General features: G+C 41.8%; 2 protein-coding genes, 1 long non-coding RNA gene and 2 pseudogenes across 3 annotated transcripts; 3 read left to right on the forward strand and 2 right to left on the reverse strand.

Annotated features, from left to right (window-relative positions):
- Positions 1–485: 485 nt before the first annotated feature.
- Positions 486–16,352, forward strand: LOC131482810 (uncharacterized). The gene is made up of 3 exons (XR_009247310.1): positions 486–548; positions 3,438–3,494; positions 16,225–16,352. It is a non-coding gene; the product is annotated as an uncharacterized LOC131482810 (long non-coding RNA).
- Positions 12,350–13,135, reverse strand: LOC131482805 (large ribosomal subunit protein eL8-like; annotated as a pseudogene).
- A 2,375-nt stretch (positions 16,353–18,727) lies between the features above and the next one.
- On the forward strand, positions 18,728–20,277 carry LOC131482803 (zinc finger protein OZF-like). The gene has a single exon (XM_058678373.1). It carries the CDS (start codon positions 18,736–18,738, stop codon positions 20,275–20,277), a length of 1,542 nt encoding a protein of 513 aa, XP_058534356.1. The 5' UTR covers positions 18,728–18,735.
- Positions 20,278–40,732: 20,455 nt separating this feature from the next.
- On the reverse strand, positions 40,733–44,539 carry LOC101521925 (zinc finger protein ZFP2-like). The gene is made up of 4 exons (XM_058678164.1): positions 44,470–44,539; positions 44,245–44,337; positions 43,562–43,622; positions 40,733–42,287 (listed from the first exon to the last, which is right to left on the reverse strand). Exons 1-4 carry the CDS (start codon positions 44,537–44,539, stop codon positions 40,733–40,735), a joined length of 1,779 nt encoding a protein of 592 aa, XP_058534147.1.
- Positions 44,540–47,033: 2,494 nt separating this feature from the next.
- On the forward strand, positions 47,034–47,817 carry LOC131482804 (large ribosomal subunit protein eL8-like; annotated as a pseudogene).
- Positions 47,818–72,089: the final 24,272 nt, after the last annotated feature.

The raw sequence follows: 72,089 nt of genomic DNA on the forward strand, positions 1-72,089 counted from the left end.
TTCCATCAGCTGGTTCACTCCGTTAGCCACAGTGAGTAGAGCTGAGATAACCTGATGCCCGGATCCAGGAGCTTCTTCCAAGTTCCATGTGGGTGCAGGGTCCCAAGGCAGTGGGCCCTCCTTGACTATTTTCCCAGGCCTAAGCAGGGTGCTGGAATGGAAATGCAGATGCCAGGATATGAATCAACACCCGTATGGGATCCCAGTATATGCAGGGTTAGGATTTTAGCTACCAGGCTATGGTGCCAGGCCCAGTAGCATTATTTAAAACTAAGTAGTAGTAGTTTGCACTAACCAAATGATAACTTGAGCATAACCACTGCCAGTCATGGACATTGTTGATTCTGTTCAATGGAAGCTGATGGCTTTTGTGTCTCCAGCCATTGTGTCTGCTTCTTGTCTTGACATTGCTGAGCACAGTAAGAACCATTAAGGAGACTGGGGACAAGCAAGACCAATTCCTGACTCCCTCTCTCCACCTTCTCTTGCAGGTGTAGCCCTGCAGCCCGCTCATGCTTCCCAGGCTGGAGAACACCAACACACCTTCAGTAAGTTGTCTGTTTACTTCTCAGCTTGCTTTACATTGTATGGTAGGATTTTATGATGGGTTTTACAGTGAAAAAGCAAGTATGAGAGAAAGAGGGTAGAATTTTCATAGCTAAGACATTGGAGCTGTAAAAGCTAGAAATTATTCCCTAAATTCCGCATACTTGGCTCCTCCTGCCTCCTCTTGTGCTACCGAAGTTAACAAACTTTGGGCTCTGGTAACTGTCTTCCTGCTTGAAATTGTGCTTGTGCCATGTGGCTCTCAATCTGATTGGAGGATGAGAGCTTAAATCTCCTGACTTTCCCCGTTCAGCGCAGTAGTTCCTGGAGTGTTGCGGGAGCAGCTGTCACCAAGCTATGGAAATACAGACTGCTCCTGACATCCTGCACTGGGGTCAGAGTGATCTCTCTAGCACCCTGCAGCAGGATTGGTGCAGCTCTGGCCATTGACACCACTTGGGGAGTGAATCAGTGCATGGAAGATCTTCCTCTCTGTCTCTCCTCTCCTCTTTATATCTAACTTTCCCACAAAAATAACGCATCCTTAAAAAAAAAAAAAAAAAAAAAAAACCCAGAAAAACTAAAGAAGAGTGCCAGATCAGGATTCAGGCAGCCTTAGCTGGATCAGGCATGGTGCTTGATTCAAATCAGACACTCAGGGTTGCGTTGATCACAAGCAGAAACTTTACCACTATGGTCATTACAAGCATTTTTAGAAGATTAAAAATAATTGAAAATCGATGGTGGTGATGATCAGAATGGAAACACGATGAGTTTAATTCGTAAATGTTTTGGTGAGTTCTTAGATGATTTTTTGGCATTGTACAATGATACAATGAATTATTTCACAAATTTCAAGTGTATTTTAATGTGTCAAACTTCACATCGGACCTAATTTTCTTCCATAGGCTATGTTACATATTTATACATTGACATGAATACACATGTAACAGTAAGGGGTGGTCACGCCTAAATGACCTGAATGACAATGATTGTTTCAGGTCCAAGAGTTTTGGGGGGAAGGTGATATCATGAGTTTTTCTTTTTAACACTGGGATTATAATATGAATGAATTTTTTTTAAAAATGGTCAGACACCAAAAGTACACAGAATATTCCTGGTAGTAGTCAGTGAAAAAGACTAACCTTTGGGGCTTGCATTGTGGTATAGTGTGTTAGACAGCTGTTGGCATACTGCACTCGCAGTTCCAGGGGGTAAGGGAAATCCCCAGTCCCATGGAATTTTATCGTAAAATCACAAATGAAAGTGGGGTGGGGGAGGGGAAGGAAGTAGAGTGCCCAAGTACCTGCAGAAATATCAGTTGTAGAAGTGTCTTTGTGAAGTTCTCTTAATTGAATTTGAAGTTTAATTCTGTATTACCAAGATGCTTCCACAAATCCAGGTAAAATATGTAGTTTTAGATACACTTTATTTTTTGTAATCATTTTTACAAATATGATTTTTGTTTGAGAAGTAGATTGCAGGGAGGAGAGAGATGTTCCATCAGCTGGTTGATTCACTCCCAAGATGTCAGGGCTCTGCCATGCTTAGTCCAGCAACTGGAATTCATCTAAGTTTCCCAGGGGCTTCCTGGAACCCGCCCACTGCATTCCAGGTCCACTAGCAGGATACTGCACTGAAAGTGGTAAATAGCCGGTAGATATAATCAAGGCATTTGGGGATCAGATGTGATGTATCCCAAGCAGCAGCCCAACCTCCTGTACCATGATGTTCACTCTTCCGTATCTGGTGGCTTTTCTCTGGCTGTTTCCATAGCACAGCTATTTAATGAGGTAAAGTAAAAACTCTTGTTAAACTGTTGCTGTCACATTTATGCATGTCCTATGGGCTAAGGCAAGTAAAATGGCAAAATCAAGTGTCATGGAAGGTTTAGGAACTTGGAAGTGTAATCAAAGTCTGAAGAACTTTCCTTTGGAACAATTGTGTGAAATCTGTATAGAATAAAAAAATAAATAAATAAAATTTAAAAAAAAAGAAAGGTGTATAGAATGTGCATGTATTCTATCCATTTTTCATATGTAGGCTTAGACAAAATTACTCTGATTGAAAGATGTGAACCTTCTATAGAGTTTTTAGTACTAACAGAAAGAAGTGTTCCATTGGAAGTCCTTACATGGAGTCCTACACAGCACATCTGTAGAAATAGAGAAATTCTTAATACCACCCAAGCATTTTTTTCTGTAGCATAAATTTTAGGGACAATATAATGCTTTTTCTGTGGTGTCTTGTAATTTGAATAATGGCTGTTGAAAAAATAAGTTAGGACTTGACAGTAAATTTATTGTTATTATTTTCGTTGGAAAGTCAGGTTTAAAGAGGATAGACAGAGAGAAAGCTTTTCCATCAGCTGGTTCACTCCGTTAGCCACAGTGAGTAGAGCTGAGATAACCTGATGGCTGGATCCAGGAGCTTCTTCCAAGTTCCATGCGGGTGCAGGGTCCCAAGGCAGTGGGCCTTCCTTGACTATTTTCCCAGGCCTAAGCAGGGTGCTGGAATGGAAATGCAGATGCCAGGATATGAATCAACACCCGTATGGGATCCCAGTATATGCAGGGTTAGGATTTTAGCTACCAGGCTATGGTGCCAGGCCCAGTACCATTATTTAAAACTAAGTAGTAGTAGTTTGCACTAACCAAATGATAACTTGAGCATAACCACTGCCAGTCATGGACATTGTTGATTCTGTTCAATGGGAGCTTCCCTGGCTCTTGTAATGCACTGTTGTTGCCCGGGGAGCCTGAGGGCTTTTGTGTCTCCAGCCATTGTGTCTGCTTCTTGTCTTGACATTGCTGAGCACAGTAAGAACCATTAAGGAGACTGGGGACAAGCAAGACCAATTCCTGACTCCCTCTCTCCACCTTCTCTTGCAGGTGTAGCCCTGCAGCCCGCTCATGCTTCCTAGGCTGGAGAACACCAACACACCTTCAGTAAGTTGTCTGTTTACTTCTCAGCTTGCTTTACATTGTATGGTAGGAATTTTATGATGGGTTTTACAGTGAAAAAGCAAGTATGAGAGAAAGAGGGTAGAATTTTCATAGCTAAGACATTGGAGCTGTAAACGCCATTTGAAACTTTCCCTGTTTTCTGATGTCATAACAAGGCATGATTCTTATTACCTGATTCAAATTGAAATGAAGTATCTGCTAATGATTGTACGATATCAAGTTTGAAATGGTATTTACTGATGTTACACATGATAAAATGAAACTTATTTCACTCAACATTTAGGAGTAGTAGGAGTTTCCAAATATATGAAAAATAATATTTATTAACTTTCCAGTTTTGCTTTATTGAAATAGCTGAAATAGTGTGATGCGTAATAGCATTTGGAGGCTGTGCTGTATTCATGGGCTGCTACTGGAATGTGTGGAGAGCTATATACACTACCTGTTTGTTTATTAAAGATTTCAATGAATCTATTTATTTGTTTAAAGACTGACTTGCACAAAGGGAAGGAGAGTGTCAGAGACAGACATGTGTGCTATCTGCTGATTGATTCACCAGTGGTCACAACGGTCGGTGCTGGAGCATGTCAGAGAATAACCAGGAGGTCCATCTGAGTTTCCCACTCAAGTGCTTGAGCCATTTTCCAGTGTTTCCAGTTCACGTTGACTTAGAGATTGATTGGAATTGAGGCAGGGGGCAGCTTAGCTGGCTGTGCCACAACGCCATTTCCTATTGCAGGGTGTTTTTGCTTGTTTTTGGTTTTTTAAGATTTTTTAATTTGAAAAGCAGAGCTTCTAAGAAAGAGAGATGGAGAAACATCTTCCATCTTCTGGTTCGCTCCTCAAATAACCAGAATGAGCAAAGGTGAGCAAGTCTGTAGCCATGAGTCAGGAGTAATATCCCCGTCTCCAACTTGCTTGAGCCAATGTCCATATGGGATGCCAGTGTCTTTACTTGCTAAAGCACAGGGATTGGCCCCTGTTGCATTCTCTTTGTTTTTTATTTGAAATGCAAAGTTGCAGAGAAAAGTTGAGAGAGTGAAAAAGAGATCTTCCATCTGTAACTTTACTCCCCAAATGGCTACAATGGTAAGAGCTATGTGTCAGCCTAAAGCTAGGAGACTCTTTTTGGTCTCCCACATGGGTACGAGTACAGGTGAACCATCGTGTCTTGCTTTCGTGAGGCAAGAGCAGGAACCAGCGTTGGAAGTGGAACACTCAGGACATGAACTGCACACATATGGGAAGCTTGGCCCACCTTGCCACAGTTCAGTTCAGACATACTAACATCTTTCAAGGTAAACTGAGACAGACCATGGAAACACTGACCTATTCCCTGCTTCTTCCAGGTGATACCTTGTACTGGTTCCTAAGTCTGTGAGAAGGTTCACAACATAGGCGGTTCTGTAGTGCCATTCCTAATATTAGTTTAATCATTTTGACCTTAGCTCAGTAATGCCTAATTTCAGTTCCTCTTTATGAACACTTTTTAATGAAATACATTGCAATGCAGATACAGTGGTATCTCATTGTGGCTGCATTCCCATTCACTTAATGATAAACCATGCTTGAGAATGTTCTCATGCTAATTAACCTGTTGGTTATCTTTGTAGAAATGTCTAGTCTTTGTCTTTGTCCATCTTGGAATCCATTTTTGTTGCTTTTGAGTCTCCTGCGAACAGGCTCTGAGACCAAGGAGGGGGTGAAGCGTCAGTGTTCTTTGGCTCCAGGAACCACTGGGGACATGTCCATTCACCAGAAAGTGAGCACAGGTCTTATGGACTAGGAAAAGAGAGAGCAGAGGAGCAGTCCCCAACAACCCTCCCCCCCAGCAATGACACTGTAATTGACTAGAAGGAATGTCTGTTTCTTTAGACCCTCCAATCATTTCACAGGGGAAGTTGTGAATGCACAGCTGGAAGCCATGCCTCAGGTCATTGGCAGGTAGGCTGTTAGTCACGCCCACCGGGTAGCATTCCAGTTGACAATTGTACTTATATTGTAATACACAGTTACGATTTAATTTGCAACTGATGCACAAATTAGAGATCATCCTGCAACTCTACCATCCATTGACCTTAATAGCTTTGACAACGTCCCAACTATGTTTAATGATGGCGAAGCAATTCCTAAAACCATTCTGCACTGAATGTGCTCTAATGTGTGAATAGGAGTGAAATCTTGATGACGACAAATTGACTTATAATGCCATTGTTAAGATACAATTTGTTAAATTTATTTTCTGATTTGTTTTGATTGGAATGTCAGATTGACAGAGAGCAGAGACAGAGAAAGAGCTTGTATGCACTGGTTCACCCCTCCAGTGGCGCAGAAGAGGAGCTGTCAGAGCTGAGCCAATTTGAAGCTATTGGCTAAGAGCTTCTTCCAGTTTTCCCACACTGATGCAGGGTCCTAAGGTATTGGAGTACCCTCTGTTGCTTTCCCAGGCAACAAATAGTGAGCTGGAAGGAAAGTTAACAGCCTGGATATGAACTAGCGCCCATATGGTATCCCAGCAAAGCAGGAGTCTTTTGGGTCTCCTTCAGCTACTAGGCTACCATGCCAGGCACTAAATTTATTTTAAAAAATCGTTTCCAACTTAATTCCATGTGACCAGAGAAGCTACCTAATGTTAATATTTTGGCTTTTAGATCTTGTAGTCTTCATGTGCATGTGCCTTAAGCTTTTTTTTTTTTAACATTTTATTATTATTGTTATTATTTTATAATACAGTTTCTTTTTTTTAATCTATTTTATTGTATTGTTGTTGACAATCTTTACATAGTTACAGTTAAAGGAAAAAGAAGAAAAAAAAGAAAAAAAAATTAAAAAAAAAAGGTTCAGGGGGATAGGGAAGTGGGCAATACTATTATGTCCATATTGTTTCAATCTTGTATCTGAGGTAAAGGGGGGATATTGAGGGAGAAGCCCCACCCGGTTTCCCTCCCACCCCAAGTCCCGGATGTGGGGCATGCTCTGAGATATGTGCTCAAGTGTGTTAATAGTTCTCCAGTTATGAATCGCTGCCAGTTTCACTCAATGAGGTCGTCCACTGTTTTATATGGTCCATCATAAAGTCTCCGTTTGCCCCATATTTCGCTGCCAACATATAGCTGAGATGAATGATTGATCTGCTCTGTCTTCTGTCTTTTCTTGGTTAGAGTTCTGAGTCCAGCAGTTCGATTGGGGAGATCTCCAAAGATACTTTGAGGTATTCCCAGATTAGTTTCTTGTATGTTCTAGCAAGCACAGGTCCCGGCACAGTCCATCACCCCGATCAGCTGGTGGTTGCAATTGCTGGGTTGGTTCTGTTTTCAGTCCCGAGTTGCACTGGAACCAATGGGTGTTGCAGTCCAGTCTGGTTCGGCCCTTACATCGACCAGTGGGAGCTGCAGACTAGTCGGGGCAACCCACAATAACCCCCTCCAGGCCCTCCCCCTACCCTGGTTTGCCAGTATGTGTAGCAGAAGACCAGTCTGTCCCCCATCCCATTTGGCTCTGGTACTTGTCAATGGGTATTAAAGCTTAGTTCTATCTAACCAACTCAACTATCCAGCCCTCACAGATGTTGTTGAGTACCTCTCTATCTAGCCATCCCATCCCCCTTCCTAGTTTTCATGCCCTCCCACGGGAATAGTGACCCAAGAAGGGGGAACCCACTTTTCCCTCCCAGGTCTCTCTGTCCCGGTTTATGTACTCTTTAGGTGGTCCTGTGATTTGACTTGACAGAATTAGTCCCCAGTGCCAGCTTCTACCAGCTGATGCTGCGGCCCTGATCTAGTCCATATGCAGCACACAGGTGTTGTAGCCTTGCTTAGTCGGGTCTGTCTCTATCCCAGCCCACGCTCTCCAGTGGGAGTAGCTGTCTGGCGAGGGAACCAGCCCCTTAATCCCCCCGCCAGCTCTGCCCCTCCCTTCCTTCCTGGATCTCACGTGTGCTGGATGGGTGCTGCATTCATATCCAGTACAGGCAACCACGCCCTGGCATTCCATAATGTGTACTGGTTTTGTCGCAACCAAACCCGGCTCATCCCACACTCTGTTCTGGTGATCGGATTTGCCAGTGGATGACATGAACTGATTCAGCCTGGTCTGCCCCTGACCCATGCCGAATGTATGCCAGTGGGAAACTTTCCATGGCCTATTCTGGGCTGTTTCCAATCATGCTTCTTGCTCTTACCTGCAGGGACTATCCTGCCAGAGGAATTGCCCAGGCTCCTCCATCAGAACCCCTCCCAATGCCAGATTTTGCACTTGCCGGGTGTCCTTGAGCCAACCCTACTCGGTTCACCTCCTGTCCTAGCAGGAACAGTGGCTTTTCCTGGCTGGCTTTCACCCCATTCTGGTTCATGTTGTTGGATGTTTCAGCTATAATACAGTTTCATATTCCCTTATCCCCTCCCCAGTTCCCTCCCCCCAAGTTCCTCTATATCATTACTAACATATAGTTCTTCATACTCAGTCATATGTCCATCATTGCGGGCATAGACAATGGCAGAGAGTCCAGAATCCTATTGTCAAGATACAGTAAACAGTTTCATTGTAAGTCCATCTTTGTCTGGAAGTAGAAATGCATACCACACTATATCCTCACATCTGGATGTTAGTCTCAATTTCACAGCTACTGTACATCCCCTAAAATGAAAAGTCATGTTTCAAAATCAACAATAGAAAGAAGTTTACAATGCCATGAAGTTAAATGACATGTTACTAGATATGACAGTTTCCGTTACACAGCTACTGTACATCCCCTTAAATGAAAAGTCGAGATACAAAATCAACAATAAAAAGAAAAATAGAAATTTGCAATGCCTGAAGTTAAATGACATGTTACTAGATATGACAGTCTCCATTACACGGCTACTATACATCCCCTTAAATGAAGAGCCACAAAACAAAATCATCATCTGGGAGAAAAAAGAAGTTAACAACATCAAGAAGTTAAATAACATGCTATTAAATGACTAATGTGTAGCTGAAGAAATGTAAATCAAGAACCTTCTTGAAGAAAATGATGCCACTGCATAATCTACGAGTCACTGAATGATTTAATCTGAAGGAAGTGTTTTGAAGAGAATGAAAACAACAGAAAACAACAAAACCCATGTGATATAGTTTCCGCTGATCTTTGTTGAAGTGTGTCTCTGTCAGACATTAAGCAAATGGGTTTTGTTTTTTAATCCAGTCTACTAATCTATGACGTTGATTGAGCTTAAGCCATTTACATTCAGAGTTTAATATACATGGGTGTTACGTTGGTCCTGTCATTTTAGGAATGGGTTGTTCATTGGTTTAGTCTTCTGTTGTCATTTTACTGGGATCTTCTTCGCGTTTGCCTTTGGTTTTGGTAGGTGCTATTCCTCTTCTCTGCCAAGAGAACATCTTGAAGTATCATTTGTCAGGCAGGTTTGGAAGAGGAAAATTCTTTTAGCTTTTCTTTACTGTGGAAGAATTTTATTTCATTTTCAAAGACAATAGAAAGCTTTGCTGGATATGTTATCCTAGGCAGACAATTTTTTTCTTTTAGAATCTGGAATATGTCAGTCCATTCTCTTCTTGCCTGTAGAGTTTCCTGTGAGAGATCTCCTGTGAGCTTAATTGGCATTTCTTTATATGTCAATTGATTTTTTTCACGTGCACATTTAAGGATCTTTTCTTTATGTTCGATTGAAGAGAGCTTGATTGTCATATGTCGTGGTGAAGATCACTTTTGATCAAGCCTGTTGGGAGTTCTGTGCCCCTCTTGGAACTTGTTTCCCAATTCTTTCTCCAGATGAGGGAAATTTTCCTTTATTATTTCATTAAATATATTTGCAAACTCAGCTTCTCTTTCTGTACCTTTTGGGACTCCCATAACTCTTAGATTTGGCCTCTTAATAGTGTCTTTCAATTCTTGAATACTTTTTTTGGCCTGATCCAGCTCTGCTTCCAGCTTTTTGTTTGCTTCCCCCTGGTGACAGGAAATACCTTCCAATTCTGAGATTCTTTCTTCTACTTTCTTCTATTTTCTTCATTCTATTTTGCAGACTCTCCACTGTACTCTTAATTTGCTCTACTGTGTTCTTAATTTCTGATATACCAGCCTTGATTTGCTTTATTGCTTCCTTAAATTCTTTGAACTCTTGCATGAGCTTCTCATTGTTGATCAGAATCTTTAAAATGAGTCTTATGGATTCTGTGTGCCCCATTTTCTCAATGCCTTCCTCAGTTAACTCTCAGATTGGCATAGGGTTTTGCTCCTTTGCAGGGGAGTCTTCCATAATATTCATTGTGCTTTTGTCTCTTCTTTTGCTCTTGGTCATTGCACTTCTGGTTAGCAGAGTCTTGAATTCCTTGGGGCAAGTTTCTAAGCTTTGTCACCCACAGGTCTACAATGCGATTTTAGTTATTGCAGTTGGTACACAACTTTTTTCTTGCAGCCACTTGTGCCACAACCCCCAGCGAGTTCCAGATCTGGTCCTTACGTCAGATTTCCACCATGGTCTCCACAGCCCCAGCTCTTGGCTCACCACTCTCCACCTCCTGTGATACCATGGTAAGGCTGCGCCATTGTCTCTGCAACCTTTCTCCCACTTCCGGATGGAACAGGTCCCAGGATTAGAAAGACACCAGATGTCCTATATAATTGGGTTGTTGGTGGCGCTGATCTTGCCGGAACCTGTTGGACTTTAGGTCTGGGTGCCACACGGACCTATTTTGACCCGTACGCTGCCAGAGTCAGTATTATTTTCTTGTGCGACCAGTGCAGTCACGGACCTCAGCAAGTTCTCGTGAGATCAGCACATTCGCAGTTCACTATTGTCCCCTGCAGTTCCAAAGCTATTGCCACAGTGCCCAAAATGGCGCCTGATATACAACCACTACAGTTGTTGATCTGCTGGCCGTCAGATCCGAGGGCTACCCAGACCTGTCTTGGGTGGAACCCGTAGAATGCCACGTCGTTGCAGTTCACTGAGACAAAAATGAGCTCACTCCCAGCTCAGCGCATGCTCAGTCCTCTCCCTCGCCCTTTCCTCCTTACACAAAATGGTGCCCAAGTCAGCTCTAAGGAGCTGACTGGGCTGTGAAATCCATTCTGTTCTCGCACTGCTCGTCTGAGATCAGCTGCTCTGTCTCTGTTCCTGGTCAAATCAAACAGACCAGCAGAACGGACAGTTCTTTGCCTGGGTTCACCACCCGAGCTCCCAGTGAAAGTCCCTTCCCAGCTGGTTGCTGGTGGAGTTCCGAATGCTGTTGGAGTTTAGATCGCCGTGCTGGAGTATCAGTCTCTGCAACACCACACCATTGTGTCCGCTGCTTTCCTGTGTCTGTCAGTCTCCAGGTACCCCTCTGCTGTTGTTCTGTTCCTTCCTATTTCCTGAAATATGTCCTCTCTTCTTCATCCTGATTAAATGTTTTTCCGTCCACATAAACGTGTCCTTACCCTATACCGCCATCTTGATTCTCCTTAAGCTTTTGTAAGGATTATGCAGGAAGAAGAAATAGAAAATTTGAAATCAAAGATCACACCCACTTTTTCCTAACCCTTGAACCTTTTCACCCTGATCATCTTTGTAAACATCACCAAAAATAAGAATGAAAAAATTCATATAAAAAGATTTATTTATTTATTTTTAAAAGATTTATTTATTTTTATTTATTTTTATTACAAAGTCTAGATATAGAGAGAGGAGAGACAGAGAGGAAGATCTTCCATCTGATGATTCACTCCCCAAGTGACCACCATGGTTGGTGCTGCGCCAATCCGAAGCCGGGAACCAGGAACCTCTTCTGGGCCTCCCATGTGGGTACAGGGTCCCAAATCTTTGGGCCATCCTCAACCACAAGCAGGGAGCTGGATGGGAAGTGGAGCTGCCGGGATTAGAACCGGTTCCCCTATGGGATCCCGGGGCTTTCAAGGCAAAGACTTTAGCCATTAGGCCATGCTGCCAGGCCCAGATTTATTTTTATTGGAAGGGCAAGCGTACAGAGAGACGGGGGATACAGAGAAAAAGATCTGCATTTGCTGATTCACTCCCAATGTAGCTGCAGTGGCTGGAGCTGAGCCTATCAGAAGTCAGAAGCCAGGAGCTTCTTCTGGGTTTTTCACATAGTTGCAGCATTCCAAGGCTTTGCAGGTTCCTCCACCACTTTCCCAGGCTACAGGCAGGGAGCTGTATAGGAAGTGGATTAGCTGAGACGTGAACTGGTGCCTCTATGGGATCCCAGTGCATACAAGGTGAAGACTCTTTCCATTAGGCTACTGTGCTGGGCCCACTTCTCCAACTTCTCTGTGATTTTCAAGTAAGAAATCTGTCAAAACCAGGAAGACAGACAATCCCCAAATTGGAAGAAATGTCATATTTCATTAGGAAATATGATTTTTTTTCCTAGAGAGATTGTGCTTGTAGTATATACTTCTTGGATGATTAGGAGTATAGCATTAGCTGGATTGGGGAGTATTTGGGTTTCAGTCTTAAAAATTTCCACGCAAATTTGCAATTACACTTATATCAGTCTACTTGCTAGCATTGCATATGTCACTAAATCTCCAGAGCTTTCATCAGAGTGTATCATGTTAATGGAGTCCTTTCCAGAAGCACAGTTTTTGATTCTCAACCAGATGAAATGAAATCTCATTCTAGTATTCACCCCTTTTGATCTTTAATTTCAGATTCTACATTGCACTTAAAAATTGGTCAAATATGACACAAGAAATTCCATGTGTTGTTCAAATTGACAGTTTTATCTTTCAATTTCCATGTGATCTTTGTTTTTTTTTGAGACAGGCTTTATTATTATTATTATTATTATTATTATTATTATTATTATTATGTACAAAGGGCCCGGCCACACTCTCATCCCAGCTTCATGGCCAGCACCTTGGCCTTGGCCTTCTGCAGCTTGGAGATGCAGGCCATGGACTTGGGCCTAGCACATTGCCTCCCCAGTGGCGGCAGATCTCGTTGTTGTTGGTCCAGATTGCTTGCAACAGCTTAGTAAGGGCACCCTTGTCCTCCGAGTTGACCTGCGTGAAGGCCACGGTGGTGTAGTCTTACCGTGGACCAGGCGGCCCAGGCGGGCCTTGGCCTTGGTGATGTAGTAGGGGATGCCCATCTTGCTACAGAGGGTGGGCAGGAAGACGAGCAGCTCAATGGGGTCCACGTCTCGTGCGATCACCACCAGCTGTGCCTTCTTGTTCTCCACCAGCGTGGTCACTGTGTTTACGCCTGTGTGCAGCACCAGAGGCTGCTTGGTCGACATGTCTCCCTTGCTGGCCACCTTCTTTTCTGCATGGGCCAGCAGCCACTGCTTGTTCTAATGCTCTGTATTTGGTCGGTATTTATAGGCCAGCTTGAGCAGCTGTGTGGCCGTCTGCCGGTCCAGTGCCTGCGTGAACTGATTGATGGCTGGAGGCACCTTGAGCTGCTTGTAGAGGATGGCTTGCTGCCACAGGCGGATGTAGCATGACCACTTGTTGAAGTGCGTGAGGTCCCTCTTGGGCTGGATGTCCTGTCTGATGCCAAAGTTCTTGGGCCTCTTCTTGAACAGCAGGTTCATCACCTTCTTGGCCTCCTGCTTTCTTCACCACAGCAGGGGGCCGGGGCCACCTTCTTGCCCTTGGCTTTCTTCCCTTTGGGCATCTTGGCAGCTGAGGGCAAGTCCATGTGATCTCAATGACCTCAAACTCCCCAGGATGGTAAATCAAGGACCAAAGGACCTCAGTAGATAGTTCTCAGTAAGAAAGTAGCCATGAAATAGCTCAACCCTATCAGAATACCTATTAATATTTCGAGGAAAGGTAACAAATGCTGGTGATGATGTAGAAAATGGGAACTTCCGTACAGTGTTGGTGGGATTATAAATTAATTCAGTAACTGTGGGAAATAGTATAAAACTTCTTAGATGATTAAAAATTAGCTTGGCATATGATTGAGCAATCTAACTGCTAGTTGTATGTTCTGAAAGTTATGAACATATGTGAGATACTGTAACCGTGTTGTTTATAGTAGCACTGTTCATAATACCCAAATATGGAATTAATCGAGTTGTCCATCATTAGATGACGAAAACATAGTATATATCTACAATATATAACATAATATTTATGTACACTATATAACAGTATATATGTACAACAGAGTGTTACTCAGCTGTGAAAAATAAAATTCTGTGGATTTCATCAAAATAGGTGTAGCTAGAGGGCAAGATGTTAATGAAATATCCTAAATGCAGATATACGGATATGACATTCTGTTACGCAGAATAGCTTGAAGAATCACAAGCAACACAAACAAAACAGGATGAAACTATGGTGTATATCAGTATTGATGCAAAGGGGATCTTATTTCTTGGATTTATGTCTTTGTCAAACAAATGATGAAGGACAATATGCTACTTTCATTTTAATGATCTGTGTTTGTAAACTGTATGATTCAAACATCTTTTCAATTCATAATATTTAGAGCCCTTACCTATTAAACTCTCATCATTTTACTTTTGTTTGAATCACTTTATGAAAAATTAAGTTCTTCAGTGCAATGTGAATTTAAAACATAAATAAGATGTTTAAAAATGTAACAGGAAAAAGTTGAATATACAAAAGAAGTATAATTCTGTTATAAAATTATGTATATTGGCTACATTAATTCTTTTCATGTTAAAATCAATAAATAAGTAACTAGAAAATAAAGACAAGAAAACCAGAGAAGTGGTTAATGTTAAAGGATTTGTAAAATGCATTTAAAAAAATAGGTTTGTTACAATGTGGCATTTGCCTTATATGTTTATTTTCTGTTCAACAGGCAGGCTGGGACTGCGTGATATTAGCTGCTACTTATAATAAGATAGTTCTTATTTTTTTTTTTTTAAAGATTTATTCATTTTATTACAGTCAGATATACACAGAGGAGGAGAGACAGAGAGGAAGATCTTCCGTCCGATGTTTCACTCCCCAAGTGAGCCGCAACGGGCCAGTGTGCGCCGATCCAAAGCCGGGAACCAGGTAACTCTTCCGGGTCTCCCACGTGGGTGCAGGGTCCCAAAGCCTTGGGTCGTACTCGACTGCTTTCCCAGGACACAAGCAGGGAGCTGGATGGGAAGTGGAGCTGCCGGGTTTAGAACTGGCGCCCATATGGGATCTCGGGGCTTTCAAGGCAAGGACTTTTAGCTGCTAGGCCATGCATCCGGGCCCTATACATATATTTTTAAATTATTGGATACATAATATATCAAGTTCTAATTGGAGCTGTAGGAAATATGTACTTATTTATGCAAAATCAGTTAAAAATATTTCTAATTATTCATTATTTCATGTTGGAATAAGACAATTGAATTGCATTATTGCTTAATATGACTTTCAAATATCAGGTTGTGTTGAAAAACACTCATAAATTATTCAAAGATTTCCTCATTCTGTACAATACTAAATATGTGTCTTTCTTATCTGACATATTATTTAGCTTTTGGATATATATATATGTCTACAGATTAGAGTGAATGCATAATTTTTTTTTAAGGATTTATTCATTTTATTACAGCCAATTATACACAGAGGAGGAGAGACAGAGAGGAAGATCTTCCGTCTGATGTTTCACTCCCCAAGTGAGCCGCAACGGGCCAGTGCGTGCTGATCCGATGCCAGGAACCTGGAACCTCTTCCAGGTCTCCCATGCGGGTGCAGTGTCCCAATGCATTGGGCCATCCTCAACTGCTTTCCCAGGCCGCAAGCAGGGAGCTGGATGGGAAGTGGAGCTGCTGGGACTAGAACTGGCACCCATATGGGATCCCAGGGCTTTCAAGGCGAGGACTTTAGCCGCTAGGCCACACCGCCGGGCCCGTAAACGCATAATTATTACAGAAACCAATTTGGTACAGAATAATAAGGGAGTTGTAACTTCAGAATTGCAAAAATAGTACAGAACAAGATATTTTATTTAGTTTTTACTCTATGTTGCTATACAGGTTGTAAATTAAGCTGCGTCTATAGAAGTTGCAAATCAAATACACACAGAAGAATTAGACTCAGTTTACTGTTACAGTTCCAGAGTTAGTATTTTGGCTCACTGTTTATGATTTTTTATTTTAATTTAGTTGAAGAGTGGAGTGGCAATAATGGGGACAAATTGAGAGTGATGTGTTCACATTAAAGTGTATTCTTTTTTTCATTTTTTTTTCAATTTCAATTTTATGGTACAATTATTACAGTCTGGAATCATTCCCCAAATACTTAACCCCCAGGGGGAGTGCAGGCTAGTACAACCACTATGGAAATCTCTAAGGAGAGTACTTAGAGAATAACCCTGCCATATGACCATATGACCCAGCTATCCTGTTCCTAGGAATATACCCAAAGGAAATGAAAACTACATATGAGAAGGGGATCTGTAATCCTATAGTTACAGCAGTGCAATGTACAGTAGTAGACATGGAAACAATCCAGATGACTTTCTAGAAAGGATTGATTGAAGGTGCATTCTAGCAGTGCCTTCAACAGTTCGTTAGAATCTGAATGTTTAGAGAAAACAACCTTTAAGAGGATAAGGAATGTTCCATTGAAGTATTGGAATTGCAAAAGTAATGCAGGACAAGATGTTTTCATTTTGTTACTCTACGATGCTGTGTTGATTGTAATTTAAGTTGTATCCATCAGAGTTGCAAATTGACGAGACATAATGCTGTGTCAGCATTTCTATGTAGTGATCCAGAGCTGAGGAGACATGTGCTATTACAGGTGTTGGTGTCATTTGAAGATGTGGCTGTGGATTTTACTCAGGAGGAATGGCAGAATATGGATGATACTCAGCGGACCCTGTACAGAGAGGTGATGCTTGAGACCTATAACAATCTGCTGTCTGTGGGTGAGTGAAATTCTATCCTGCCCAAGCAGAATACTTCTGTATAGATGACAAATGAAAGAAGAGTGCCTCAAGTTTAGCAGTTGGCGGGACTAGTAGTCATTTCACAATATTTACATTATTTTCCATGAACAGGGTACCACATGACAAAGCCGGATGTGATCCTCAAGCTGGAGCAGGAATCAACACCAGAGATGGTGGAAAATTCTGTCAACCAGGGACTTTCAGGTAGGTGAGCACATAGTGGGCAGGAAATTGACACATAGCTCAGTACATGTTGAATGCAATTCTCTGAGATTTTTTTTTTTAAGTTTCTTCCTAAAGGACAGCTGATGGGACACAGGCATTCTACAGTCTCCATATTTAGGTTTATTCTAGCAGTACCTTTCAAACTTTGCCAGTCTATAACCATAAAGCTAGAACTATATATTGGTCTTGTCAATGATCCCAAGCATTTAAGTCATCATCTGCCATCTCCCAAGATACATTTTCAAAAAATTGTATTTGAAGCATAATAGCCAAGACAAGAAAAATTGGCACTGTTATCGGATATAAGATACCCCAAGCCTTATTTTGAATTTCTGTGCCACATTTTCTGTATTGTCCTGTATCAACTAAAAGTACACAATTCCAAATACTTGAATTTTTAATTTTTTATTTATTTTTTTACATAAAGCAAACATTTATTAAACTATAATAAAAACATTCAATCAAATTACAAAACCTGAGCAAGAAAAACAAACGGCACATGCTTAACTGTAGTTGACATTCAAATAAAATTTACATTCCCAAAATATTATACAGTAATTAGAAAATACCAGCCAAAGTAATATTAGGATACTTTTACGTAAAAAAAGTTTTTATGTGAATGCATTAATAAAAAAGATATAATGCTCATAAATAATGCCCATAAATGTCCACATTTTACTAATATTAAAATCTGCTGTATCTAGAATGGCACCAAATGTCAATGACTTTCCTTGAGCATTGGAAAAGAAACTCTTCAGTATGATTCATGGATATGGTTATTCTTTTCCTCATTTCAGATCCCTGCAGAAAGAATAAGCTGCTTGAAGCTAAACAGAAAAGTCAACAAATATTCTTCAGGCAAGTTGTAATCACAAAAATTATATAATAATTCCAGAGAGAGGCATTACCAAAGATGCTTAGTATTAGCTCTGGCCATAGTTGAAACACGAACTGAAAGGAAAATTGTACATTAAAAAAAAACTTGAGAAGTGATTTCATTATTTCTGTTTATATATATTTGCAGATAGAAGTTTGATTTGCAAAGTGACCAACTGAATGTAAAAGGCAGAGAGAATTGAATAGCATTTCTTGGGAGAGACCCAGGAGATGGTGTGCCTCTTGAGAGAAGAGAGATAGACACCAAAGTGTCTTAGGTTTTTAAGTGTCCTCTGACTCTTGCTTGTCTAAGGCAAGAACCTGTTGGTAAGACATTTCCCATTTGTTCAACCAGCCAGGAAATAGCTCCTACTACACATCTCAAACTGTACCCTTGTAATTATATGGCTGTTTGGGTCTCTGAGATTGGAAGCCATGTGAGTGATCAAATTGAGACAGAAGACAAAATAAATAGAGACTGATCTTTTCTCAGTTCATCTAGGAAGTGTAGTGGGTGTCATCCAAAGGCACAAATAGGTCATTGCAAAAGATCAAACCCAAGGGCATGGCATGGTAGCCTAGTGGGTAAATCCATAGCTTTCACTTGCTGGGATCACTTATCAGCTTTGGTTTACATCCTGGCAGCCCTACTTAACATCCATGTCACTGTTTATGACTCAGGAAAGCTGTCAAACATACCAAAACCTTTCAACCCTCACATTCTTGGGAGACCCGGAAGAAGGTAGTTGATTACAGCCTCTTAAGTCTTAAACTGCTGTGCTTGCTATCTGCACCCACCTGAAAGTGCAATCCATCTGAAGTTTTAACCAGAATAGGCAGTGGTGATGGTTGTGTGGATGCACTCTCCAGATTTATGCAAAGCCATGGGGTGCCAAGGGTCATTTTTCTAGGTTCAGTTCCACTTGATGGAAGGGTTACCAACCTTGTGCAATCTTCTCTTCCTGCTGAGTCAAGCCACATAGCTCTCGTCTAAGAACAAAAAGTCTTTTTCATATGCCATGTTGTACACTCCAGCAAGTGTTACCAGGAATACTCAGTTTTTCTCTCGTGAACTTATAGACCCAGAAAGTAGTAATCATTTGCAGACAGAAGTTTTAACTGCTAAGTGGACAGGTGAACTTGGAAAAGGTATGGGAAAAGCAGCTCCCAGGAGGGAGCTCAGAGATGAGGTGCCTCTTGAAGGAGAGAGGAGGAGACTTCATAATTTATTTCATTTTTTTTTCTATAGGAAGCCTAATGAAATGCCGTTTGGGAAAAAGCGTGCTTCTAATGTCCCTGAGAATAGCCTCCAGAGTGGGAAGAGTCTCACTCAACAGGACAAGACACACATTTGTCTACAGTCTTTTGAACATGATGGGAAAGAAAAAACGTTCAGTGGGAAGAAGATATTCCTTATGTGTGGGCCAGTTTATACTAAAGAGCCATATAATAAGCAACCTGTCAATGTGGGAGAAACAATTCGGGTTGAGAAGAAAATGTTCCACAACAATCATTTTGGCAAGCATCAGGAAACACAATCAAGAGGGAAACTCCATGGACATTTCAAGAATGAGAAATCTCTTATGTATAAGACAGATGTCAACATGAATCAGATAAGCCAGACAGCAAAAAATCACTATAAGTGTAACTACTGTACAAAATCTTTTAGTTCTAAATCTTGCCTTTCCACCAAGCAGAGAACTGACACAGGAGAACATTTCTATGTGTGTAATGAATGTAAAGAAAACATGTACCAGGAGTCAGAGCTTACAAGAGATCAGATCCATCTCACTGAAGAGAAGCGATATGAAGGCAATAAGTCTGGAGGAGCTTTTGATGAGCAATTATTTGTCAAGAGACATGAGAGAATTCACACAGGAGAAAGGCCTTATGATTGTAGGGAGTGTGGGAGAGCTTTTTCTCAGAAGTCACACCTAATCGTGCATCAGAGAATTCACACAGGAGAAAGGCCTTATGATTGTAGGGAGTGTGGGAAAGCTTTTTCTCTGAAGTCACACCTAAAGGAGCATCAGAGAATTCACACAGGGGAAAAACCTTATAAATGTAGTGAGTGTGGAAAAGCTTTTTCTCTGAAGTCACATCTAATCAGGCATCAGCGAATCCACACAGGGGAAAAACCTTATAAATGTAGTGAGTGTGGAAAAACTTTTTCTCGGAAATCACATCTAATCAGGCATCAGCGAATCCACACAGGGGAAAAACCTTATAAATGTAGTGAGTGTGGAAAAGCCTATGCCAGGCACTCAGGTCTAATTCATCATCAGAGAATCCACACCAGGGAAAAACCTTATGAATGTAGTGAGTGTAGAAAAGCATTTTCTGTGAAGGCACGCCTAATCATACATCAGAGAATCCACACTGGAGAAAGACCTTATGGATGTACCCAGTGTGGAAAAACTTTTTCCCACCAGTCACGTCTCATAACACATCAGAGAATCCACACAGGGGAAAAACCATATGAATGTAGTGAATGTGGAAAATCCTTTATCCAAAGTTCATGTCTCAGAACCCATAAAAGAATCCATACAGGGGAAAAACCGTATCGATGTAGCCACTGTGGGAAAGCATTTGCCTACAGTTCATATCTCATAACTCATAAGAGAATCCACACAGGGGAAAGACCTTATGAATGTAGCCAGTGTGGTAAAGCCTTTACCCAAAGGTCATGTCTTATAGAACATCAGAGAATCCACACAAGGGAAAAACCATATGAATGTAGTCAGTGTGGAAAAGTCTTCAGCAGACTTTCAGGTCTCAATTCACATCGGAGAATCCACACCTAGGAAAAACGTTAGGATTGTGCTGATTGTGAAGATACTTTTTTCTCAGAAGTCACTCCTAATCGGGCATCAGAGAATCTACACTGGGGAACAAACTTACAAATATAGCCACTTTGGAAATTTAAAAACCTACTGTTCAGGTCTCATTATACATCAGAGAATCCAGCCCAGGGGGAATGTTATGGATGTATTCAGTGTGGAAAGTCTTTTGCTTTTATGTTTCATTATGTACAAGAATTCACATGGCATAGACATGAATGTAGAATGTGTAGAAGCCCCCAATTGTCATTAGACTCAGATCATACAGAAAAGACAAAACACGAATTTACTGAGCAGAAAATCTTTCAGCTGGGTCACAATCATGCGTTAGATAGTCCACATAGGGAGAAGCCTTGAAATGCAATGAGTGTGGAACTGGGAATCACCGAGTTCCAACGAAACTATCACACAGTACAATGTAATCAATGAATAATAATAAAAAAAAAGAAATGCAGTGAGTGTGGAAAAACCTTTACTTCCAGTTAGCTCTCATTTTACAACAGCAAATTCACAAAGATGGAACATGAACATGGAAAAATATTCACAGTATAAATGTATGACAAGTGTGGAAGAATTCATACAAAAACACATCTTGACTGCAGTAGAAAGTATAAGCACATGAATAATGACATACTGCGGAAATGAATAAAATATCACACCACTGACTGAAAACTCACTTTTCTGGTGTCAATATTCAGCAGAAGCATGAAGCTCAGAAATAGCATGTAAACAGAAAAACGAGCTACCACAAACCTGTTGTCACGGTCTGTTGGAGCTTAGAAAGTGAATGAAACAAGCATCAGCAAGAGCATTAGTGGACACCACTGCAAAAGTGCAATATATGTGGAAAAACGCTTGGAAAGTCTCAGCAAGTGTTAAATGATATTATGTGTTGCCAAAATAATTCAGATGTGATTTGTTCATTATCTTTTGTTGTGAGGCAAAAGATGTGAATGAGTTCTGCGTTCAGATATTAATGTTGCTAATCAATGTTTAGTGCATAGCACTTTTTGGTATTCTGTGGTTATCATTTACACATTTATCTACTACAGCATTTTTAGAATCTCAAAATTCCACATTCTGTTAGAAACTAATGTTGGAATAAGAGAGAATGAAGCATGTGTCAATTGCCCCAAAGACTCAGCTGTGAAGGATGAATCTTTTCTGAAGTGAAGATTCTCGTGTCATTTGGCCAAATGTGGAGCCCATTTGGCCGCTGTCTCCTTTACCACTCCAGTGTAGGAGATCACCTCTGGACCTCTGCCTGCTTAAATTATGTGGGAAGCCATATACATACTGTGTACCTGGAGAATCCCCTGACAATAGGCTTGGCTAACTGAGACTCCAACCTGACCTGTTCTGTGCATGCAGCTAGAGTGTTAGGCTGTGCCCCATCTCTGTTCTTGGAGAAGCTGTGGTAGAATTTCCCTGATAAGTGCTTAAATGCCACCCTCAGACCACTGGCATGTGCAGAATCCAGGCTGGAGAGTGGGTCACGCTGGGCTACGCTATCACACCTACTGGTGTGCATAATCCAGGGATGGGAGCAGACTTGGCAGGGCTAGGCTGAGGCACCAACAGCAAGATTTGGGACTGCAGGAGGGCCAGAACAGGCCAGGCTACAGCATTCAACAGCAAAGGCCAACACTGGGGATAGGCTATGCCAAGCTGAGCCAGAACAGCCACTGGCATGCACAAAACCTGTGGTAAGGAACAGGCATGTTTGGGGAGCAAAGGAGATGCCCTGACTGTGTTGTGGTTTCCACTCGTGAACATGTGAACTGGAAGGGGGGCAGTGAAGTGGGTGTGACATGACTGCAGTATTCCTTAGCATGGGTATGGACTGGTTTGGAGTTTACCAAATTGATTAGGCTGCAGCATACACTGGTGCTCATGTAAGCCAGGGTGCATGTAGGACAGGATGGACTAGATCTCGGGCACCCCCTGAACCACAAGAGAGCTATGTCTGAGTGTGGACCAGGCAGGCCTGGGCTGTAGCACTCAACAGTAAGAACTGAAATGGGAGTGGCATGGTGGGCAAGGCAAGGATAAGAGGTAGATTACTAAGTCAGTCTGAGGCAAGGACCCATTGTTGTGCGTGAGAGCTTCCACTGCAAGGAGATCTGAGAGAGGAGCTTGGGGAATTCTTTTATCAAGATGCAGTTCCTAAAGATGAATGTAATAAGCAAGGCTGGGAATAGGTTATGATATCCGCTGGCATACTTGTGGGTCAGATCTGGGTGTAGGCCAGATTGGGCCAGTACATAACACCCACTGGCAGATCTGAGAACCAGAATGGGGTGCAGGACAGGCATGATCATTCCACAATACCAATCAGTTCACATTAGGCTGGAACAGGTATCTGGTTGGACTGAGCTCAGATGTAGTAGCCACCAACTTGAGCTGTAACTGGGGGAAGACTGGACCATGCCAGGCTAAAGCACCCATCAGGTAATGCTGAGGTGAGGCATGCCATGCAAGAATGAACTATGGCACTTACCAGCACACATGAAATCCAGCATGTGTATGGGGGGCGGGGAGTGAGTAATGTGTGAACCCAGTAGGAGGAAGCAAATGCTCCTTGCTGGGCCACTTCTCCTCCTGCTGGTGTGAAAACTAGGACAAGGGGCAGACCAGGCCAGGCAGAGCTACAATACCTGTTGGCCTGAATGTGAACTGGGTTAGGAGAACCAGACTGAGCTAAGCAACTGTATCCACCAGTTCATGCATAAACTAGAATAAGTGCAGGATGGTTGGGTTATGTTCTAGCATTAGCTGGCAAGTGTTGGGATGGGGGCAAATCTTGTCAAACTAGATTCTAGAACTACCTAGAGAGTGCAAGATCCGGGACCTGGGGTGGGCCCAGTATGGAAATGATGGGCACCTCTCTGATGGGCTGCACTCCCACTGGTGAACATGAGAACCAAGGCTGGTGGTAGGCCTTGCAGTGGCAACCTGCGAGCATGAGTGTGAACTGGATAGTGGGGTCAGTTGGGTTGAGCTAGGCTTCAATGCCCATTGATGTATACTGGGGACAGACTGGACCAGTCAGCTGCATGTACTGGCAAGCAGAAGAATCTAGGCTGGGGCTCAGCCTGGTGAGGGTTATTGGGGATTGCTCCAACTAGGTTGAAGTTCCTGTTGGTGTATGTGAGGTCAGGTTTGTGGAGGGTAGGTTGGGGTTGGGCTGCAGCATCTATTGGTTTACATAAGAGTGCTGGACCTAGATCTGAACCAGCAGTTACAACTACCAGTGTACGCATAGGCTGATGTGAGTGATGGACTGAACTGCACCCCATACTAGCAAGCACACATAAGATTCAGGTCTAGGATCACTTCAGATTAGGTTTCTTTGGGGATTTCCCAACTGAACCACAGGACTCAGAATTTCATAGGGAGCAATGTGGGAACTATGGTCTGACCGTGGTTTGTGTGTATCACAACTGGGCCTCCTAAGTGGCTCCGATAGTGGGTGGCATACTCAGAGGCACATGGAGGATATAACAGTCCATTGAGGCCTGCAGAGGACATCTAATACCAAAGTGGAAGGATGGCAAAACAAATTGGACTAGTACCCCAGCCAAGTGTTGACATCAAATATCTGGGTGAATGGAGACTAAGGTGGACTATATCAGCCAATGGAACTTGGAGGGATTTCCTCATCCTTAGATCGGTGAGACTGACAGCGTTTCAGAACTATGGGAATCACTCGAGCAGAACCCTTGGGACATGCTCCACATAAGGGACCCTGGGATGACATCAGGTGGCTGTTTCATCCCCAGGTGCTGACACTACTTTGAGGCTGGGTGCACCTTCTCACCTTATCTCCTTCCTTCCCTCAGATACAGGAAGAAGAAAAAGAAAAACTGGAAACAGTGGTCTCATCCACTTTCTCCTAATCCTCGACCGTTCCCATCCTAATCAGCTATGTAAATATCATCAAAAATAAAAATTTTTAAAAATTGCATAAAATAAAAACTTCCATAATTGCAAGGAAAATACATCTATATTGTATATATGAAATAGGACTCAGCTTCATCTAGATTCGGAGTTGGAAAAGCTGTGGAACTGACCAAGTGCCATTGATTCATCTGATGGTCAGTCCATTGGTGTTCCTGTTCCCTTTTCAACTTAACAAATTTCAAGGTTTCCAGATCTCTCCTTTTTCATAATCATCATCATCCCAGTCTGGTTTGGTTTAGTACAAGAAAATTACTTATTCAATAAGTACAGAAAAAATTTTCTAAATTTTGGAGCTAAGAGCAATCAAATAGCAGCTGGATATAAAAGGAGACCAACACAAGGAAGGCATTTACTTCATTTATTTCACGACATTTTAATACAGGTTGTCAGAAATTGAAATGGAGGAGTCCATAAACAGACCACATGCTTTGGGGTTCTCTAAAATGGGGTCTTCCATGAAAGTGAACCTGGATTGTGTCACTTGCACAGTCCAAGTCCCTGTTATTATTTCCTTGCAGCTTTAGGGCTCTTTCAGATAGAACTTTCTCTCAACTTTGGAGTATAACTTGAAGCTAGAATAAAGCTGTTTTCTTTATCTTTTAGAACTGACCTCAGGGAGTCACTAGTGTGGCTCACTACATTTCCAGCAGATTCCCACTTGCTACGTTTCTGAACACACACAACATTCAGCCCCATTCACTCACAATTTCTTGGATTCCATGGAGTTCATACAACTTCTACGCCAGGTCCTGTGTGAGGAAAGACCACATGAAGAAGTGGCTCACACAGAGGACTGCTAGTTAACAGAGCCCCTCTGTAGCCATGGCTTCTCCTACAACGGTAACTCCAGGATTCCATGTTATTATGACAAGTCAGCTGTTGACTGGACAGTTTGCAGGGCCATGGAACCATATGATGGAACATAATACACAGCCAATCAGAATCCCCCCTGTCACTGGTAGGTTGATATGAAGTAAGAGCAATGAGAGATGTTGGAGCTCAAGTCTGCACCTGCTGCTTCTGCTTGGTCCCAATTATTCCTGAAGTTGGTACTCAGTCACCTTCCTGTTGGCCCTAAAGGTCCATGTTTCTGCTAGCAGACCATGAGCTGGAGCTTGCCATAGCCTGTGGCGGTTGGGTAGCATTCCACTGACTTCTCTTTGTAATCTCCATTCACTTTGTTTTGAAGATTCATTCATTTGTATTGTAAGGAAATATTTACAGAGAAAAGGAGAAATAGAAAGATCTTTCATTGGCTGGTTCACTTGCTAAATGGCCACAAGGGTCAGAGCTAAGCCAATCCAAAGCTCAGCAGGACCTGTACTCCCTCATGTGTTTTGAACTTGCCAGCGGGCTATGGTTTGCTCGACCCCACCCTGGCCCACCCAGACCCAGATCTCACACATGCCAGCAGGTGTTTGGCCCTTACATGGCATAAGCTGCCTCATCCATCCTGGCCTTTGTATGAGCCAGTGCTGCCCAGCCCACCCCATACCCTGTTTCATGGTTCTAATGTTGGTGCTGCAGCCTGGCCCTGCCATGTTTGTTCCCAGCACCAATACCAGTGAATATCGGTGAGTTCCATTGTCTCACCTAGTTCAACCAATGTTTTCAAACTCTTAGGCTAACCAGCAGGACTTGTAGTTCCATAGGGTTGAGCCCACATATCCCCCCACAGAATTCAACACCTGACCTGGTTCTTTTGCCTGCTGTTTGGTGTCATGGCCCAGTTTGATGTGATCCATCACCTGATCTGACACTCACTGTCAAGTTCTAGGATTTAACCCTGACAGACAGGCCCCCAGCTGTAGCTTGCATGTGTGCTGGTGTGTGATGGTCAGCCATGTTCCATGTTAACAAGCCCAACCTAGGTCTTCCATGTAGACTGGTGTATCAGTCTTATCCATTAAGATCTTTAGGCGTGTCCCCTCCCAACCACCAGGTCTCAGTCCCCTCACTTACCTGCAAGTACAGTGGTCCTGTTGTTAGGTATCCCTCAGGAGTAATTCTTCACCTACACATACAGTGGCCTTATCCATGGATGTCCCTAGGGAGAAATGCCATACCCCCGAGAACCCAGAGCTTGCCACCAGGTAAATAGCTGACAGAGATCAGAGCCACTTGGCTCCCTGGCAGCCCACAAGCCCAGGACTATTCTCCTGCCTAGTAGCAGTGCATGGGGAGCTAGATTTCCCAGCAGGAATCCAGGCCAGAACGGGTAAGCCCCAGCCATAGCCACATTCATGGGGTATTCTATGCCTAGCACTGCTATTCAGACTTACCTGCATTCTGTCCACTAACATGGCAATGGTGAGCGGAACCATCATCCTGAACATACCAAGAGCTGTCCACGATCTGTCCCCTGTATGGTCGCTGTGGGCAGAGGAAATCTCCAAGTCACTAGGTCTTTGTCCCATCACTGGCCTTGTCATTTGGTGTCTCTCAGGAATCATTCCTGACCTGCACATACATCGGCTTTAACCATCAATGTTCTTAGGCCATAATTCCACACCCACAAGACTCCAGAACCCTCCCCTGGGTGGATAGCAGCACCTGGGGTTGTGGACAAAGAAATTGTCCTAAGTAACAGGGTTTTCATTGGTGCTCATGGAACAATTTTTTTCCTTACTCTGTTTGAACATGCTGGCCATTAGGTCTAGGAGCCACACAGACCTATTTCAGAAAGAATTAATAATATCTTCTCCATACTAGTGGGACCAGAGACTGTTTTTATCTATTTTTAAAAGCACACAATGTTGGATGGACACACTTGAGTTCTAAAGAATAAAAAAAGGGGACGTGGCGGCGTGGCCTAACAGCTAACGTCCTCACATTGAACACCCCGGGATCCCATATGGGCGCCAGTTCTAATCCTGGCAGCTCCACTTCCCATCCAGCTCCCTGCTTGTGGTCTGGGAAAGCAGTCAAGGATGGCCCAAAGCTTTGGGACCCTGCACCCGTGTGGGAGACCCGGAAGAGGTTCCAGGTTCCCGGCATCGGATTGGCACAGCACCATCCGTGGCAGCTCACTTGGAGAGTGAATCATTGGATGCAAGATCTTCCTCTCTGTCTCTCCTCCTCTCTGTAAATCTGACTTTGTAATAAAAATAAATAAATCTTTAAAAAAAGAATATCAACAAGGGCTTTTTGAGATTACAGGCAGCAACCCATTGGCTCCATCACTGAAGGCTTGATGCAACAGAGAGTATATGGAGCATTATCAGCTTGATCTTGTCTTTGCAACCAAGAACTCCCCATACCCATCCTCAGTAGGAACCTGAAAAGGACATAGTGTCAGAGGGATAGGGGAAATTAGAGTCCACAGGTGTGGACAATTGCTCCTGATTTTCTACCTTTTTCCTGGTGGGTATGCCATAGAACTAACCTCCCCATGACCAAGGAAAGCTTAGAGGTCAACATGTGGAGTGTGGCCTCCAACATGACTAGAAGGTCAAGGGAAATACATGTGGAACATGATCTCTGACATAATTGGAAGGTCAAGGGAAATAGAGTTGTCTTCTAGCCAGTTGCTGTGTCTTTGATGGGTGAGGGTCTGCTTGAAGACAACCTCCTGTCCTCCCCTTCCTTAAGCTTCAAAATTTGTAACTTGTGAATAATAAAATGTACATTCCTGACCAGCTTGTCTCCAGTGGTTCTTTTTTTTTTTTAAAGATTTATTTATTTTATTACAAAGTCAGATATTCAGAGAGGAGGAGAGACTGAGAGGAAGATCTTCCATCCAATGATTCACTCCCCAAGTGAGCCACAACGGGCCAGTGCGCCGATCCGAACCTGGGAACCAGGAACCTCTCTTGGGTCTCCCACACAGGTGCAGGGTCCCAATGCAGTGTGCCGTCCTCAACTGCTTTCCCAGGCCACAAGTAGGAAGCTGGATGGGAAGTGGAGCTGTCGGGATTAGAACCGGCGCCCATATGGGATCCCGGGGCGTTCGAGGGGAGGACTTCAGCTGCTAGGCCACACGGCCACGCCCCTCCAGTGGTTCTTATAGCCAAAGAACACTGTTGCCTCACTCATGGTGATATTGGGGCGAGCTGACGGGTTTAAACCCTGACACACGTGAATATATTTGGTTTGTGTGTTTAAGATTTATTGTTTGTGAAGTAGATGAATAATGAGTTTCTCATCTTTATATATATATATATACTATTTTATTTTTGTTGACAATCTTTACATAGTTAATTACATAGTTAATCTATTGCAGATTGATTGCTTGATTGGCGATAATACAGGCAGAGAGTAGACAGAGTGAGAGAAAGATAAAGAGAGAAAGACGGGCAGTCAGACAGAGCAAGAGCAAGTGTGAGAGATGGATCTGACATTCTGTGATTTATGATTGAATGGCTGTATGAGAAGAGCTGAACCAACACAGCCAGGAATAAGAAGATTCTCCCAAGTTTTCCACTGGCGCCTGCACTGGATTCCAGCTCCGCAAGTTTCACCATTATCTGGCAAAACATGTTTCCTCCAGAGGCTTGTAAGTGAGGTGCATGTACCTCTGGATATTAGCTGGGATACTGCTGCATGAATGTCAGTCTGGGTGGCTATGACATGGGTTTTCCACAGCAAAGTATCTTCCACATAGGTATCAAAGTAGAAATGCAGAGAAACTCAATGTTTGCAATAAACACTATGGCTTCGTGTGGTGGCCACATTTCAGTGCAGTATGTCTGGAAATCATGGATTCTAGGGGGGGCTGAAGGCAGAAAATGAGATTTGGAACATCGTCTGGCTCTCAATCTGCCCCAAGGTGGTCCTGTCTGCCCCAGTTCTCTCCTGTCCCCTGTGAAACATAAGACTCCACTTGCAGTCCCCAGGTCACTTTGAATGTGATGCATCTTAGCTGCTTCCACAGCCTCTGGGTTATGTGTATCAGGTACTAAAAGGCATCAGCAGCTTAGAGTGCTCACTGTCTCCTGAGAAGCAATAGAACGAATTGTCTGTGAAGACTGAAATGTGTCCTATGCATGGGGAAAATGGCCATTTTCCTAGCCCATGAGGATTAATGCTGTTTGAAAATATATCATTGGAAGTGATTCAGGATGGTCAATCATGGAAGGCAAGAATATTGGGACAGCATCCAGCCAAGCAGATAGCTGAAAGGATAGAGTTGTTGGGTTAAGTGGCTGAACCTCAATGGGTTCCACCAGAGTGAGGCAGGAAAGGAAAAGCCACTGAAAAATGCTTAAGACTGTAACCTGCAGCCTGAGAAAGTGAATGTGGACTCCATCCAGGGCAAATAGTGACTCGTTTGAACCCTGGGACTATTGAATGAATACAGGGAGATTCTATATCAGAGTCTTCATCTTCCCAAAGAAAACAGATGGCAGTGGAAGAACAAATAGGACAGAACACTGGTGAAAGAAAGCAAACCAGAGAAGAAATACACAGGCACCGAACCAGGTAACCCTTTTCTGGGAGATCCCACTGGAGAGATGGCAGCTGGGAACTGGACCATCTAAAACAGATACACATGGGACAAGATCAGACTCCACCTGTACCTGAAAGTTCTGAATCCTGAGCCTCTCAGAGTGATACCAGAATCATCCAAGAGGGAGACACAGGATCCCTGGGGGTCAGAGGATTCTCTGACACCAAGTGGGGGAAGTGCCGCTCCCAGGAGTGAATAAAATGGTGACTGAAGCCCATTTCAGTCGTCACTTAACTATCAAGGGTGGGGAAATATGATGGGCCTGACTCCAAGTATTAAGTGGCAGAGAGTATGTGTGCTGGTCACCCACAAAGCAGTAGCGCGTAGTAGACATTCTTGTTACTTGTCTGACTGGCAAGTGAGAAATGAAAAACATTGTGGCTCATCTGCTGCCTTTACAAGGCAAGTCAGAGAGATGCCCTATTCACCGTCCATCAAAGCAGAGACACAACATATTTTCCTCTGTCTTAGCATGCTCCAGGATGTCAGACAGGAAAAGACATCCCAGAAAACTCTAGCAACACACCAGAGGCTAAAGGCTCAAAGTGACAAGAAAACTTACAGGTATGGGAATAGGTAGAAGGAAAGGAAATAACACATATGAAGGAGCTAGTGCTCCCCCAGCAAGGTGATCAAATGATCACATCAGTCTCAGAGCTGCAAGATGAATGCAGTGAGGAACCTCCAGATATGGAATAAAAAAAAAAAACATGAAACTCTTCACAATGAAAAAGTTTGGAAGAACTCAAGGAATTCAAGAATTACATCTTCACAGAAACAGATTCAGTAAAAGAGGTTCAAAATGAAATGCTTGGGACTAAGAACATAGTAGGAAGAATAACCAACAGATTGGATGCTGCAGAGGAAAAAAAAAATCAGAAACAGAGGATAACCAATATGAGAACACACAGTCAATTAAACCTGTAGAAGAAAATTTGAACAAAACCAAGACATCTATCCAAGAAATATATGACACCATCAAAAAGCAAATATCAGAATTATATGAATTCCAGAATGAATGGAAGGAGATGCAGGATTTCAGGAGGCATCCAAAGAAATTATAAGAACATCCCACACACTGGGAACATTAGGGGAAGTTAAATTCAGGAAGGTCAGAGAACCCAAAACAGATTCAATCCAAGAAGATGCTCATCCATACACATCATTATCAAGCTTCCCTCAAATGAACATTAAGAAAAAATGCTGAAAAAAGCACAGCAAAAGACCAGATAACTTTTACAGGAAAACCAGCTGGAATCACTGCTGACTGCTCAGAAGAGACCCTTGATGCAAGAAGAGAATGTAGAAGCATTTTTCAAATCCTAAAACAGAAATATTCCCAACCAAGGATAATATACCCAGCAAAGCTGTGACTCGTATATAAAAATGAAATAAAATATTTCCATAGTAAATCGAAGAAGCTAGAAGAATATGCTAACAGTAAATCAGCTTTAGAAATGCTCTTCAGAAATGTGCTAAAGTCAGAAAGAAAGCCAGTAAGTCATAATCAGTGATGGCAAAGGGGAAGATATCCTCATTAAAACCCATAAAGAAAACAAAATTAAATACAAACACACACACACACACACACACACACACACACACACACGACAGGACTAAAAGAACTCTCAATATCAACTCTGAACACAAAAGGCATAAAGTCATCAATCAAAAGACATAGATTAACAGAATGGATGTTAAAGCAGGACCCAACTACCTGTTGCCTAAAAGAGACATATCTAATCCACAAAGATGCAAAGAAGCAGAAATGGAAAGGATGGAAAAATAGTTTTCATGCTAGCAGAAATGAAAAAAGAGCTGATGTAGCCATTCTAATATCAGATGATATATACTTTACCATGAGAAACATTAAAAGAGATAAAGAATGAAAAAAAAAAGATAAAGAATGACACTAAATAATGATAAAGGGAGCCATCCACCAAGAAGAAATAACAGTAATAAATGTTTACATGACAAACGCAAGAGCATCTAGCTATATGAAATAATTATAGACAGACTTAAAAGGAGACATAGATGCCAAGACAATAATAGTGGGGAACTTTAACACCCCATTAACACCAATAGATAACACCCCATTAACACCAATGAGACAGCAACCCAGCAAAGAAACAAAGAGCTCACACAGACAATAGAACAACTGGACAGTTAAGAGGTAATTTTACTGTAATTGCTGTTTACATCAAGAAACAAGAAAAACACCAGATAAACCAGCTAAGTATACGCCTGAAGGAACTAGAAAAATAACTATGAAATAATCCCAAATACAACAGAAAATAAGAAATAATCAAAATAACCAAAATAGGAGAAGACAGGAATTAATATCTGAGATGATAAAATGAACATAACAGATAACATAACCATACAGAGAATAATAAGAAATTAATACAAACAGCTATATGCAATAAATCAGAAAGACTCCATGAAATGGATCCATTCCTGGACTCTTATCATCTACCAAACTTAGTCATGAGGCAATAGAAAACCTAAACAAATCTACAGTGGAGGCCAAGATCAAATCAGTATTTAAAGCCACCCACCCAAAATAAAGAAAAGCCTGGGCCCAGATGGTTTCACTGTTGAACTCTACAAAGCATTCTAAGTAAAACTGATTCCAATTCTCCATAAACTTTTCAAAACAATAGAAGGGAAGGCAATTCTTCCAAAGTTGGTGTATGAGGCCAATGGCACCTTAATACCAAAACCAAATACAGACACGGCAGAGAAAGAAAACTATAGACTGATATCCTTGATGAATATTGACAAAGATCTTCAGCAAAATATGAGCCAACAGAATACAAAAATACATCAGATTGTTCATTGTACCATGTGGGATTCATTCCTGGCTTGCAGGGATGATTTACATACACAAATCTATAAATTTCATACACCACATCAAGAAACTGAAGAGCGAAAACCATCTGATAATTTCAATAGATGCAGAGAAAGCATTTGATAAAATCCAACACCATTTCATGTTAAAAAAAAACAAACCCTCTCAGCAAGGTAGGCATAGAAGCAATAATTCACAATATAAAGCAACCTATGAAAACACATTGTCAGCATCATAAGCAATGGGGAAAGATTGGAAGCCCACCCAGCAAGATCTGGAACCAGACAAGAATGCCCACTATCACCACTGCTATATAACATAGTACGGGAAGTACTCACAAATGCTATTACACAAGAAAAAAAAATCAAAAGAATTTAAATTGGAAATGAGAAAGTCAAGAGACCTCTGTTTGAAGATGACACGACTCTATACATAAGAGAACCAAGAGACTCAATAAAGAGACTGCTATAATGTATATGAGAGCTTGGTAAACAGGCAGGGTACAAAATAAATGGAGAGAAATCAACAGCCCTAGCGAATAAAAACAACTCCAGTGCTAAAGAATAACAGAGAAGAAAAAGAAATACCTGGGAATAAATCCAACTGAAGATATGCAAGATCTCTATAAGGAAAATTACAAAACATGGATAAAAAAGAAATAAGACTTCAAAAAGTGGAGAAATATACCATGTACCTGAATGGGCAGAGTCAATATCATCAAAATGATTATATTACCAAAAGCAATATGCAAATTCAATGTGATTCCAATTAAAATACCAAGAACATTATTCATAGAGCTATCAAAACTGATACAAAGGTTCATCTGGAAACATGAAAGATCCTGAATAGCCAGAATTATTATAAAGAATAAGAACCTAGCTGGAGGGATTGCAATCCTAGACGTTCAAACATGTCATAGGGTGTTAGTAATCAAAACAACCTGGTACTGGCACAGAAAGAGAGAGGAAGACAAAAGGAATAGATTAGAAATATCAGAAGGGATCTCACACATGTAGAGCCATCTAATCTTTGACAAGAGAATAAGAAATAACTCAGAGAAGAAGATCTCTTGAATAAACGCTATTTGGACAATTGGACAGCAACCTGAAGAAATAAGGGAAAAATCTATACCTTTCACCATACACAAAGTTCAAATCTAAATGGATAAAGGGTCTAAACCTACATCCGGAAACCATCAAACCTTTCGAAGAAAACGTAGGAAATACACTATAAGATATACCTGCAAGCACAGATCTCCTAGGAAAACCATGTAAAGTAAAAGAAATCAAGGCCAAAATTACAAATGGGACTGCCTTAAGCTAAGAAGCTTTTGCACGGCAATTGAAACAATTAACAAAGTTAAAATATAACCAAAAGTATGGGATAAAATATTTTAACACTATAAAGTGAATAGGGTGCTAATATGCAGAATATACAAACAATTCAGAGCAACCATGCAATAAAACAAACAGACCAGTCAAGAAATGGGCAAATGAAATGGGCAGACTCTTTCCATAGGAACAAATCCAAATAGCTAACAGACATATGAAAAAATGCACAAGGTCCCCAGCAATGAGGGAAATTCAAATAAAGACAATACTGAGATTCCACTTAACTCCAGTGAGAATGGCCCACATACACAAAAATGCCAACAATACTGCTAGTAAGAAGTGGGGGAAAAGGAACGATACTCCATTGCTGGTGGAGCTGCAGGCTGTTGCAGCCACTATGGAAGTCAGTATGGAGAATACTCAGGCAACTGAAAAGTTATCTACCCATTCATGTCAATTGACAGAGGACTGGATAAAAGAACTGTGGTACATCTACTTATTGGAATAACACTCAGCTGTTAAAAAGAATGAAATACTATATATATATTTGCAGCCAAATGGGCAGAACTGGAGACTATTATGCTAAGCAAAATGAGCCAATCCCCAAAGCTCACATATCATGTTTGCTGTAATATCAGATAACATCCATTAAAAATGAAAAGGAACAACAACAAAAAGGAGAAGAAATCAATACATGTAACACCACAATTGAAGGATGTAAAAAAGCCTAGACAGACTACATGGAATCAAGGCACATCAATGGAATGCATTTCTACTAAGGAATGCAGAGATGGATAGCTAGCTAGCTAGCTAGCTAGCTAGATAGATATAACTTTAAGAGATTGTGCCGCAACGATGCTCAATGCTCCCATGACTTGGATGTTTTGCACATCATCTCAGGGAATGAGTCTTTCTTGCTTCAATTAACAGTATTGTGATGTCAAATCTAAGAATTTTATCATTTTGCACTTCATAGTTATTTGTCACTTTCTCGATAAGATCTTGTGATATGATACATTAATCAATCATTCTTCAGATTGCTTGGTTATAAACACCTGAGATTGTTAATGTCTCTTTTGTCACTATCAGTGACTTCTCATGAGTAATGGTATTCTAAACTTTATTATAATTTCTTTAGCATTACATGGGTCACAGGCTGACATTTATTATTATATGAAGATTCTTGGTGCTCTTTTTCATCACACTAGCAACTCATTAGCATTTTTATTGCATGTTGTAAACTTCATGTAGATAAAAACTCTTTCTCCCCATTGTGGACTGTGTACACTGGCTCTGTATTTAAAGGAAAGCATAATGTAAATGTAGTGGAAAATGATATATTCAGAAGTAGGGACAGAGAATGGTATATCTCAATGCATACAGTAGAAGAATAGACTCCAGTGGAAGAATGGCTTATAATATCCTGACAATTGTATATTGTGCTATGCAAAATTGTGTATGCCTATATTGTTGGGAAATACTTCATTGGCAGTATGATGGAATTATGCAAATTTATGAAAGATACCAATGGTAAAAACAGAGGGGAAAGGGCCTAGCGGCTAAGGTCCTCGCCTTGAAAGCCCCTGGATCCCATATGGGCGCCGGTTCTAATCACGGCAGCTCCACTTCCCATCCAGCTCCCTGCTTGTGGCCTGGGAAAGTAGTTGAAGATGACCCAAAGATTTGAGACCCTGCACCCACGTGGGAGACCTGGAGGAGGTTCCTGGTTCCCAGGTTTGGATCGGCGCAGCACTGGCCATTGCGGCTCACTTGGGGAGTGAATCATCGGATGGAAGATCTTCCTCTCTGTCTCTCCTCCTCTCTGTTTATCTGACTTTGTAATAAAAATAAATAAATCATTGAAAAAAAAACCAGAGGGGAATTTAGTGGGGAGGAAGCTTGGGGATGAGGAGTTAAAACCCCAGTGTTTATAAAGCAATATAATAAAACAAAATAGTTTCTAAAATGAAAAAAGAAATTAAATCAACTGAGGAAATGGTTTACTTTAGTATAAATAAATTAGCAAATACATATATACATACACCAGCAAGGAAATAACTAAAATGAATGCAGCAAATGAATATACACAAGAATTGAAATGTATTTTGCCATATATAAATTGCTGTTTTATATTGGGAGGGTGATTTCACAGGGCAGAAGAGACAAATGTCTAACATCTGATGGATCACTCCCCAAATTGCATGCATCAATGAAAGCTGAGAGACCAGAAGCAAGGAAGCAGAAGATTCCATGGAACCTTCTTTATGCCTGCAGGATCTTAAGGGCTTGAGCCATCCTCATCTGCTTTTCTGGATACATGCCAGGTGCTGGATGGCAAGAAGAGCTGCCAGCCCATGGATCCATGTCCGTATGGAATGATGGCTTTTAGGGTTGAAGATTATTAGCCTGTTGAAAAACAGCACCAGACTGAGAGCCAAAATGTAGGTAAGCCCTATTTTTCTTCCTTAAAAAATGCTCTATTTTTGTTCGATAAGCAGATTTACAGACTGGAGAGGCAGAGAGTGTGAGAGAATCAGAGCAAAAGGGAGAGAGAGAAGGAGGCACTCATTTCTCAGGAAATGTCTAGTGCAGTAGAAGCAGAAAGGATCAGCAGTCTGGAGCTCCTAGTGTATTTTCTAGATGGGTACAGGGACCCAAGGCTTTGGCCATTCTCCCTTGAATTTCCAAAACCAAATGCAGGGAGCTGAATGGAATGGGTCATTATCAAACAAGGTGCAATATTTGCAAGCTGAGAACACAGCTGGCAAATCTGACACTTAAAAGTTGTTCTGAAGGATGAGAACATTGTAACAACTGATAAAATTTAAGAAGTACTGTGAAGTGCAAATTTAAACTTTAAGAATATTCATCTTTTCTGTCTCTTTCTCCAACTTTCAGGCTCATGTTTCTATCTCAAAATCACACAAAAAACAACAACCAAAACCATAAATGCACACAAATACATGAAATGAAACTCAAATCAAGTTTAACGATTTCAAATACTCATCACTATTCGATGGATCTGTTTGTGAAACCTTTGGCAACAATAATGCCAGAATCCCAGCTTGGTAGCAAAGTGCACAGAAATCCCAACACTTAGGGAATTTTGGAAAAGCATCAAAAAATCAGTACATTGATACTTAAAGTAAAAAAGACTTGTTTCCTGAGTAACAGTGATAATTAATATTTTACTTTGATTATCAGGAAGGCACCTGTCTCCAGCACAATCACCTTGCACATGTTTGGTGATGTTCTCATCTTGGTCTTGAAGTGCTTTTCTGACCTCACACGTGACAAAATGGCTAAAGCCATGCACTATCCTGAATGCTTGGACATGAGACCTTACTTGTCTCATAAGAACATGGGGCCACAGGAGTACAGCCTCTATGCTGTGCTTGTGCACAAGGCCTTGAGTCATCACAGAGAACATTACTTGTGCTACATCAAAGCTGGTAATGGCCACTGGTATCAGATGGATGATGTGAAGGTCTGCCCCTGTGGCCTGACATAGGCCTTGAGGCAAAATGCCCATGTGCTCTTTCATGTGCACAAGGGTGGATGAGACGGGACCAATGGGGATGCATCACTGGGCCAGGGAGCACCAGTATACCAGGACAGCCTGAAAAGCATTCCAATCTGGAAGCCAAAGAAGTCAGCAGGACTTGGAGCAGAGAACTCAGAAAGTCAGCTTAGATGAGTGGAAATACCTGTTAGAAGTCAAGAGCGCTTTCAACCTCCAGAAAATGGGGGCCAGCCTGCCAACCACAGCAGTCCTGATTCATCAGGCATGATCTGGCATGCAGCTGAGCAACCATCTTCCAAAACACAAAAGCTCCCAGAAGTGCAGGTCAGCTGGATATCTACACATCAGCTGCTCGACAACTCTAACCAGCTCCCTAGTCTGGCAAGCAGGGGCAGAGCCAGAGTGCCCAAGAGGAGGCACAAATATGAAAGAGGCTGGTCCTACATATCTAGTCAATTCCCTACAGGACTCTTTCATATACTTTGTTTGGTGGGAGGGTAGTGTACAGCCTCGTAGGGTGGTGAGCACCTGCAAAGATTCTGGGTGATGACCTCATCTCTCATGAAAGTACATGCTTTTCATTCATAGATTCATCAATGAGAGACTCTTGATTTGCATGCTTGTTTACTGAATTCTTGGTGGATTGAACACACACTGCTTTGGTTGGGCCCGCTTGAGCTCTAAAGGGCATTACAAATATTTTGTTGAGCATACAGGCAGGGACCACCACAGCTCCATCACTGAAAGCCTGATGGAGCTGAGAATATATGCGGAATACTAAGCTGGTTCCTGTCTTTGGAACCAAGGACTCCCCATTCACATATGCAGTGGGAAGTTGAAAATGACAAGTTGTGAAGGTGATGAAGGGAAATCAGTGGGGGAAAGGATTTGCAAATGGGAGGGCAGGAGAATTTCCTGCTTCTGGGGAGCTGTGTCAATCCATGAATGGATCAATACATTGACATTTTAAAATAATAATAATCAAAATTAACCATGACTCATGTAAGGAGTGATAATTAGTATTTCGCTTTGATCATTTATTGGTTGAGTGATGGATTCACCATTAACAGGGAGACAGAAAGAGTCAGCACCAGAAACAAGGAGACTTGGAGTCTCCCAGACACTGGTTCACTTGCTAAATCCCACCACCAGCTGATGCCGAGTGGCACTGAAGCCTCAGCCAGGATCTTCTGCAGGGTGTCCTAGCTGGCTTCAGGGAGCCAAGGCTTTGGGCCATTCTTCACTGCTTTCCCAGGCAACAGGCGGGGAGCTGGATGAAAAGATGATTAGCCATGATATAAACCAGCACCTGTGTGGGAAGTCAGCCGTGGAAGGCAGAGGATTTGCTGATTTATTGATAGTGCTAGCCCTCAAATCCTAATAAATGGATCTTCAGCATGAGATGTTAACCTCTGTTGGTGGGACCTGAATGGAACCAATCCCTCCCAAATTTGCATGTCTCCAAACACTCTCACATTGTCCTATTTGCTTTCTTTGTCACTCCCTCTCTTTCACACACATGCACGTACAAATAATGGTCTGATGCCAACAATATTTTAACTACTCTGGTAGTATTTATTAGGGATCAATAATTTGTAAATGTTTCATTACACCAAACATTCTTCTTACACACATACACACATATATGTGGTCACATCTGCACCAACCACACACATACAGGCACTGATGTACATTTCCACACAGGCTAAAAAGATTTTAAAAATAAATCGCACATTGCAGAGTAACGCTTCAAGAATACAAAGTTTAATTTCTTCTTTCCCGAGTTTTTCCCTAATATTCAGTCATAATATTCAGGTCACGATAATATACCACCTGGAATGAAAGTTATACCTTGGGGTATGTTCATTACATATGACTGGTACACTGGATGAGGGTGGCATTTAAGCACTTCTCAGGGAAATTCTACCACAGCTTCTCCAAGAACAGAGATGGGGCACAGCCCAACACTCTAGCTGCATGCACAGTGAACAGGTCAGGTTGGAGTCTCAGTTAGCCAAGCCTATTGTCAGGGGATTCTCCAGGTACACAGTATGTGTATGGCTTCCCACATAATTTAAGCAGGCAGAGATCCAGAGGTGATCTCCTACACTGGAGTGGTAAAGGAGACAGCGGCCAAATGGGCTCCACATTTGGCCAAATGACACGAGAATCTTCACTTCAGAAAAGATTCATCCTTCACAGCTGAGTCTTTGGGGCAATTGACACGTGCTTCATTATCTCTTATTCCAACATTAGTTTCTAACAGAATGTGCAATTTTGAGATTCTAAAAATGCTGTAGTAGATAAATGTGTAAATGATAACCACAGAATACCAAAAAGTACTACGCACTAAACATTGATTAGCAACATTAATATCTGAACGCAGAACTCATTCACATTTTTTGTCTCACAACAAAAGATAATGAACAAATCACATTTGAATTATTTTGGCAACACATAAGATCATTTAACACTTGCTGAGACTTTCCAAGCGTTTTTCCACACATATTGCACTTTTGCAGTGGTGTCCACTGATGCTCTTGCTGATGCTTGTTTCATTCACTTTCTAAGCTCCAACAGACCGTGACAACAGGTTTGTGATAGCTCGTTTTTCTGTTTACATGCTATTTCTGAGCTTCATGCTTCTGCTGAATATTGACACCAGAAAAGTGAGTTTTCAGTCAGTGGTGTGATATTTTCTTCATTTCTGCAGTATGTCATTATTGCTGTGCTTACACTTTCTACTGCAGTCAAGATGTGTTTTTGTATCAATTCTTCCACACTTGTCATACATTTATACTGTGAATCTTTTTCCATACTCATGTTCCATCTTTGTGAATTTGCTGTTGTAAAATGAGAGCTAACTGGAAGTAAAGGTTTTTCCACACTCATTGCATTTCAAGGCTTTTCCCTATGTGGACTATCTAACGCATGATTGTGACCCAGCAAAAAGATTTTTCTGCTCAGTAAATTCATGTTTTGTCTTTTCTGTATGATCTGAGTCTAATGACAATTGGGGGCTTCTAAAAGGCTTCTACACATTCTACATTCATGTGTATGCCATGTGAATTCTTGTGCATAATGAAACATAAAAGCAAAAGACTTTCCACACTGAATACATGCATAACATTCCCCCTGGGCTGGATTCTCTGATGTATAATGAGACCTGAACGGTAGGTTTTTAAATTTCCAAAGTGGCTATATTTGTAAGTTTTTTCCCCAGTGTAGATTCTCTGATGCCCGATTAGGAGTGACTTCTGAGAAAAAAGTATTTCCACAATCAATACATTCTAACGTTTTTCCTAGGTGTGGATTCTCCGATGTGACTTGAGACCTGAAAGTCTGCTGAAGACTTTTCCACACTGACTACATTCATATGGTTTTTCCCTTGTGTGGATTCTCTGATGTTCTATAAGACATGACCTTTGGGTAAAGGCTTTACCACACTGGCTACATTCATAAGGTCTTTCCCCTGTGTGGATTCTCTTATGAGTTATGAGATAGGAACTGTAGGCAAATGCTTTCCCACAGTGGCTACATCGATACGGTTTTTCCCCTGTGTGGATTCTTTTATGGGTTCTGAGACATGAACTTTGGATAAAGGATTTTCCACATTCACTACATTCATATGGTTTTTCCCCTGTGTGGATTCTCTGATGTGTTATGAGACGTGACTGGTGGGAAAAAGTTTTTCCACACTGGGTACATCCATAAGGTCTTTCTCCAGTGTGGATTCTCTGATGTATGATTAGGCGTGCCTTCACAGAAAATGCTTTTCTACACTCACTGCATTCATAAAGGTTTTCCCTAGTGTGGATTCTCTGATGTTCAATCAGACCTGAGTGCCTGGCATAGGCTTTTCCACACTCACTACATTCATAAGGTTTTTCCCCTGTGTGTATTCTCTGATGTTCAATCAGACCTGAGTTACTGGAATAGGCTTTTCCACACTCACTACATTTATAAGGTTTTTCCCCTGTGTGGATTCGCTGATGCCTGTTTAGATGTGATTTCCGAGAAAAAGCTTTTCCACACTCCCTACATTTATAAGGCTTTTCTCCCGTGTGAATTCTCTGATGCTCCATTAGGTGTGACTTCAGAGAAAAAGCTTTCCCACACTCCCTACAATCATAAGGCCTTTCTCCTGTGTGAATTCTCTGATGCACGATTAGGTGTGACTTCTGAGAAAAAGCTTTCCCACACTCACTACAATCATAAGGCCTTTCTCCTGTGTGAATTCTCTCATGTCTCTTGACAAATAATTGCTCATCAAAAGCTCCTCCAGACTTATTGCCTTCATATCGCTTCTCTTCAGTGAGATGGATCTGATCTCTTTGAAGCTCTGACTTCTGGTACATGTTTTCTTTACATTCATTACACACATAGAAATGTTCTCCTGTGTCAGTTCTCTGCTTGGTGGAAAGGCAAGATTTAGAACTAAAAGATTTTGTACAGTAGTTACATTTATAGTGACTTTTTGCTGTCCGGCTTATCTGATTTATGTTGACATCTGTCTTATACATCAGAGATTTCTCATTCTTGAAATGTCCATGGAGTTTCCCTCTTGATTGTGTTTCCTGATGCTTGCCAAAATGATTGTTGTGGAACATTTTCTTCTCAACCCGAATTGTTTCTCCCACATTGACAGGTTGCTTATTATATGGCTCTTTAGTATAAACTGGCCCACACATAAGGAATATCTTCTTCCCACTGAACGTTTTTTCTTTCCCATCATGTTCAAAAGACTGTAGACAAATGTGTGTCTTTTCCTGTTGAGTGAGACTCTTCCCACTCTGGAGGCTATTCTCAGGGACATTAGAAGCACGCTTTTTCCCAAACGGCATTTCATTAGGCTTCCTATAGAGAAAAAAAATGAAATAAATTATGAAGTCTCCTCCTCTCTCCTTCAAGAGGCACCTCATCTCTGAGCTCCCTCCTGGGAACTGCTTTTCCCATGCTTTTTCGAAGTTCACCTGTCCACTTAGCAGTTAAAACTTCTGTCTGCAAATGATTACTACTTTCTGGGGCTATAAGTACACGAGAGAAAAACTGAGTATTCCTGGTAACACTTGCTGGAGTGTACAACATGGCATATGAAAAAGACTTTTTGTTCTTGGATGAGAGCTATGTGGCTTGACTCAGCAGGAAGAGAAGATTGCACAAGGTTGGTAACCCTTCCATCAAGTGGAATTGAACCTAGAAAAATGACCCTTGGCACCCCATGGCTTTGCATAAATCTGGAGAGTGCATCCACACAACCATCACCACTGCCTATTCTGGCTAAAACTTCAGATGGATTGCACTTTCAGGTGGGTGCAGATAGCAAGCACAGCAGTTCAAGACTTAAGAGGCTGTAATCAACTACCTTCTTCCGGGTCTCCCAAGAATGTGAGGGTTGAAAGGTTTTGGTATGTTTGACAGCTTTCCTGAGCCATAAACAGTGACATGGATGTTAAATAAGGCTGCCAGGATGTAAACCAAAGCTGATAAGTGATCCCAGCAAGTGAAAGCTATGGATTTACCCACTAGGCTACCATGCCATGCCCTTGGGTGTGATCTTTTGCAATGACCTATTTGTGCCTTTGGATGACACCCACTACACTTCCTAGATGAACTGAGAAAAGATCAGTCTCTTTATTTATTTTGTCTTCTGTCTCAATTTGATCACTCACATGGCTTCCAATCTCAGAGACCCAAACAGCCATATAATTACAAGGGCACAGTTTGAGATGTGTAGTAGGAGCTATTTCCTGGCTGGTTGAACAAATGGGAAATGTCTTACCAACAGGTTCTTGCCTTAGACAAGCAAGAGTCAGAGGAAACTTAAAATCCTAAGATACTTTGGTGTCTAATCTTCTTTCAAGAGGCACACCATCTCCTGGGTCTCTCCCAAGAAATGCTATTCAATTCTCTCTGCTTTTTTTTACATTCAGTTGGTCACTTTGCAAATAAAACTTCTATCTGCAAATATATATAAACAGAAATAATGAAATCACTTCTCAAGTTTTTTTTTTTAATGTACAATTTTCCTTTCAGTTCGTGTTTCAACTATGGCCAGAGCTAATACTAAGCATCTTTGGTAATGCCTCTCTCTCTGGAATTATTATATAATTTTTGTGATTACAACTTGCCTGAAGAATATTTGTTGACTTTTCTGTTTAGCTTCAAGCAGCTTATTCTTTCTGCAGGGATCTGAAATGAGGAAAAGAGTAACCATATCCATGAATCATACTGAAGAGTTTCTTTTCCAATGCTCAAGGAAAGTCATTGACATTTGTTGCCATTCTAGACACAGCAGATTTTAATATTAGTAAAATGTGGACATTTATGGGCATTATTTATGAGCATTACATCTTTTTTATTAATGCATTCACATAAAAACTTTTTTAAAAAATCCAAGTATTTGATATTGTGTACTTTTAGTTGATACAGGACAATACAGAAAATGTGGCACAGAAATTCAAAATAAGGCTTGGGGTATCTTATATCCGATAACAGTGCCAATTTTTCTTGTCTTGGCTATTATGCTTCAAATACAATTTTTTGAAAATGTATCTTGGGAGATGGCAGACGATGACTTAAATGCTTGGGATCATTGACACGACCAATATATAGTTCTAGCTTTATGGTTATAGACTGGGAAAGTTTGAAAGGTACTGCTAGAATAAACCTAAATATGGAGACTGTAGAATGCCTGTGTCCCATCAGCTGTCCTTTAGGAAGAAACTTAAAAAAAAAAAAAAAATCTCAGAGAATTGCATTCAACATGTACTGAGCTATGTGTCAATTTCCTGCCCACTATGTGCTCACCTACCTGAAAGTCCCTGGTTGACAGAATTTTCCACCATCTCTGGTGTTGATTCCTGCTCCAACTTGAGGATCACATCGGGCTTTGTCATGTGGTACCCTGTTCATGGAAAACAATGTAAATATTGTGAAATGACTACTAGTCCCACCAACTGCTAAACTTGATGCACTCTTCTTTCATTTGTCATCTATACAGAAGCATTCTGCTTGGGCAGGATAGAATTTCACTCACCCACAGACAGCAGATTGTTATAGGTCTCAAGCATCACCTCTCTGTACAGGGTACGCTGAGCATTGTCCATATTCTGCCATTCCTCCTGAGTAAAATCCACAGCCACATCTTCAAATGACACCAACACCTGTAATAGCACATGTCTCCTCAGTTCTGGATCATTACATAGAAATACTGACACAGCATTATGTCTCGTTAATTTGGAACTCTGATGGATACAACTTAAATTACAATCAACACAGCATCGTAGAGTAACAAAATGAAAACATTTTGTCCTGTACTACTTTTGCAATTCCAATACTTCAATGGAACATTCCTTATCCTCTTAAAGGTTGTTTTCTCTAAACATTCAGATTCTAATGAATTGTTGAAGGCACTGCTAGAATGCACCTTCAATCAATCCTTTCTAGAAAGTCATCTGGATTGTTTCCATGTCTACTACTGTACATTGTACTGCTGTAACTATAGGATTACAGATCCCCTTCTCATATGTAGTTTTCATTTCCTTTGGGTATATTCCTAGGAATGGGATAGCTGGGTCATATGGTCATATGGCAGGGTTATTCTCTAAGTACTCTCCTTAGAGATTTCCATAGTGGTTGTACTAGCCTGCACTCCCACTGGGGGTTGGGTATTTGGGGAATGATTCCAGACTGTAATAATTGTACCATAAAATTGAAATTGAAAAAAAAAAATGAAATAGTAAATGGAGTGTAATTCTTCTGTGTGTATTTGATTTGCCACTTATATAGATTCAGCTTAATTTACAACCTGTATAGCAACATAGAGTAAAAACTAAATAAAATATCTTGTTCTGTACTATTTTTGCAATTCTGAAGTTACAACTCCCTTATTATTCTGTACCAGATTGGTTTCTGTAATAATTACGCGTTCACTCTAACCTGTAGACATATATAAATGCATAAGCTAAATAATGTCAGATAAGAAAGACACATATTTAGTATTGTACAGAATGAGGAAATCTTTGAATAATTTATGAGTGTTTTTCTCACACAACCTGACATTTGAAAATCATATTAAGCAATAATGTAATTCAATTTTCTTATTTTAACATGAAATAATGAAATATTGGAAATATTTTTAACTGATTTTGCATAAATAAGTAAATATTTCCTACAGCACCAATTAGGACTTTATATATTTATGTATCCAATAATTTAAAAATACATGTGCAAGTATCCCATAATCTTTTTTCATTTTTGAGTCTATACATATTAAAATTCTTTCTACTTTCTGTTTTCCTTTTTACGGAATAACATTTAATTTAAACCAAAATCTTAATTACTACATAGAGTACTACAGCATAGTAAGGAAACAAACTGCAATTTCATACAGAACTATCTTATTATAAGTAGCAGCTAATAGCACGCAGTCCCAGCCTGCCTGTTGAACAGAAAATATACATATAAGGCAAATGCCACATTGTAACAAACCTATTTTTTTAAATGCGTTTTACAAATCCTTTAACATTAACCACTTCTCTGGTTTTCTTGTCTTTTTTTCTAGTTACTTATTTATTGATTTTAACATAAAAAGAATTAATGTAGCCAATATACATAATTTTATAACAGAATTATACTTCTTTTGTATATTCAACTTTTTCCTGTTACATTTTTAAACATCTTATTTATGTTTTAAATTCACATTGCACTGAAGAACTTAATTTTTCATGAAGTGATTCAAACAAAAGTAAAATGATGAGAGTTTAATAGGTAAGGGCTCTAAATATTATGAACTGAGAAAATGTTTGAATCATACAGTTTACAATCACAGACCACTAAAATGAGAGTAGAATATCGTCCTTCATCATTTGTTTGACAAAGACATAAATCCAAGAAATAAGATCCCCTTTGCATCAATACTGATATACAGCATAGTTTCATCCTGTTTTGTTTTTGTTGCTTGTGATTCTTTAAGCTATTCTGCGTAATAGAATGTCATATCCGTATATCTGCATTTAGGATATTTCATTAACATCTTGCCCTCTAGCTACACCTATTTTGATGAAATCCACAGAATTTTATTTTTCACAGCTGAGTAACACTCTGTTGTATATATATACTGTTATATAGTGTACACAAATATTATGTTATATATTGTAGATATATACTATGTTTTCGTCATCTAATGATGGACAACTCGATTAATTCCATATTTGGGTATTATGAACAGTGCTACTATAAACAACACGGTTACAATATCTCACATATGTTCATAACTTTCAGAACATACAACTAGCAGTTAGATTGCTCAATCATATACCAAGCTAATTTTTAATCATCTAAGAAGTTTTATCCTATTTCCCACAGTTACTGAATGAATTTATAATCCCACCAACACTGTACAGAAGTTCCCATTTTCTACATCATCACCAGCATTTGTTACCTTTCCTCGAAATATTAATAGCTATTCTGATAGGGTTGAGCTATTTCATGGCTACTTTCTTACTGAGAACTATCTACTGAGGTCCTTTGGTCCTTGCTTTACCATACTGGGGGGTTTGAGGTCATTGAGATCACATGGACTTGCCCTCAGCTGCCAAGATGACCAAAGGGAAGAAAGCCAAGGGCAAGAAGGTGGCCCCGGTCCCCCTGCTGTGGTGAAGAAAGCAGGAGGCCAAGAAGGTGATGAACCTGCTGTTCAAGAAGAGGCCCAAGAACTTTGGCATCAGACAGGACATCCAGCCCAAGGGGGACCTCACGCGCTTCAACAAGTGGTCATGCTACATCCGCCTGTGGCAGCAAGCCATCCTCTACAAGCAGTTAAAGGTGCCTCCAGCCATCAATCAGTTCACGCAGGCACTGGACCGGCAGACGGCCACACAGCTGCTCAAGCTGGCCTATAAATACCGACCAAATACAGAGCATTAGAACAAGCAGTGGCTGCTGGCCCGTGCAGAAAAGAAGGTGGCCAGCAAGGGAGACATGTCGACCAAGCAGCCTCTGGTGCTGCACACAGGCGTAAACACAGTGACCACGCTGGTGAAGAACAAGAAGGCACAGCTGGTGGTGATCGCACGAGACGTGGACCCCATTGAGCTGCTCGTCTTCCTGCCCACCTTCTGTAGCAAGATGGGTGTCCCCTACTACATCATCAAGGCCAAGGTCCGCCTGGGCCGCCTGGTCCATGGTAAGACTACACCACCGTGGCCTTCACGCAGGTCAACTCGGAGGACAAGGGTGCCCTTACTAAGCTGTTGGAAGCAATCTGGACCAACAACGAGATCTGCCGCCACTGGGGAGGCAATGTGCTAGGCCCAAGTCCATGGCCTGCATCTCCAAGCTGCAGAAGGCCAAGGCCAAGGTGCTGGCCATGAAGCTGGGATGAGAGTGTGGCCGGGTGCTTTGTACATAATAATAATAATAATAATAATAATAATAATAATAATGCCTGTTTCAAAAAAACCCAAAGATCACATGGAAATTGAAAGATAAAACTGTCAATTTGAACAATGCATGGAATTTCTTGTGTCATATTTGGCCAATTTTTAAGTGCAATGTAGAATCTGAAATCAAAGATCAAAAGGGGTGAATACTAGAATGAGATTTCATTTCATCTGGTTGAGAATCAAAAACTGTGCTTCTGGAAAGGACTCCATTAACATGATACACTCTGATGAAAGCTCTGGAGATTTAGTGACATATGCAATGCTAGCAAGTAGACTGATATAAGTGTAATTGCAAATTTGAGTGGAAATTTTAAGACTGAAAACCAAATACTCCCCAATCCAGCTAATGCTATACTCCTAATCATCCAAGAAGCACAATCTCTCTAGGAAAAAAAATAATATTTCCTAATGAAATATGACATCTCTTCCAATTTGGGGATTGTCTGTCTTCCTGTTTTTGACAGATTTCTTACTTGAAAATCACAGAGAAGTTGGAGAAGTGGGCCCAGCACAGTAGCCTAATGGAAAGAGTCTTCACCTTGTATGCACTGGGATCCCATAGAGGCACCAGTTCACATCTCAGCTAATCCACTTCCTATACAGCTCCCTGTCTGTAGCCTGGGAAAGTGGTGGAGGACCTTGCAAAGCCTTGGAATACTGCAACTATGTGAAAAACCCAGAAGAAGCTCCTGGCTTCTGACTTCTGATAGGCTCAGCTCCAGCCACTGCAGCTACATTGGGAGTGAATCAGCAAATGCAGATCTTTTTCTCTGTATCCCCGTCTCTCTGTACGCTTGCCTTTCCAATAAAAATAAATCTGGGCCTGGCAGCATGGCCTAATGGCTAAAGTCTTTGCTTGAAAGCCCCGGGATCCCATAGGGGCACCGGTTCTAATAACGGCAGCTCCACTTCCCATCCAGCTCCCTGCTTGTGGCTGGGAAGGCAGTTGAGGATGGCCTCAAGATTTGGGACCTTGAACCCACGTGGGAGACCCAGAAGAGGTTCCTGGTTCCCGGCTTCGGATTGGCGCAGCACCGGCCGTTGCGGTCACTTGGGGAGTGAATCATCAGACGGAAGATCTTCCTCTCTGTCTCTCCTCTCTCTATATCTAGACTTTGTAATAAAAAATAGACAACAGATTCAAAGCGGCACTAAACAACAGTAAAACTACTATACCAAGGCATGAGGGGGGAATCGGGTGTGATCCTGACAACCTCTTAACAGGAGGTCAAGTGTGTGGAGCAGGGGGGCACTCCAGGGTGGAGCAGGTGGCAAGGAGAATGCCTGGATCCCAACCATGAAGACTCCCAGACCTTCACCACAAACTATTAATACGAGCAACAAGGACTATATCCCAACTGCCAAGGAGGCCACAGGGAATTGGATGCCCTCAGAGGCCGAGTACTCTGAGGTCACCCACCCCCAACCAGAGCTTCCACTGGGGATGGAAGAAGTCCAAACACTACCGTGCAGAAACCAACGTCATCAGAAAGACAACCACAGAAGAACAATAAACGTCCTTCGGGACCAGGGAGGAGAGCTTTCTCTGGTCTGAGCCTGGTTCCACCTCTGGACCCCCACCCTCCCTTGCAATGACCATCAGGATCGCTCCGAAAACCCCTCATAGCAAACAAACAATCATACAAACTTAAAAAACCTAAAATAAATAGACAAACAACAAAAAGTAGAGCTTGGAATCTCACAGGAAAGAGCTGGCATGGATTTGCTCATGCCTCGCTGGCTGGGACACAAAGATTAGTCACTCTTCACCATGGTGTTGGGGACTTTCCTGCACAACCCCCCCCCCCGCAAAAAAAATGTTCTGCAGCTTAATTGTTGACAAATGTCTTGTTAGAGTTACAAGCCAGTCTAGATTATCCTAAAATCTGCCAAGATCAGTAAAATTATACTTCAACACAACAAATGGCTAAATACTAAAATGAAATAGACACGAGACAGCTGAATGGTACCTTATAGCCATTTTAAGGTATATAGCAGCCGGTCCTGTATACAAACTAAATCATAGGTTGTGGTTAAGAACTTGTTTTTTATTTTTTTTTTTAACATACTGGTTACGCAAAACCATGTCAATTCCATAATATTACAAATTGCTGTTAATGTTATATTGGGACTCTTAATTGAATGGGATGATATTCTACCAGCTCTAACTTTGGACCAGAAACGGTCTCCCCAAGAAACTGTTCAACCCATCTGGACAATAAGTAGCTGGATTCTATGTTTGGTATATGTTTGCAAGGAAAGAATCTTGATTGAATTTGAACTGTAATGCTGCATCAAGGTGGAGGAATCCACCAGGGGGGAGGGGAATGGGAGGGGTGGGGGGATTCCCAGAGCCTATGAAACTGTCACATAATGCATAATAATTAATTAAAAAAAAGATTATTAACATAAAATTCTAACAAAAAAAAAAACCTTTCTGGTACTTACGACTGAACATATATTAAACTCTGTACCATGAAAAAAAAAAAAACTAACTAAATAAATAAATAAAAAATAAATAAATCTTTTAAAAATAAATAAATAAATCTTTTTATATGAGTTTTTTCATTCTTAGCCAAAATATTAACATTAGGTAGCTTCTCTGGTCACATGGAATTAAGTTGGAAACAGTTTTTTAAAATAAATTTAGTGCCTGGCATGGTAGCCTAGTAGCTGAAGGAGACCCAAAAGACTCCTGCTTTGCTGGGATACCATATGGGCGCTAGTTCATATCCTGGCTGTTAACTTTCCTTCCAGCTCACTATTTGTTGCCTGGGAAAGCAACAGAGGGTACTCCAATACCTTAGGACCCTGCATCAGTGTGGGAAAACTGGAAGAAGCTCTTAGCCAATAGCTTCAAATTGGCTCAGCTCTGACAGCTCCTCTTCTGTGCCACTGGAGGGGTGAACCAGTGCATACAAGCTCTTTCTCTGTCTCTGCTCTCTGTCAATCTGACATTCCAATCAAAACAAATCAGAAAATAAATTTAACAAATTGCATCTTAACAATGGCATTATCAGTCAATTTGTCGTCATCAAGATTTCACTCCTATTCACACATTACAGCACATTCAGTGCAGAATGGTTTTAGGAATTGCTTCGCCATCATTAAACATAGTTGGGACGTTGTCAAAGCTATTAAGGTCAAGGATGGTAGAGTTGCAGGATGATCTCTAATTTGTGCATCAGTTGCAAATTAAATCGTAACTGTGTATTACAATATAAGTACAACTGTCAACTGGAATGCTACCCGGTGGGCGTGACTAACAGCCTACCTGCCAATGACCTGAGGCATGGCTTCCAGCTGTGCATTCACAACTTCCCCTGTGAAATGATTGGAGGTCTAAAGAAACAGACATTCCTTCTAGTCAATTACAGTGTCATTGCTAGGGGGGAGGGTTGTTGGGGACTGCTCCTCTGCTCTCTCTTTTCCTAGTCCATAAGACTTGTGCTCACTTTCTGGTGAATGGACATGTCCCCAGTGGTTCCTGGAGCCAAAGAACACTGACGCTTCACCCCCTCCTTGGTCTCAGAGCCTGTTCGCAGGAGACTCAAAAGCAACAAAAACAGATTCCAAGATGGACAAAGACAATGACTAGACATTTCTACAAAGATACCAACAGGTTAATTAGCATGAGAACATTCTCAAGCGCGGTTTATCATTAAGTGAATGGGAATGCAGCCACAATGAGATACCACTGTATCTGCATTGCAATGTATTTCATTAAAAAGTGTTCATAAAGAGGAACTGAAATTAGGCATTACTGAGCTGAGGTCAAAATGATTAAACTAATATTAGGAATGGCACTACAGAACCGCCTATGTTGTGAACCTTCTCACAGACTTAGGAACCAGTACAAGGTATCACCTGGAAGAAGCAGGGAATAGGTCAGTGTTTCCATGGTCTGTCTCAGTTTACCTTGAAAGATGTTAGTATGTCTGAACTGAACTGTGGCAAGGTGGGCCAAGCTTCCCATATGTGCGCAGTTCATGTCCTGAGTGTTCCACTTCCAACGCTGGTTCCTGCTCTTGCCTCACGAAAGCAAGACACGATGGCTCAAGTCCGTGCACACCTGTACCCGTACCCATGTGGGAGACCAAAAAGAGTCTCCTAGCTTTAGGCTGACACATAGCTCTTACCATTGTAGCCATTCGGGGAGTAAAGTTACAGATGGAAGATCTCTTTTTCACTCTCTCAACTTTTCTCTGCACCTTTGCATTTCAAATAAAAAACAAAGAGAATGCAACAGGGGCCAATCCCTGTGCTTTAGCAAGTAAAGACACTGGCATCCCATATGGACATTGGCTCAAGCAAGTTGGAGACGGGGATATTACTCCTGACTCATGGCTACAGAATTGCTCACCTTTGCTCATTCTGGTTATTTGAGGAGCGAACCAGAAGATGGAAGATGTTTCTCCATCTCTCTTTCTTAGAAGCTCTGCTTTTCAAATTAAAAAATCTTAAAAAACCAAAAACAAGCAAAAACACCCTGCAATAGGAAATGGCGTTGTGGCACAGCCAGCTAAGCTGCCCCCTGCCTCAATTCCAATCAATCTCTAAGTCAACGTGAACTGGAAACACTGGAAAATGGCTCAAGCGCTTGAGTGGGAAACTCAGATGGACCTCCTGGTTATTCTCTGACATGCTCCAGCACCGACCGTTGTAACCACTGGTGAATCAATCAGCAGATAGCACACATGTCTGTCTCTGACACTCTCCTTCCCTTTCTGCAAGTCAGTCTTTAAACAAATAAATAGATTCATTGAAATCTTTAATAAACAAACAGGTAGTGTATATAGCTCTCCACACATTCCAGTAGCAGCCCATGAATACAGCACAGCCTCCAAATGCTATTACGCATCACACTATTTCAGCTATTTCAATAAAGCAAAACTGGAAAGTTGATAAATATTATTTTTCATATATTTGGAAACTCCTACTACTCCTAAATGTTGAGTGGTCATCTTCAGTTAGGTATTAACTAAGTTTCATTTTATCATGTATAACATCAGTAAATACCATTTCAAACTTGATAACGTACAATCATTAGCAGATACTTCATTTCAATTTGAATCAGGTAATAAGAATCATGCCTTGTTATGACATCAGAAAACAGGGAAAGTTTCAAATGGCGTTTACAGCTCCAATGTCTTAGCTATGAAAATTCTACCCTCTTTCTCTCATACTTGCTTCTTCACTATAAAACCCATCATAAAATTCCTACCATACAATGTAAAGCAAACTGAGAAGTAAACAGACAACTTACTGAAGGTGTGTTGGTGTTCTCCAGCCTGGGAAGCATGAGCGGGCTGCAGGGCTACACCTGCAAGAGAAGGTGGAGAGAGGGAGTCAGGAATTGGTCTTGCTTGTCCCCAGTCTCCTTAATGGTTCTTACTGTGCTCAGCAATGTCAAGACAAGAAGCAGACACAATGGCTGGAGACACAAAAGCCCTCAGGCTCCCTGGGCAACAACAGTGCATTACAAGAGCCAGGGAAGCTCCCATTGAACAGAATCAACAATGTCCATGACTGGCAGTGGTTATGCTCAAGTTATCATTTGGTTAGTGCAAACTACTACTACTTAGTTTTAAATAATGCTACTGGGCCTGGCACCATAGCCTGGTAGCTAAAATCCTAACCCTGCATATACTGGGATCCCATACGGGTGTTGATTCATATCCTGGCATCTGCATTTCCATTCCAACACCCTGCTTAGGCCTGGGAAAATAGTCAAGGAAGGCCCACTGCCTTGGGACCCTGCACCCGCATGGAACTTGGAAGAAGCTCCTGGATCCGGGCATCAGGTTATCTCAGCTCCACTCACTGTGGCTATCAGAGTGAACCAGCTGATGGAAAAGCTTTCTCTCTGTCTATCCTCTTTAAACCTGACTTTCCAGTGAAAATAATAACAATAAATTTACTGTCAAGTCCTAACTTATTTTTTTCAACAGCTATTGTTCAAACTACAAGACACCACAGAAAAAGCATTATATTGTCACTAAAATTTATGCTACAGAAAAAAATGCTTGGGTGGTGTTAAGAATTTCTCTATTTCTACAGATGTACTGTGTAGGACTCCATGTCAGGATTTCCAATGGAACACTTCTTTCTGTTAGTACTAAAGCTCTATAGAAGATTCACATCTTTCAATCAGAGTAATTTTGTCTAAGCCTACATATGAAAAATGGATAGAATATTAATACACATTCTATACACCTTTCTCTTTTTAAAATTTTATTTATTTATTTTTTATTCTATACAGATTTCAAGCAATTGTTCCAAAGGAAAGTTTTTCAGACTTTGATTATACTTCCAAGTTCCTAAACCTTCCATGACACTTGATTTTGCCATTTTACTTGCCTTAGCCCATAGGACATGCATAAATGTGACAGCAACAGTTTAACAAGAGTTTTTACTTTGCCTCATTAAATAGCTGTGCTATGGAAACAGCCAGAGAAAAGCCACCAGATACGGAAGAGTGAACATCATGGTACAAGAGGTTGCACTGCTGCTTGGGATACATCACATCTGATCCCCAAATGCCTTGATTATATCTACTGGCTATTTTCTAGTGGACCTGGAATGCAGTGGGTGGGTTCCAGGAAGCCCCTGGGAAACTTAGATGAATTCCAGTTGCTGGACTAAGCATGGCAGAGCCCTGACATCTTGGGAGTGAATCAACCAGCTGATGGAACATCTCTCTCCTCCCTGCAATCTACTTCTCAAACAAAAACCATATTTGTAAAAATGATTACAAAAAATAAACTGTATCTAAAACTACATATTTTAAGTTGATTTTAGGATGTATCTTGTTTAGTCTTTTTGACTCATTACTACTAAGAATAAATATTCTTTTATTTTTTTAAGATTTATTATTATTGGAAAGCTGGATATACAGAGAGGAGCAGAGACAGATAGGAAGATCTTCCGTCCGATGTTTCACTCCCCAAGTGAGCCGCAACGGGCCGATGTGCACCGATCCGAAACCAGGAACCAGGAACCTCTTCCAGATTTCTCACGTGGGTGCAGGGTCCCAAAGCCGTGGGCCGTCCTCAACTGATTTCCCAGGCCACAAGCAGGGAGCTGGATGGGAAGTGGAGCTGCCGGGATTAGAATCGACGCCCAAATGGGATCCTGGCGCATTCAAGGCGAGGACCTTAGCTGGTAGGCCATGCTGCTGAAAGTAAATACAGGTATCCAAATCACTTGCTAAACTTGCTCTGCTGCCACTTCTGCCTCATTAGCTCCCAATTTTAACTATCCTAACATGCAACAAGAATTTGGGTAGTGAGCCACCTTCTGAGAATATTCCCTATCTCCATGCTCTAATTTGTTGCCTCTAAAGCAAAAATACCAAACAGATGGCATCAGCATCCTGGGGCTAAGCATCCACCTTCAGTGCTGGCATCCATCCCATTGGGTGTTTGCTTTGAGTTTGGCTGCTCCACTTACAATCCAGCTCCCTGCTAATGGCTAGGAAGGTAGCAAAGGATGGTCTAAGTCCTTGGGCCTCTGAACTCATGTCAGAGCACTAAGAGAAGCTCCGAGCTCCTAACCAGAACCAGCCTACCTTCAGCTAATGAGGACATTTAGGAAGTGAACCACCAAATGGAAGATTCTTCTCTGCCTCTGCTTCTTTCTCTGCAATTTTGCCTTTCAAAAAAGTACATTTTAAAAGAATCTATTTAAAAAAAATACAGAAAAGAAAGAATAGAATCCCAATCCTCTCTGAACTTCTCCCTAATACCTTTAATACTTCCAGCCCAAAGTCACTGCAAATGTGCTGTTTCTACAGAGATTCACCCACAGTGGACACTGCATATGGTGAAGATGGGATCTAGGTGTCCTCAGGATCAATAAAGAGCCTCATCACCCTAGCAGGCCCAGGGCCCATTCCTCTCAGCACCACTCAGCCAGAGCGTGGTTCTGGCAACAGACAACTGAGGACAGAAAAAGCAGAGATCTGCTGGTAGTCAGCAGGAGGTGGAGGTCTGTGTTCTCACCTGTAATTGCCTGGAGTGCAGTTCCCACATGACCTGGTCATGATGGGGGAGGAAAGTACCGGTTCTAGGTTCAAATAACACTGACTCTCCCTGCCTTGATCAAATATTGAATGTCTCCATTTGCTGTCTCACTGACACCATTTTGAGAAACCTGATAGGAATTTTTATTTTAATCAGGGTTGCCATTGACACACAACAGGTTGAGTAACCGAGTTGTGATGCTGACATCCTGTTATCAGAGCACCAGTTTCTGTTCCAGCCATTCTTCTGATCAACTTTCTACTAAGACGCCTGATGGCAGTGAATGATGCCAAGGCTCGGGCCCCTGATACTACATGGGAGACCCAAATGGGACTCCTTGCTCCTGGATTAGACCAGGCCAAGCCTGGAACTTGAGACCGTGGGATCCTGCTGGAAGTGAACTGGTGAATGGAGGGTCGTTTTGTCCTTTCGACTCTCCCATGAGTGCTGCATACTGAGAATTTATATGTCTCTGATTGCCACACAAGTAGGACATATTGGCTAAGAAAAGATTAAATTCAATGATATGTCTTCCATTAATGACCACATTTGTGATTTTGGAGGCTTTGAATATATTAAATCTATATTTTGTGTTAATTTTATAACTAAAATATATTTATTTTATATCTTGAAGATGTTACCCCTAGTTCAATAAACTGGTAATATCAATGCACGTTGAGAAATCTATCACAAATTAGAAAATTTGAACATTATAATTGCTCACCAAACAGCATAATACCAGCTTTGATTTAACATTGCGTTAGATTAGCAGATAACGTAAGGAAACAGGCAAAATTCTGCAACGGTGGCTTTGGGTTTATGCTTTTGGAAATGCATCCATCAGTCCATGTTACATTTAATCCCAAGTGCTACTTTCTAAAAACTGTGATTTAAAGTGTCAACAAACATAGGAAAACATTCATCATGCTGACTGTTCATTACGACAGTAATGTGTGGCATTCCTTAAGTTCTCAAATTTCAGTTTATGTCTTAGAAAGTATAAATACTGGATAGCACATATGTTCATTTTGATCATGCTTTCTACTTCGTTTGCCATATGATTACCTGCATACGATACTCATTTTCATAATGGTATATATATGGATATACAGGTGTTCTTTGTATGTATGAATGGATATGCAGAGATAATATTTAAAATGAAACTAATTAGTCCTGCCAGGACAGCCGGGTGTCTAGAGTCCTCATCTTGCATTTGCCAGGATCCCAGTGGGCACTGGTTCATATCCTAGGGGCTCCACCTCCCGGCTTGTGGCCAAGGAAAGCAGTAGAGGACAGCCCAAAGCCTAGGAACCCTACACCCACATGCGAGGCCTGGAAGAAGTTCCTGACTTCTGGTGCCAGCCACTGTTGCCACTTGAGGAGTGAATCAGCAGAACAAAGATCTTTCTCTTTGTCTCTCCTCTCTGTAACTCTGACTTTACAGTAAAAAAATAAATAAATGAATCTTAGAACAACAACAACAAATATACATAAATAAATGACATGAAACTAAGGGCAATCATAACACTAATTTAAAATCAGATCATCCTCAGAGTTGGTGATTGTCTTTGAGGCAGAACACTGGATCTCTTCTAATTGTTATGGACAGAAATGCATCTCCCTATATTTTGTATCATGAAAGGTAGACCACCAATGTGACTCTACAGTAGGACAACACTTTTAAGAAGGTAATTAGCTGGATCTGGTGTGGTAGCCTAGTCGCTAAAGTCCTTGTCTTGCATGAGCAGGGATCCCATGTGGGTTCTGGATATTGTCCCAGTTGTTTCATTTCCCTTCTAGGTCCCAGCTTGTGGCCTGGGAAAGCAGTAGAGGATGATCCTTGGGACCCTGAACCTGCAAGGGAGACCCAGAAGAACCTCTGTGCTCCTGGGTTTGGATTAGGTAGTGTCTCTCCATTATGATCACCTGGGGAGTGAAACAGCAACTAAAAGATCTTTCACTCTGTTCTTCTCTCTGTAAATCTGACTTGCCAATACTTTTTTTTTTAAATCAGGCAATTAGCAGCAAATAATTTTCTGGATGTGAAGCCCTACTGCAAACTGACTTGGTTTCCTTTAGAAATGAATGCACAGAATGAAAAAAACACAATGTGAGGTACAGAAAGATGGAGGCTGCAAGTTGGCCAGGGAAGAGACACCTCAAAAGAAACCAAGTCTATTATTATCTTGCTCTTCAATTTTCAATGATTACAACCATAAGTTAGGTGCCTGGCACTACTCCAGCATTGAACTGACACCAAGGAAGTGGGCATGTGTGGGCCTGGACAAGCAGGCTTGCAGAGTGACAGGGGATAGCACCTGTGTGAGCCTTCAAGGGCTTGGAGATTATTCCCAGTCAGGTACAGCAATCCCAGGGATTTTTTCATGTGCTTGCCCCCAAGAGGTGTGGAGGAGAGGACGAGAGAGCCCTAGGTTAGCATGCTGGCATGATCTGTTGGTGGACTGGGTTTGAAGACCTTTGAGAGGGCTTGGATCTTGGGTTGGTGCAGAGGCAAGGTTCCAGGCCAGCATACATGATGGGAGCTTCAAACTCTACTGGGTGGGCAGAGCACCAGGCCAGAACACCACCCCACTGGTAGACTGGCCTTCAGAAGACTAGGCTGTGGAACCCATGCGCTCCCATGGCTGGGACAGATTACATAGCTTGTCAGTGAGTTTCATCAATGGGGTAGATAATGGTAGGCCGGGCCATGATACAGACAAGCATTCAAACGAACCAAGTCTGGGGGCAGATGATGTGGGGCACATGTGGGCATGCCTTGTGGAACTGCAGTTTCCACTGATTTGCTCAAGAGCTGGGAGTTGTAAAGGACTGAACTAGACGTGACCACGGTACCTCTGACACTCATGGGTACTTGGAATGGGAACAGGACACACTGGCCCAGGCTGCAGCACAGAGCAGTCTGCTGCACACAGCAACACACAGGAACCATGGTGGGGGGAGGGGCAGGCCTAGTAGGGGTTCCTGGGTGTCACTGTGATTAGGATGCCGTTCCCAACTGGTGTACATGAGGGCTGATAGTGGGTTGGGTGTGGTTGGACTCCTTCACACAACATCTATTGGTTTGCATAAAAGATGGGACTTGACACAAAACTGATTCAGCAACTGCAACCACCAGTGTGTGCGTAGGCTGATGTGGGTGGACAGACTGAGCTGGATTCTGTACTGACAAGCACACTCGAGAGTAAAATCTGGGATCACTTCAGATTAATTTTTATTAGGGATCCCTTCAACTGAACCGATGTACTCAGAACTCCAACCATGGGGAGAAACGTGAGATCTGTGCTCTGACCTTGGAGTGCACGTGTCAGAACTGAGCCTCCTCAGCTGCTGAAGATGGAGCAGTGGACAGCATGCTCAGATGCACATGGGGGACATGGCAGTCCATCGGGGCCTGCAGAGGATATCCATTATTGTAGCAGATGACGGAGGACAAAGGACGAAAAAAAATTGGAAACAATGGTCTCATCCACTTTCCCTGATTTCACGACCCTTCCAGCTTAGTCAGTGTCCCCATGTGCATGCACCCTTCTCAACTGTGTAAATATCATCAAAATTGAATTTTAATAAGTACTATAAGAAATGAACTGTGAATCAAGACACATATTTGATAATATGATTTTATGGCAACCAAAACAAACTCTTATTTTAAACTATACTTCCTATTGCCATTGCGAAAGAACCGACCATCATCGGAGAAATATAGAAATCAAACGTTTTCACTTAAGATGGCCAACACCTAAACAACAGCAACAGCAAAAATATCAAATAAGCAACCTAAGTCACAGAAAGTAAGACTCTGCAAGTCACAGGAAAATAAGAAGCCAAGTCTGGGAGTAGTAAAAACAAACTCAAAATAAAAATTAGTGACGAACTGAAGAAAAACTATACCAAGCAATACTCAAGATAAAATAAACATTTATTTTGCTTAAAAGAAATCAAAATTACTAAATCTTGTTAGATTAAAAAAAGTGGGCTCAAGTACATAACATCAAAAAGAAGAGGACCATATGAACATTGCTGTCACAGAAGTACAGTGGATCAGGGCTGTCTGGGACAAAGTGGGTTCCACCACTGCTTGTGATATGAACTTCCCATGTAGATGCCACCTCAAGTCCTGGCTGCTGTATCTCTTTCTCTCTCTCTCTTTTGATAAAGATTTATTTACTTTTACTGGAAAGTCAGATATAAAAAGAGAGGATGATCTTGCATCAGCTGATTCACTCCCAAAGTGGCCACAATGGCCAGAGCTGAGCTGATTTGAGGCAAGGAGCCCATAACATCTTCTGGGTGGGTCTCTCACGGCTTTGGGCTGTCCTCCATTGCTTTCTCAGTCCATAAGCAGGGTGCTGGATGGGCTCTGCTTGGCTTAGAACAGGCATCCATATGAAATCCTGGCACATGCAAGGCAAGGATTTTCGCCACTAGGCTACTGCGCCAGGCCTGGCTGCTTTACTTCTGACCTAGCTCCCTGCTAGTGCATGTGGGAATGCAGAAGGCCCAAGTGCTTGATTCCCTGTACTGATGTGGGAAAAGTGGAAGAAGCTACTGACTCCTGCCTTCAACCTGGTCCTGCGTTAGCCATTGTGGTCACTTGGAGAGGGATAAAGCCGATGGACATCTCTCTTTCTGACTCTACCACTTTTCTTTATAATTCTGCCTTCCATAAAAATAAAATTAATCTTGACCGGAAAAAAAAAAAAAAGAAATGCAATGGCTCACTAGGGACGACCAACAGTAATTCTAAACAACAAGTTGTTAGAAATGCTGAATTTCTGGATACCAAACTGAATCAGAAAGACACAAACACCTGACAAAACCAACAGTAAGTAACGATAAATCAGGAATAAAATCTCTTCAAACCAAATGTCAACACCAGGTATCTTCACTTCCAAATTTGACCAAATTAACACAAAATTTTCTAGAATTATTGTAAAAAATTGAAAGGGGAAAATAGTTCCAAATTTATGCTGAGCCTGACAATACTTAGATTCCTAAACTAGACTGAAACAGCAGTTGGAAGATGTTCACCTATATCTGTTTAAAATAGAAACAACAACAACAACACAAACACAATGGAATTGCTGAGTAAAACAGTTTCCATTGCTGCACAACTGGCTTTCTGCATATATTTTTTAATGTTTCTTCCAAAATAATTTTTCATACTCCAGAAATCTAGTTTAAAAAATTATTAACAGGAGTTCCTTCGGAGGCCAAGAACTCTGAGGTCACCCACCCCCATTTGGATCTACCATATGGGATGGAAGAAGCCCAAATCCTGCCTTGCAGGATCCGAGTTCATCGGAACAACAACCAGGAACCCTGAGCAGGCCGCATAAACAGAAAAACAGCAAACTTCCTTAGGAACCAGGGAGAGGAACTTTCTCTGGTCCTTGCCTGGTTCCAACTTTGGGTCCCCATCCTCTCTTGTAATGACCATCAGGATCGCTCCAGAAACCCCTCAAAACAAACAAACAAACTAGAATAGATAGATAGAGAACAAGGAAAGCTTAGAAAAAGACAGGGTATTGAAGATTTCTCTGCACACCACTCCTAAAACTGTTCACCTAAACTGTTGACATATGTCTTGTTATTGTTATAGAGTTAGACTACCCAAAAAAACAGTCAGGTTCAGCAAAATCATGCTTCAATACTATGAAATGCTAACCACTAAAATTAAAATAGACATGAGACAGCTGAATAGTAATCTATAGCCATTTTAAGGTGTATAGCACCCGGTTGTATATAAACCAATAATTGAAATGTCAATGTAGAAGTCACAGGATGTGGTTCAGAACTTGCATTCCTTTTTTTTTCTTTTTTCTCTTTTAACATATTGGTTACTCAATACCATGTCAACTAACTCCATAACGTTATAAATTGTTACTAATGTAATGTCGGGGCTTTTAATTGATCGGGATCATACTCTGCCAGCTCAACCTTCAGACCAGAGATGGTCTCCCGAAGAAACCGTTGAACTTATCTGGACAATAAGATGCTGGATTTTATGCTTGGTAGATGCTTGCAATGAAAGAATCTCAGCTGAATTTGAACTGTGGTAATGCAACAAGGTAGAGGAATCCACCATGGGAGGGAGTTTGGGGAGTGGTGGAGGGGGGGGAATCCCAGTGCCTATAAAACTGTGTCACATAATGCAATGTAATCAATAAAAAAAAAATCATTAAGAAATCATAGACCAGTTTGCCTGGGCCCAGTGCAGTAGCCTAGTCACTAAAGTCCTGGCCTATCACATGCTGGGAACCCATATGGGCGTTGGTTCTAATCTAGGCAGCCCTGCTTCTCATCCAGCTCCCTGCTGTGGCCTGGGAAAGCAGTCAAGGATGTCACAAAGCATTTGGATCTGGCACCCATGTGGGAGACCAGGAAGAGGCTCTAGGTTGTGGGCTTCATATATGTGCAGTTCCGGCTGTTGTGTCAGCGTGGGGAGTGATTCAACAGAAAGAAAATCTAGCCTCTCTGTGTCTCCTCCTCTCTGTATATCTGACTTTCCAATAAAAATAAAATGAATATTAAAAAAACTATTGACCAGTATACCTAATAAAACCAGATATAAAATCATTATCATAATGTAAAATAAATGCAACACATCAATAAGCGCAAACATAATAGCCAAGCTGCACCTAACCTGAGATTATAAAATGGCCCAATAAATGCAAATCAACCAACCAAATATTTCACATAAACAGGATGAATGACAAGCATTATTAAAATTACCTAACAGAGAGCACTCCATGATATTCTACATTTATTTTGTAATAACTTCCACATATGTATATATAAGTTGAGCAAACCTACAAATATAAAAATATCCCCCAATATGACTCAGTTGAGGTACATAGAAATAGGCCTCAATAAAATAGTATCTACAGATAACAAATGTACAGTCATCACACAACTGAATGACAAAAAAAAAAAAGAATCACTCTGTTTAACATATGTAACCAAATTAGAATGACTAGTTTTTATTGTTATGTAGTTTAACATTCAACCAAATAGGCAAGGGAAGGAAATAAAGGACACAGAAGTAAAAATGAAGACACTCTATTCTTTTGATTCTAGATTTCATTTGTTTCCCCTGATTACATTAATGGTGAACCATAATGAATGCCAAGAGACTGACTTTAGCCATTAAAAAGAATAAAGTACTGTTGCTTGCTACAAAGTAGATAAAATTGGATGTAATACAATGAAATAAGGCAAATGGAGAAAAAAAATCTAATGTGTTATCACATATAAGTGTTAAAAAAAACAGCTGCAAATTTAGAATTGTGATGCTACAGTTGGGTAAGAGTGAAGATCGGGGATAGGAAGGAGGCAAAACAAGGTGCAAAGAAAGGGAGACAGAAGGAACAAGATCCAGTGTCCATCCCAGTGTGGGGCGGCCACAGTTCACAACAGGATGAGCTTATGCAGGACACTGGAATGCAGGCCTGGGTGTGCTGTAACAGCACAGATACATGGAAAGCCTGGGCACCTGCTTTACTCAGCTCATGCTGCGTGTATACTCAAACACTACACTCTACCTTACAATACTATTCAAGTACATGGGGATCAAAATTCTCTAGAATTTAAAAAATCAGAATCATCCCTTGACACTAACAATGACCTAGTTAGAAGAAATTTAACAGTCTCCCTTCTACAGAATATAAAATATGGGGTTTTAAAATTTATTTGTGTAAGAGAGAGAATTACAGAGCAAGAGTCAAAGCCAGCCAGCCAGAGAGATCTTCCCTCCAATTGCCAGTGCACTCCCTGGAGGCAGGCAGGAAATCTCTCAAGTATGTGAGACTTTGCAACTGCTCTCATGGACACAGATTTAATTCCTGGCTCCTATGTTTGGCCAGACCTCATCACAATCTTGCAGGACTTTAAGGAATTAATCAGCTGCTAGTAGAACACTCCACTCTGTCTCTATGACTTCTTTAAATTAAATAAATTTATAAAAATTATTTTTAAAAAGAGAAAAAGAAATAATTTAAAAACAAGAATTGGCATGGATGTTTGGTGCAGCTTTCACACACAGTTTTGAGGATCACATGTTCTTTGCACTGACTCTAAATAGAGCAGCACATTATATGAAGGAAAATCTCACAGAACAGCAAGGGAAGGTACATACCGCCCGGCCGGCCGTAATCAGGACAAGTTAATGCTGCATTGTCAGTGACCAGCCAGGGGGAACTGCTACTTAGCAATGTGATCAGAGACCTCGGTGAACACTAGATGAAGAAAAGAAAGTCAAACCAAGTCCTTGAAACTCACAAAATAAATAAGTGCACATGGAGGAAATGTTAGATTGCAATCCTTCTGCCCTAGCAACACCTCATACACCATCAGAATTTATCCACGATTTGTAACCTAAGAACATTGCCCCAAATGTGAAACACTTGCCATAAATTAGCATATGAGAAATAAAAAGCAAGAAAAAAAATATTGTCACCAGCATCAAAAACTAAAGCAAAGGCCAGCATAGTGGTATACAATATGTAAAGGTGCCAATTGTACCACCAGCATCCCATATGGAGTCAGCTGTTCCACTTCCAACCCAGCTCTCTGTTGATCTCTTGGGAAAAGCAGTGGAAGATCATCCAAGAGCCTGGGCCCTGATCACCCACATGCAAGACCTGGAGGAAGCTGCAGGCTCCAGGACTCTGCTTGGTCCAGCACTGATCATTTTAGCCATCTGGTAGTGAGCCAATGGGCAGAATTTTCTGTCTCTTATGCTTAAACTCTCACTTGAAAACAAACAAATACAACAAACAACAAATACTAATACTACTACTACTAATAATAAATAGACACTTTTAAGGTTTATTTAACTTGAAGGCAGGGAGAAAGAGATCCATCTTCTGGTTCATTCCATATATGGCAGCACTTTCTGGGCCAAAGCAAAGCAAGGCAATTAGAGCTTCTGGGTGTCCCACAGAGGGGCAGAAGCCCAAGTATTGGGGACATGAAAGGCTGCTTTCCCAGATTTCCTAGTGAGGAGCAGAACTGTAAGAGAAGAAGCCAGATCTTGAACCCATATGCAGGTAGCTGCTTGACTCACTGTGATACCACATTACTGAAAAACACAGATTAAGCAATCACAAACATCAGTCATCAAACAGTACTGGAATTTAGTCACCTCTGGGGATGGGAGATCAAAGAGACCAAGACCTGAACTGACAAAGGCTTTTTTTCTCAATAGGTATGAAGTTTATATACTGTTGACAGTCTCGTTGAAAACTTGGCAGAAAGTAAAGTTGTCAAAAATTTGCTTTTCTTTCTCTGAGACCATTGCATAAACTCAGGTTCCATGCAAGAAAACAAAGATGGGCACATGATCACTCTGTAAGTGAGCAAACTAGAAATCAAAGCACAAAGACATGACAGAGAATGAGCTCTGGGAAACAGCCTGCTTACACTTCACAGGGAGACCCACACTCAGCAGCTTCCCCACGTTCCCAGGCCTTGGGGATCACTCTCACTGAGGACACAGTGCCCAGGGGGGCTCACTGCACTGACTGAGGGAATCCTAAGCAGGCAGAAATGTGACAGTGTGGAGCTGGGAACTCCTCACAGCCTGCAGTGTCTCCTCCAGAATCTCAGCTCTCTGCTGCAACCACACATTCAAAATCAAGTTAAGGTTGCGGCCTCTGTGATTTTTTTTTAACATCAGATGTGTTGTGTTTGTTAAATATCAATTTATCATCACCAACTAATCACAAAACAATTCAACTATTTCATCATCTGCTGTCAGTAGAAGCCTCAGGGTCAAGCTTCAATCTCGATACACAGGTGCAGGTTAATGTTACTTGGACATGGGGCAGGAGAGCAGAGAAATCTTCCACCTCCTTAGAATGTGTGAGGAAGACGTGAAGTATAACCTATCAGGTAAGATAACTTTTAGACAACAGACTCGAATCAGCATTAGACAATAGTAAAACTACAAAGACATACAGGGGGAATCAAGAGCAATCCTGACAGCCTCTTAACAGGAGGTCATATGCACAGAGTAGGGGGGGACCCCACAGGGTGGAGCAGGTGGACAGGAGGAGGCTTGTATCCCAACCCTGAAGACTCGGATCCTCACCAAGGACTATCAGTATGGGCACCAAGGACTACATCCCAACAGACAAGGAGACCACGGGGAATTGAAGTGCCTTCGGAGGCCGAGAACTCCGAGGTCACCCAGGCCCGTTTGGATCTACCACATGGGATGGAAGAGGCCCAAATCCTTCCTCACAGGATCCAAGGTCATCGGAACAACAGCCAGGAGCCCTGAGAGATCTGCAGAAACAGAAGAACAGCAAACTTCCTTCGGGTCTAGGGAGAGGAGCTTCTTCTGGTTCTTACTTAGTTATAGCTTTGCATCCCCTCCCTCTCTTGCAATGACCATCAGGATCGCCCTGGACCCCCCCCCCAAATAATAAAATAAAAAATAAATAAAAATAAAAACTAAAAAAAATAGGATAGATAGGGAAATACAAAGAAAGCTTAGAACCAAACAGGAAACGATCAGCGTGGATCCACATATACCTTACTAGGTAGGACACAAAGATTACTTACTCCTCACTAAGGTATGGAAGATTTCTCTGCACACCCTCCTAAAACTGTTCTGCACCTCAACTATAGACAAAGGCCTGGTTAGATTTATAAGCCAGTTTGAGACTATCCTAAAATCTACCAACTTCAGCAAAATTACGCGTCAACACAAGAAACAGCTATATACGAAAATGAAAATAGACACAAGACAGCTGAATAGTACCTTTTTAAGGAATAGAGAGCCGGTGCTGAGTAAAAACAAAAAAAATGAAGGGTCAATGAAGTAATCACAGGAGGTGGTTAAGAACTTGCACTGTTATAACAGATTGATTACTCACTACTATGTCAATTAATTCTATAACGTACAATGTTGTTGATGTTGTGCTGAGGCTTCTAATTGATTGGGACAATATTCTACCACCTCTGCCTTCAGACCAGAGAAGGTCTCCAAAGAAACTGTTGAATTTATCTGGACAATACGATCCTGGACTCTATGCCTGGTATATGATTGCAACGAAAGAATCTAGACTTAATCCAAGCTGTAATGCTGCAACAGGTGGAGAAATCCACCAAGGGGGGAGGGCACGGGGAGGGGATGGGGAATCCCAGAGCCTATAAATCTGTGTCACATAATGCAAAGTAATACATTAAAAGAAGAGGAAGAAGAAGGAGAAAAAGAAGAAGAAGAAAGGACATCCGAAACAGAGGGAAAAAAATTATCTGGGGGCCCAGCACAGTATCCTGGCAGCTGAAATCCTCCCTCGCAAGGGCCAGGATCCCAGGTAGGTGCCAATTCTAAGCCGAGATATCCTGCATCCCATTCAACTCCCTGCCTGTGGCCTGCGAAGCAGTTGAGGACAGCTCAAAGCCTTGGGACACTGCACCCATGTGGGAGACCCAGAAGAGACTCTGAGCTCCTGGCTTTGGATTGACACAGCTCAGGCCTTTGCAGTCACTTGGGGAGTGAAACAATGAACAGAAGATCATCCTCTTTGTCTTTTCTCTTCTCTGCCTTCCAATAAGAATTAAATAAAACTTTTTTAAAAAGACCCTTGTCCCAGACATTGAGCACAAATGATACTTTTTATTAAACCAGTCATGCTCAATTTTTTTGCCCTTTTTACCAGCAGAGTTGGACCACTCCAAATATTCCCTGAAACAACTTATGAAACCAGGCACAAATACACACAGATTTTTTGTTGTTGTTGTTGTTAAGATTTTATTATTATTGGAAAGCTGAATATACAGAGAGGAGGAGAGACAGAGAGGAAGATCTTCCATCCGATGTTTCACTCCCCAAGTGAGCCGCAACGGGCCGGTACGCGCCGATCCGATGCCGGGAACCAGGAACCTCTTCCGGGTCTCCCACGCGGGTGCAGGGTACCAAAGCCTTGGGATGTCCTCGACTGCTTTCCCAGGCCACAAGTAGGGAGCTGGATGGGAAGTGGTGCTCCCGGGATTAGAATCGGCGCCCATATGGGATCCCGGGGTGTTCAAGGCGAGGACCTTAGCCACTAGGCCACGCTGCCGGGCCCTACACACAATTTATAAGTGCTCGAGCCACCAAAACTTGACCTTCACAATGATTCTTTGCTGGTACAAATTATCCTCTGACTAAACCCACTTTGGGGTGCAAAACAAAACTGCTCTGTATCCCAAACACACTATCCTAGGATTTACCTGGGTCATTCCCAAGGTTTTACTCCCTAGTAGCCAAGGCTGAGAGATCCCAGAGTGCATCCATCATTTCTTTCTTTTTTTTTTTGATATTACACCTTTTTTTTTTAATTAATATTTTGCATTATGTGACAGTTTCACAGGCTCTGGGAATCCCCCCATCCCTCCCCCTCCCCTCCCCCCTGGTGGATTCCTCCACCTTGATGCAGTATTACAGTTCAAATACAATCAAGATTCTTTCCTTGCAAACATATATTAAGCATGGAGTCCAGCTACTTATTGTCCAGATGGGTTGAACAGTTTCTTGGGGAGACCATTTCTGGTCCGAAGTTAGAGCTGGTATAATGTCATCACAGTCAATTAAGAGTCCAAATATAACATCAACAGCAATTTGCAATATTGCATCCATCATTTCTTTAGATGATATTAATATATCACCAGGAAATGGAGCACTGGATGGAAAAAGAAAATATTAATGCTCCAATGGGTTAGCAATGTAAAATAGATAGAACACAAGAGATGCCCTCCAGCTTTAGAGCAGCAGCTGCCACTCCGAATGGCAACCCCCATTCTACTGCCATCCTTCAGGGGCAACGAGTGAGCCAGAGGATAAGTCAATCATATTTGTTTGTTATAAAGTATTTTGAAACCCAGATAAACCAAAACAGTGTATTGAGTACCATTTAAATGCTTGAATGGGGGATCACAAGTGGAGGATATCTGAACAAAATGTATGCACTTCAGTTAGGTAAAAGGAGCTGTACTAAGACTTTTGAAGCTTAATTTATTTTTTATTATCTATTTTTTTTTCAATTTTTTTTGCTGGGCATACTTTTCATCCACTGTCTCACTTCCCACATGCCTGCAACAGCCTTAAGACCAAAACTCAATCAGGTTTTGCACACTGGTACCCACGCCACTATCTGCTGCCTCCCAGCCTGGGCAGTAGCTGCACACTGCATTGGCACAGAACCGAAACCCAGGCATTCTGAGGGAGACACAGGAGTCCCCATGTCATCTTAACCACTGTCACACACACCCACACAGGGCAGGGACTCCTTCCTGTGCTGTGTCAGGTGGCCATTCACTGCTTTTCTGCCACACCTACTGTTCACAGTAAACAGTTCTTCCAAAGTGTTCATGCTGATTTTGTGAGAGGAAAAAAAAAGACAACTTACTGAATTGCATCTTGGAGGAAATAGTGGCTAGTGTTGTGATTTTCCAGGGCAGAGAGTAGTGCTTGGCTTGGCAGTGAGGTGAGAGTTCTGGAAGGTCAGGGGTTTATTCCCTGCCTTAAAGCTCTCTGTTGAACCTGACTTATTCCCTCCACAATTCATGGGGACATTTAATCCCAATTATGAGAACTTAAGGCAAAGGGTGACACCATATCAGAAGCCATCAGGATAAATCAGTACTGGCGCCTTAACAGCTCCTTCATCAGGTTCTTCTAAAGAAGCCCCTTTGCCCGAGTCCCCGTGCACTCCCTTTGCTTGTCTCCAAAGGCGCTGTGCCACCCCAGGCCTCTGCCAAGCACAACACCAGCACCACATGCTGCCCCTCAACCTTGGAGCAAAGCTGGGAGGGAAACAAGCCTGTGTTTTCTAACTGCTGAAGTCTGTGCTGCTCTGGTGTCAGCAACAAGAAATCTGCCCCAGGCCCTTAGGAGGAGCCTCTTGCGGACTGCGTTGCGGCTTGAGATGTCGTGTCTCAACTCAAAAAAATCAGGCCAACTTGGGCCCGGCGGCGTGGCCTAGCGGCTTAAGTCCTCACCTTGAACGCCCCGGGATCCCATATGGGCGCCGGTTCTAATCCCGGCAGCTCCACTTCCCATCCAGCTCCCTGCTTGTGGCCTGAGAGGGCAGTCGAGGACGTCCCAAGGCTTTGGTACCCTGCACCCGCGTGGGAGACCCGGAAGAGGTTCCTGGTTCCCGGCATCGGATCGGCACATACTGGCCCATTGCGGCTCACTTGGGGAGTGAAACATCGGATGGAAGATCTTCCTCTCTGTCTCTCCTCCTCTCTGTATATCTGACTTTGTAATAAAAATAAATCTTAAAAGAAAGAAAGAAAGAAAATCAGGCCAACTTAAAACAAAACTTGAAGGTCGAACAGTCCTTTTGTGCTCTCCCGTCCACACTGCACGATGTGTTAAAATGTGAGACCTATTGCTCCAGGTCTGTCCCGCAGAGTGAGGACCCCAAGGTCCCGCCACCGGCGCCCTCCCGCCCCGGGGCCTCAGGAGATGCTCGCACACTCACCGCTTCCAGCTCCTCAGGGGTCGAGTGTCCTCCAGGGGCTCCTGCGGGGAGGGAGCGCACAGGGCAGCACCGGCTCAGCCACCTGCGCTTCTCGGGAGCACAACCAGCAACGCGGCAATGGCGGTGCCGGAGAAGAACTTCCCGCTCGCACAGACCTGGCATGACGTCAGAGAATGCCCAGCCAATCAGAAGCGCAATGGGTGCCGGGTCGCCCCAGAATTCTGGAAGGGGGGTTAGGGGCGGGGCTTCACCTCAGGCTGGGCGTGGTCTCAACCTCAGGCTGGGCGTGGCCTCCTCTGTTGCAGCTTGAGCTTTCCAACAGCAGGAACCGGTGTCGCCTCACATCGGTCCACCTCCTGGCCTCACCTTCCCTCTCTGCTTCAGGTTCAAGCCTGGAAACAGAAATGTATGACAAGAGTCTCCAATTACAATTCACTGAATGTTCAATAGATTCTGAGATTGTTCTTCTTCATAATGGATTTTTTCCTATTAGTTGATTTGACTTTAAAATGCAGAACTGAAGAATATTTTGATAATACGATATAAATTAATCTTTACAATCTTCATTTCTCTTAGTGATGTTCATTGCCTTGTCTGTATTTTTTGTTTTCATATTGTTCCATATCTGTTTCTTATTAGCACATAGTAATTTGCTTGCATATATTGATCTCCTGCCCAGAACTCTTGCTTGATTCTCTCATCAGTTTAAGTTTGATTTTCCAACAAAAGGGCCATTAGTGTACATTGATAGTTTTGCTGCTTAAAACTTGATCATGCTGCTACAATTTCCTTCCTGTGTTTAATCTCATGATTACACATTCACAACAATGTGTAAGAGACAAAGTGACAAGAAGGCTTGTCCAGATTCAATCTAGGGGAAAAGCTTGCAGTGTTATGTGTTATAGATATATATTTATATTTCCTATGTTATCCAATATATGTATTTCTGTGAGTGGGCTTCCATAGTTTGTGGCTTTTGGTTTCTGTTTCAAAACATCCCTTTTATAAGGATTTTGAAAAATTTTCTCTTGGAAAGTCAAAAATTCAGAGAGGAAGACAGAGAAGAAGATGTTCTGTCCACTGATCCACTCCCCAAGAGGCCACAATGCCTGCAGCTGCACAAATCTGAATTCAAGAGCCGAGAGCCTCCTTCAGGTCTCCATGCTGGTGCAAGGTCCCCAGGATTTGGGCTCGTCTCAACATCTTTCCCAGGCAACAAGCAGGGTGTTGGATGTGAAGTAGGGCTGCAGGGATTAGAACTGGTGCCCAGTAGCGTGGGCAAGGCAAGCACTTATGTCACTAGGCTACTGCATCAGGTCCTGTGTTAAAGCATCATACTCCTAAGTATTTCAGAAAATACTCTCATAATCTCCTAAAAATTATGAGTTTTATGAAGGATGATCTTTATATTTATAGAATATTTATATTTATATTCCTGAAATTGATTATTACAGAGCATTTTTCTTAATGACTTCTTATTTTTCATTCCTCTCTGTATATCTGACTTTGTAATAAAATAAATAAATCTTTAAAAAAAAAATAACCACTGGAGACAAGCTGGTCAGGAATGTACATTTTATTATTCACCAGTTACAAATTTTGAAGCTTAAGGAAGGGGAGGACAGGAGGTTGTCTTCAAGCAGACCCTCACCCATCAAAGACACAGCAACTGGCTAGAAGACAACT

The sequence above is a fragment of the Ochotona princeps genome, chromosome 20 (assembly GCF_030435755.1).
Source record: "Ochotona princeps isolate mOchPri1 chromosome 20, mOchPri1.hap1, whole genome shotgun sequence".
NCBI classification, from domain to species: Eukaryota; Metazoa; Chordata; class Mammalia; order Lagomorpha; family Ochotonidae; genus Ochotona; species Ochotona princeps.

Bases quoted from the DNA above. Each gene is read 5' to 3' on its own strand.
- LOC131482803 (XM_058678373.1), top strand. From the start codon at position 18,736: ATGCCGTTTGGGAAAAAGCGTGCTTCTAATGTCCCTGAGAATAGCCTC.
- LOC101521925 (XM_058678164.1), bottom strand. From the start codon at position 44,539: ATGGACAATGCTCAGCGTACCCTGTACAGAGAGGTGATGCTTGAGACC. The intron at 44,338-44,469 runs GTGAGTGAAATT...TTCCATGAACAG, and splicing joins TAACAATCTGCTGTCTGTGG to GGTACCACATGACAAAGCCC. The intron at 42,288-43,561 runs GCAAGTTGTAAT...TTTTCTCTATAG, and splicing joins AGTCAACAAATATTCTTCAG to GAAGCCTAATGAAATGCCGT.